This window comes from Coregonus clupeaformis, chromosome 12 (genome assembly GCF_020615455.1).
Source record: "Coregonus clupeaformis isolate EN_2021a chromosome 12, ASM2061545v1, whole genome shotgun sequence".
Classification (NCBI taxonomy): Eukaryota; Metazoa; Chordata; class Actinopteri; order Salmoniformes; family Salmonidae; genus Coregonus; species Coregonus clupeaformis.
In genome coordinates this window covers 9,320,208-9,389,580 of record NC_059203.1, presented here as the reverse complement: position 1 = coordinate 9,389,580, position 69,373 = coordinate 9,320,208, and the positions used below count along the sequence as shown (strand labels likewise).

Here is a 69,373-nt window from a genome sequence, read left to right as displayed (position 1 = left end):
AGGCACCTAAAGGACTCTCAGACCATGAGAAACAAGATTCTCTAGTCTGATGAAACCAAGATTGATCTCTTTGGCCTGAATGCCAAGCGCCACGTCTGAAGGAAACCTGGCACCATTCCAACGGTTAGGCATGGTGGTGGCATCTTCATGCTGTGGGGATATTTTTAAACGGCAGGGACTGGGAAACTAGTCAGGATCGAGGGAAAGATGAACGGAGCAAAACACAGAGAGATCCTTGATGAAAACCTGCTCCAGAACCTTAGACTGCGGCGAAGGTTCACCTTCCAACAGGACAACAACCCTAAGCACACAGCCAAGACAACGCAGGAGTGGCTTCGGGACAAGTCTCTGAATGTCCTCGAGTGACCCGGCCAGAGACCGGATTTGAACGCGATCTAACATCTCTGGAGAGACCTGAAAATAGCTGTGCAGCGGCGCTCCCCATCCAACCTGACAGAGCTTGAGAGGATCTGCAGAGAAGAGTGGGAGAAACTCCCCAAATACAGGTGTGCCAAGCTTGTAGCATCATACCCAAGAAGACTTGAGGCTGTAACCGCTGCCAAAGGTGCTTCAACAAAGTACTGAGTAAAGGGTCTGAATATATACAGTATGTAAATGTGATATTTCCGTTTTTTTGTTTTATAAATGGGAAAACATTTCTACAAATCAGTTTTTGCTTTGTCATAATGGGGTATCGTGTGTAGATTGATGAGGGGAAAAAAAAACTATTTAATCCATTTCAGAAGAAGGCTGTAACGTAACAAAATGTGGGAAAAAATCAAGGGGTCTGATTACTTTCCGAATGCACTGTATCATACTAAATGGAGTGTCTCCGATAAACATACAGAATAATACAAAATGCTCTGAGACAAGGTTGCAACAAACAATGGGGAATAATAGCCTGCCTGCTCATCCTTCTGCAGCTTGCCTGCTAATGCATGCTTGTCCCAACCCACGTTTTAACAATTTAATGGGAGCCAACCTGCCCGCCCATTTGATAAATGCCAAATACATTTGATTGACAACTAAGGGTGCATTCGTAAATTGACTCCAGTGTGTCACAGTGCGCTCTGGGTTGTTAATAAATTCAGAGCTTTGTCAGATTGTCTGTTTGTAAATTCAGAGCGCACACTAAACTATTGACACTGGACGTGCTGGCCGAGGAGTAGGGTTGATCCGAGCATTCTTCCCAAAGGCAATCAAGCACCCAAGCTAACTGGCTGAAGTTGTCTCGATTGCTAACTACTTCTAGACACAAATGAGAGAACACCTCTGACCATTTTACTCGCCCTAGCAGAGCTGGTTAGGCTGTTTTACTTGTTATCTAGTGTTAGTGACTAACTATGCTGCTGGCAACAATTTAATAAAACAATTTGCCGATGTTTACTGGCACCGGTCATATTCAGTGGATGTTGCGTGTTCATAATTCATTAGTTATTCTGCACTCTGGCACACTCAGAGAAGAGTGCTCTGAAATCGGAGTGAATTTATGAATGCAAGAGATATGCTAACTGGATAACAGTCGTTCAAGTTCAGCATAGCTAGCTAGCAAAGCAATTCACATTTCTTGCTAGCTAACCAAATGACACCTGCATCGCTAGCTGTAGCCTCCGAAAAACGATATGGCGAAAAAGTCGTTCACTCACCCACTCCTCCAATAACATCCTCCCAGCAGTTAGCTTCTTCTTCGGTGGAGTTTAACGGCGGTTAGCATCCAATGTGTTGCATTACCGCCCCCAACTGAAGATCAAGATGGTGCTGACAGACATTGCAGCTCTGCTTCTAGCTCCTAAGCAACTTTGCAGTATACTTTGCAGTATTAAAAAAAAAAAATGTATGTGTTATTTCTTACATTATTAGCCTAGAACGTTTTTTCTGTTATTATATACAGCCGGAAAGAACATTTGGATATCAGAGCAGCGGTAACTCACCAACATTACGCCAGGAATACGACTTTCCCGAATAGGATCCTTTGTTCGTACCCCCCAGGGCAATTTAATTGATCCCAGAGGCTGCTTCAAGACGCTGCCGGCGGAGAAGAGGTATTCAGAGTGGACTTCTAGTCTGACTCAGGAGGCGTGCACACCATCCACCGCTTCCGAGTATATTACTCGCTATGTTCAGTCTCTGGACGATAAAGTAGACAAGCTCAGGGTGAGGATCTCCTTCCAGACAGGCATCAGGGACTGTAACATACTCTGTTTCACGGAATCATGGCTCTCATGGGAAAGCAAAGGTAACTGAACTAAATGACTATCACCCCATAGCACTAATTTTTGTCATCATGAAGTGCTTTTAGAGGCTAGTTAAGGATCATATCACCTCTACCTTACCTTACCTGACACCTTAGACCCACTTCAATTTGCTTACCGCTCCAATAGATCCACAGACGATGCAATCACTGTTGCACTGCACACTGTCCTATTCCATCTGGACAAGAGGAATACCTACGTAAGAATGCTGTTCATTGACTATAGCTCAGCCTTCAACACCATAGTACCCTCCAAGCTCATCATTAAGCTCGTGGCCCTGGGTCTGAACCCCACCCTGTGCAACTGGGTCCTGGACTTCCTGACGCTCCCAGGTGGTGAAGGTAGGAAACAACACCTCCACATCGCTGATCCTCAACACAGGGGCGCCACAAGGGTGCGTGCTCAGCCCCCTCCTGTACTCCCTGTTCACCCATTACTGCGTGGCCAAGCACGCCTCCAACTCAATCATCAAGTTTGCAGAAGACACAACAGTAGTAGGCCTGATTACCAACAATGACGAGACAGCCTACAGGGAGGAGGTGAGGGCCTTGGCGGACTGGCGCCAGGAAAATAATCTCTCCCTCTCCCTCAACGTCAACAAAACGAAGGAGCTGATCGTGGACTTCAGGAAACAGCAGAGGGAGCACACCCCTATCCACATTGAAGGGACTGCAGTGGAGAAGGTGGAAAGCTTCAGGTTTCTCAGCGTACACATCAGTGACAATCTGAAAAGGTCCACCCACACAGAAAGTATGGTGTATGGTATGTATGGTATGTATGGTATGGTGATTTCTTCAGCCTCAGGAGGCTGAAGAAATGTGGCTTGGCCCCTATGACCCTCACAAACTTTTACAGATGCACAATTGAGAGCATCTTGTCAGGCTGTATCACCGCCTGGTACAGCAACTGCACTGCCCGCAACCGCAGGGCTCTCCAGAGGGTGGTGCGGTCTGCCCAACGCATCACCGGGGGCACACTGCCTGCCCTCCAGGACACATACAGCACCCGATGTCACAGGAATTCAAAAAGATCATCAAGGACATCAACCACCCGAGCCACGGCCTGTTCACCCCACTATCATCCAGAAGGCGAGATCAGTACAGGTGCATCAAATCTGGGACAGAGAGACTGAAAAACAACTTCTATCTAAAGGCATTCAGACTGTTAAATAGCCATCAATAGCCGGCTACCACCCAGTTACTCAACTCTGCACCTTAGAGGCTGCTGCCCTAAATAAATACATTGAGGGAAAAAAGTATTTGATCCCCTGCTGATTTTGTACGTTTGCCCACTGACAAAGACATGATCAGTCTATAATTTTAATGGTAGGTTTATTTGAACAGTGAGAGACAGAATAACAACAACAAAAAATCCAGAAAAACGCATGTCAAAAATGTTATAAATTGATTTGCATTTTAATGAGGGAAATAAGTATTTGACCCCTCTGCAAAACATGACTTAGTACTTGGTGGCAAAACCCTTGTTGGCAATCATAGAGGTCAGACGTTTCTTGTAGTTGGCCACCAGGTTTGCACACATCTCAGGAGGGATTTTGTCCCACTCCTTTTTGCAGATCTTCTCCAAGTCATTAAGGTTTCGAGGCTGAAGTTTGGCAACTCGAACCTTCAGCTCCCTCCACAGATGTTCTATGGGATTAAGGCCTGGAGACTGGATAGGCCACCCCAGGACCTTAATGTGCTTCTTCTTGAGCCACTCCTTTGTTGCCTTGGCCGTGTGTTTTAGGTCATTGTCATGCTGGAATACCCATCCACGACCCATTTTCAATGCCCTGGCTGAGGGAAGGAGGTTCTCACCCAAGATTTGACGGTACATGGCCCCGTCCATCGTCCCTTTGATGCAGTGAAGTTGTCCTGTCCCCTTAGCAGAAAAACACCCCCAAAGCATAATGTTTCCACCTCCATGTTTAACGGTGGGGATGGTGTTCTTGGGGTCATAGGCAGCATTCCTCCTCCTCCAAACACGGCGAGTTGAGTTGATGCCAAAGAGCTCGATTTTGGTCTCATCTGACCACAACACTTTCACCCAGTTCTCCTCTGAATCATTCAGATGTTCATTGGCAAACTTCAGACGGGCCTGTATATGTGCTTTCTTGAGCAGGGGGACCTTGCGGGCGCTGCAGGATTTCAGTCCTTCACGGTGTAGGGTGTTACCAATTGTTTTCTTGGTGACTATGGTCCCAGCTGCCTTGAGCTCATTGACAAGATCCTCCCGTGTAGTTCTGGGCTGATTCCTCACCGTTCTCATGATCATTGCAACTCCACGAGGTGAGATCTTGCATGGAGCCCCAGGCCGAGGGAGATTGACAGTTCTTTTGTGTTTCTTCCATTTGCGAAATATCGCACCAACTGTTGTCACCTTCTCACCAAGCTGCTTGGCGATGGTCTTGTAGCCCATTCCAGCCTTCTTTAGGTCTACAATCTTGTCCCTGACATCCTTGGAGAGCTCTTTGGTCTTGGCCATGGTGGAGAGTTTGGAATCTGATTGATTGATTGCTTCTGTGGACAGGTGTCTTTTATACAGGTAACAAGCTGAGGTTAGGAGCACTCCCTTTAAGAGTGTGCTCCTAATCTCAGCTCGTTACCTGTATAAAAGACACCTGGGAGCCAGAAATCTTTCTGATTGAGAGGGGGTCAAATACTTATTTCCCTCATTAAAATGCAAATCAATTTATAACATTTTTGACATGCGTTTTTCTGGATTTTTTTGTTGTTATTCTGTCTCGCACTGTTCAAATAAACCTACCATTAAAATTATAGACTGATAATTTTTTTGTCAGTGGGCAAACGTACAAAATCAGCAGGGGATCAAATACTTTTTTCCCTCACTGTAGACATGGAATCACTGGCCACTTTAATAATGTTTACATACTGCTTTACTCATCTCATATGTATATACTGTATCCTATTCTACTGTATTTTAGTCAATGCTACTCCGACATTGCTCGTCCTAATATTTATATATTTCTTAATTCCATTATTTTACTTTTAGATTTGTGTGTATTGTTGTGAATTGTTAGATACTACTGCACTGTTGGAACTAGGAACACAAGCATTTCGCTACACCCGCAATAACATCTGCTAAAAATGTGTATGTGATCAATAACATTTTATTTTATTTATAGTATAAATCCATTACACTTTGTGATACAAAATGGGAAAAGGGCAAACAGGAAAAACCTTAATCAAATAAAAAATATGTTTAATTACCCTACCAACTATCCCCACTACATTATTCCACTACTTTAACCCTATCTGATCCTACGCCAGGTCAACGAACTGAGAGGACGGGACACTACCATTCAACACACCCTGCAAATCTTCAGAAGTAAAATGTTGTATCCCCAAGTACTTCTCTGCAGCTGCCACCACAACAGATCGTCTCAGAATCCCTCACCCTTGATCCACCCTCCTCTACTTTATTAACTGCCTCAGCATATGACATCTTTTGCACTACTCTGACCCTGGCCAGCTCAACCTGCCTCTCTCGCACCGGACAACTCCGATCCCCAGCAACATCGGCACCCCTACAGTTGACACACACACAACTTGTTCCACCGAAACTACACATTCCTCTGTCCATTGTCCTCCTGCACACTTCCCACATCTTGGAATCTCCCTCCTACACACTGCTGCGACATGCCCATAAACGTGACACCCATAACACTGCAGTGTATTCGCACAAACGCTCTAACAGCATAACTCATATATCCTAACATTACTTTGTCAGGTAAAGACTCTGAATCAAAGCTCAAATGAACAGACTGTGTCATCTCTGTTTCACCACTCTCCCCACCGGATCTGCGTCGCACCAAAAGGAGAGCGTCACAAACACCAGGAATCTTCAACTTAAATTGCTCCAACCTCCACACTTAATGCTACCCCTGAAATCTCTCCCTTCAATGGTTCCCTGTACCTAAGCACAAAGCAAGATACAGGTCTTTCCCCAAGTTGCGTCGCACGGAGCGCCTACTCCCTCTGATCTGAAGAAACACAAACAAACATCACAAGTCCACTTCGGGTTGCCTTCACCGACTCAACAGCACCCACCATCTTTTCCACCCAACCTGAAACCACCCACGGATCAGCCAAAAGGCCTGGTTCCACCCTCACAAATATCCCTCCCACTGGACTAAATGTATCTTTATCATAACCATGTCCATCAATGCAAGGCTCCGGCTCCGAGCTCCTCACAACACCTTCTACCCCTTCCATTCAACCCCAGAACTTCAACTGGCGTCCGGGTCACTCTGTTTAAACTTGACACCAATCTTCCTCAACATATTTCTTGTTAGGCCTACTGCTGCTAGGTAGCTCTCTCTCTGCTCTCTCCCTCCCCTCTGTCTGTCCTTGATTGCAGGAGTGAAGTCTGGTGTGCGGGAGTCAGGGTTCCAGCTGCAGCTCATTCACCATAATCACCTCAGCCTTTAAGACCCGGTCAAACTTTCCACTCATCGTCAGATCATAGTCAAGACAACCATATATTTGGAACCTGACTCCTGCCTCCGCTTCACTCCTGCCACCACCATCCTGCTCTCCACTATCGGGCCTCTCCTTTGGACTCACCACGGACACTAGGACATTACGGTACCACACCTGCCCTGACCTGGATCTGTACCCTCCCTGTAACCTGGACTTGCTCTTCCCCATTTATTGGAAACCTGGACTATTGAACATTATAATAAACCTGTTAAAACTTCTCTGGCTTGGTGTACTTGTCTGCATTTGGGTTCTATCCAGTTAAATCATAACAGTATGATCTGACCAACATGAACCCAGCAGACAGTAGCTCGGATACCACCCCAGAGTGCACTCAAATTTGGACTGCCATAGCCAATCAGGGCATTCTACTTGGCCAACATGATACCCTGTTTAAGACGATTGCTGAGGACAGTCAGGTGCTGCTTAATCAGATTCAATTACTCACCAATCAAGTGTCTGCTCTTACTACCCCTTCAGCCCAGATCAGAGAGCCTTTTGTTCCTGCTCCAGAGCGCTATGACGGGAACATGGGAACCTGTGGCGATTTTTTGACTCAATGCTCGTTAGTGTTTGAACAACAGCCCCTCACCTACGCCTCAGAAAGAGCCCGTATTGCCTACCTTATCAACTCTACTAGCGGTTCCGCTGCGTGCCTGGGGATCCGCGGTCTGGGAGAGTCAGTCGGACATTTGCAACGCTTACGTGGCCTTCACCACGGAGATGAGGAAGGTTTTTGACCACCCCGTACGAGGCAAGGAGGCTGCGAAACGGTTGTTTTCTCTTCGGCAGGGGGCTCGTAGTGTGGCGGAGATGGCAGTGGAGTTTCGGACTTTAGCAGCAGTGAGTGGTTGGAATGACGAGGCATTACAAGGAGTGTTCATCAATGCTTTGTCTGAGACTTTAAAAGATGAATTGGTGTCATATGATGAATCGCCTACGCTGGATAATCTTATTTCACTCACTATCAGGTTGGATAATCGGATTCGGGAGCGCCGCCGGGAGAGGAGTGTTAGTTCCAAGCAACCTGTCTGTCATCAACAAACTCCTCCCTGCATTGTCCCTACGGAGAGAGCCGTGTCTTCCCGAGTCGATACGAGGAGCACTGAACCCGAAGCCATGGAGGTGGGTCGTGCACGGTTGTCCTCAGAGGAGCGTGCACGTCGTATTCAGGCTCGGGTCTGCCTGTATTGTGGAGAAGCTGGTCATTTCGTTCCTTCCTGCCCAGTTCGTCCGGGGAAAAGGGCCGGCTCATCATTTATGGGAGAAGTTTTGGTGAGCCGAGCAGGGATTCTTCCTCTTCTCCCCGCATTCTGCTCCAGGCATCCCTCCAGTGGCAGTCCCAGAATTTCTCTGTTAGTGCGCTGATTGACTCTGGTGCCGACGAAAGCTTTTTGGATAGAGAGTGGGCTCAACAAATGGATTTGGAGACTGTTCCTATGGACTGTCCGCTGCAGGCTAAGGGTCTAAATGGACAATTGTTGACCCGCATTACCCATCAGACTGTTCCTGTTTGTCTTAGAGTGTCGGGAAATCATCAGGAGAACATTCAATTCCATATTATCGACTGCCCACAGACTCCCCTGGTCCTTGGTATCCCCTGGCTCATAAAACACAATCCACACATTGATTGGGTGACAGGTAGCATTGTTTCATGGAGCACATTTTGTCATGTGAATTGTTTGTGTTCTGCTCAGACTCCTGCCAGTACTGTGCCTCAACCTCCACTGGAGTCCATGGATCTTTCTGCTGTTCCTGACGTGTATCATGACCTGGCATCCGTTTTCTGCAAACACAGAGCTACTTCTCTTCCTCCTCACCGGCCTTACGACTGCGCCATTGACCTCCAGCCAGGAGCCCCGCTCCCCAGCAGTCGCCTGTACAATCTCTCCCGGCCGGAGACGGAGGCTATGGAGAACTACATTCGGGACTCCTTGGCGGCAGGTATTATGCGTCCTTCCTCGTCACCTGTAGGAGCGGGATTCTTTTTTGTTGCTAAGAAGGATAAGACCCTCAGACCCTGTATTGATTACCGTGGACTTAACAACATCACCATTAAGAACAAGTATTCTCTGCCTTTGATTAATTCTGCTTTTCCCCTCCTTCATGGTGCTACCATCTTTACGAAACTGGATCTAAGAAATGCGTATCACCTGGTGCGCATTCGTAAGGGTGATGAATGGAAGACTGCCTTCAACACACCCTTGGGACATTTTGAGTATCGGGTTATGCCTTTTGGGTTGTCTAATGCCCCTGCTGTTTTTCAGGCACTAGTCAATGATGTCCTTCGGGACATGTTGAATCGGTTTGTTTTTGTCTATCTGGATGATATCTTGATTTTCTCAGAGTCCTCCCAGGAACATGAACTGCATGTGCGCCAGGTGTTGCAAAGGTTGTTGGAGAACAAACTGTTTGTGAAGATGGAGAAATGTGAATTTCATGTGTCTGAGACCTCTTTTTTTGGGTTACATCATAGCTCAGGGGGAGCTGCGGATGGACCCAGCTAAGATCTCTGCTGTCACGGACTGGCCAGCTCCCTCTACCCGCAAACAACTTCAACGATTCCTGGGGTTTGCGAACTTCTATAGGAGGTTCATCAAGGACTACAGCCGCATTGCGGCGCCACTCACCGCTCTCACCTCCATCTCACGACCGTTCGCTTGGAATGAAGGGGCCGAATCAGCGTTCGAGGAACTGGAAACATCGCTTCGCCTCGGCTCCCATTCTGATGCAGCCGGACCCCGACCGCCAGTTTGTCGTGGAGGTGGATGCATCCGACACTGGGGTAGGTGCAGTGTTGTCACAACGTTCTCCTGAAGATAACAAACTGCATCCCTGTGCTTTTCTCTCAAGGAAACTTTCTCAGGCAGAGAGGAATTATGATGTTGGAAATCGTGAACTGCTCGCCGTTAAGCTGGCTCTCGAGGAGTGGCGACATTGGTTGGAGGGGGCGGAACAACCCTTCATCGTTTGGACGGATCATAAGAATCTGGCTTACCTCCAGTCAGCGAAGCAGCTCAACCCCCGTCAAGCCAGGTGGGCACTATTTTTTGGGAGATTCAATTTTTCTCTGTCTTACCGTCCTGGGTCACGCACCGTCAAGCCTGACGCCCTGTCTCGTGTTCATTCGGCTGTTGATACTGGTAGTAACCCTGAACCCATTTTGCCTCCTACCTGCAGTATTGCAGTCATCACATGTGACATCGAGGGATTGTTAGACAGGCTCAACATCATCAAGCTGACCCTGGGAGGGGTCCTCCTAACCGGATGTTTGTCCCTGAGTCTGCTCGCTCCCAGGTACTTCAGTGGGCTCACTCGTCTCCCCTTACCTGTCACCCTGGAGTTTCGCGGACCCTTGACTTTGTGCGACGGAAGTTCTGGTGGGCCACGATGGAGGCGGACACTCGAGCCTTCATTGCTGCTTGTACGGTATGTGCACGAAGTAAAAACTCCACCCAGGCCAGCGCTGGTCATCTACGACCTCTACCTATACCCAGCCGGCCCTGGTCGCATATCGCAGGGGTCCCCAGTTTGTCTCCCAGGTGTGGAAAGCTTTCTGTAAAGCTTTGGGCATTACATCCAGCCTGTCCTCTGGATATCACCCCCAGACCAACGGGCAAGCCGAGAGAGCGAACCAGGAGATGGAGACCGCACTTCGCTGTGTCACTGGGTCTAACCCTGGGTCATGGAGCTCCATGCTCCCCTGGGTGGAATATGCTCATAACACCTTGACTAACGCTTCCTCTGGTTTGTCTCCTTTTCTGTGTGCTCTGGGTTATCAACCTCCCCTGTTCCCTTCCCAAGAGAGGGAACTTGCGGTACCCTCGGTGCAGTCCCACATGCGCCGCTGCTGCAAGGTCTGGAGGAAGGCCAGGGTAGCTCTGTCCCGAGCTTCGGCGTACATGCAGAGGCAAGCCAACCGTCACCGGTCCCAGGCTCCCGGTTACTCTCCTGGTCAAGAGGTATGGCTGAAGTCACGGGACCTTCCATTGAAGGTGGAGTCGAAGAAGATGGCGCCTCGTTTTATAGGACCGTTCAAGATACTGTCTATTGTTAACCCCTGCGCGGTTAAGCTACAGCTTCCTGCCTCCCTACAGGTTCATTCCACCTTTCATGTTTCCCAGATTAAGCCTGTGTCGGTTAGCCCTTTGTGCCCGCCCTCTCGTCCCCCTCCTCCGCCCAAGATCGTGGGTGGGGGTCCGGTCTACACTGTCCGGCGACTTCTGGATGTTCGCCGCCGGGGTCGTGGTTTCCAGTACCTGGTGGATTGGGAGGGTTATGGTCCTGAGGAACGTTCCTGGGTGCCCAGGAGCTTCATTGTGGATCCTGCTCTGGTTCGTGAGTTTCATAGGTTACATCCTGATAAGCCCTGTCGGCCGCCAGGTGGCGTCCGTAGAGGGGGGTACTGTTAGGCCTACTGCTGCTAGGTAGCTCTCTCTCTGCTCTCTCCCTCCCCTCTGTCTGTCCTTGATTGCAGGAGTGAAGTCTGGTGTGCGGGAGTCAGGGTTCCAGCTGCAGCTCATTCACCATAATCACCTCAGCCTTTAAGACCCGGTCAAACTTTCCACTCATCGTCAGATCATAGTCAAGACAACCATATATTTGGAACCTGACTCCTGCCTCCGCTTCACTCCTGCCACCACCATCCTGCTCTCCACTATCGGGCCTCTCCTTTGGACTCACCACGGACACTAGGACATTACGGTACCACACCTGCCCTGACCTGGATCTGTACCCTCCCTGTAACCTGGACTTGCTCTTCCCCATTTATTGGAAACCTGGACTATTGAACATTATAATAAACCTGTTAAAACTTCTCTGGCTTGGTGTACTTGTCTGCATTTGGGTTCTATCCAGTTAAATCATAACAATTTCTAGCTTCAACAGATTCAAACCTATCCTCTGCCTCCCTCAGTCTTTTCAACCTCCTCTCTCTTTCCTACAATCCCCCTAATTAAACAATTACCCGACTCCTGAAAATATTCAACTTTTCCAAGCCACAATCTCTTTTTAGAGAGACATGCTAAGCCGTGTGCTCCACTCCGGAAATAAGTCTCAGAACTTCCCAGCAGCTAGCTAACATAGGCTCTGTGTTTTTAGCTTGCTAAATAAAGAGCTACATAAATAGATACGTTAGCCTATTAGCCACATTATGACTGACTTGTAATCATTGCCCTTGCTAGTTTGATTGTATTGACATTCCCAGTCTTAGTTACATTAGTTTTTGTCCAAAATATTGAGTAATTGAAACTGAAACAGTGCATCCCAAATGGGTGGAGGTAGCAAACAATGTACCTGTAACGATCCCGGCAGTCTGAGTCGGGTCCTGTCTGTGGACTAGTTTTTCTGCTCGGGATCTCCAGTTTCCCGAGGGTTCTGGAACGCTCCGGGGAGCTCTCTTGATTTCCGCACCTGCATCCCATCAGCAATCTGCACACCTGGTCCTGATCATCACCCTTCTTAGGCTCTGGCCTAACATCCATTCCCTGCCGGATCGTTAGCCATGAACAGTAGGTTTACCAGAGTATCAGTCTTAGAGCCTAGCGTTAGTTTTGTTGTTTTTGCACCTTGTTGGTTTGTTGCTTACTTACCCCGTTTTGTTCCATCTGCAGTCACCCGTCCGGAACCTTCATCCAACCTCTGCCTGGTGGTCGGGCGGCTGCCGACCCAGGATGGGATCAACCACTGCACCCCCAACAACTAATCAACGCCGCCCGCTCTGTTCCCTGGATTATTCAGCATCACTCTTGAATTTGTAAATAAACACTCACCTTCGTTTCAACTTACCTTGTCCTGGTCTGCTTCTGGGTTCTGGCTTAGCAACTCGTGACAGTACCAGGCTTATGTGATTTACAACCTGATAGCAATATTTTTTGGACTACCAAGAAATGTATTGTTGAATTATATTAAGCATGCATTGAACTGCATCCATCTATTCTGCCAACAATGCCTTCCTGTACATCATGAATTTTGAGTCAAATGTAACTTATTTTTAAAACCTCGTATAAAGTTTGTTTTGTGGCATAAACTGGGAATTTCACATTTTAAACTGATATTATGATTGTTTGTTTGTTTCATATCTGCAAAGTACTTAAAACGCTGTCAGTTCCACTTTGTCACGACTCACAAAAAGAGTGTGCTGGTCCTGGGGAGATCCTCACGCCACAAGGCTCATTCTGTTCAGAGGTCAAAAACGGAGAACACCAATGATAGAGAGAAGAAACCAGTCGTGTTCGGCCTATTCTTATAGGAGTGAACAATTCCTCTGCACCTTCTCACACTGGAGAATGCCAGCATTACAATATTTTCTTAAGGATGTAATTTAGTGGTAAAAACAGAGCACCGCCAGGATAGCCTCTGCTCCTTATTTCTCTCAGGGGCAGGGGCATTGATAATTTTACTAACACCTGACCAGGGCTGGATTAAGAAATCATAGGTGCCAGGGCTCTGGGTTTTCATAGGATTCCGCCCTTCCCAGCACACCTTCATTTTCTGTAAACAAATCGATGCACAAAGATGCAATTTAGTGCGTGTTAAATTTACTGTTGAAGAAAAAGGCCCTTTATAATAAAGCCACAATAACATTTGCGATGTGGCATCAGTGGCGTGTATCATTGATGCCAAGGGAAGCCAGGCTTCCCCAAATATTTTACCAATACGAAAATAAAAAGTATATAATCATTATCTTTCATTTCTCTGTGTTATCATAATTTTCTGTCAATTCTCAAGTGGCTGAATCTCACCAGAGAAATAATCAGAGCGAGGGAAACAGCGCCCCTCTGTCTCAGTATGACTCTGACCCTGGCCAGCTCAACCTGCCTCTCTCGCACCGGACAACTCCGATCCCCAGCAACATCGGCACCCCTACAGTTGACACACACACAACTTGTTCCACCGAAACTACACATTCCTCTGTCCATTGTCCTCCTGCACACTTCCCACATCTTGGAATCTCCCTCCTACACACTGCTGCGACATGCCCATAAACGTGACACCCATAACACTGCAGTGTATTCGGCACAAACGCTCTAACAGCATAACTCATATATCCTAACATTACTTTGTCAGGTAAAGACTCTGAATCAAAGCTCAAATGAACAGACTGTGTCATCTCTGTTTCACCACTCTCCCCACCGGATCTGCGTCGCACCAAAAGGAGAGCGTCACAAACACCAGGAATCTTCAACTTAAATTGCTCCAACCTCCACACTTAATGCTACCCCTGAAATCTCTCCCTTCAATGGTTCCCTGTACCTAAGCACAAAGCAAGATACAGGTCTTTCCCCAAGTTGCGTCGCACGGAGCGCCTACTCCCTCTGATCTGAAGAAACACAAACAAACATCACAAGTCCACTTCGGGTTGCCTTCACCGACTCAACAGCACCCACCATCTTTTCCACCCAACCTGAAACCACCCACGGATCAGCCAAAAGGCCTGGTTCCACCCTCACAAATATCCCTCCCACTGGACTAAATGTATCTTTATCATAACCATGTCCATCAATGCAAGGCTCCGGCTCCGAGCTCCTCACAACACCTTCTACCCCTTCCATTCAACCCCAGAACTTCAACTGGCGTCCGGGTCACTCTGTTTAAACTTGACACCAATCTTCCTCAACATATTTCTAGCTTCAACAGATTCAAACCTATCCTCTGCCTCCCTCAGTCTTTTCAACCTCCTCTCTCTTTCCTACAATCCCCCTAATTAAACAATTACCCGACTCCTGAAAATATTCAACTTTTCCAAGCCACAATCTCTTTTTAGAGAGACATGCTAAGCCGTGTGCTCCACTCCGGAAATAAGTCTCAGAACTTCCCAGCAGCTAGCTAACATAGGCTCTGTGTTTTTAGCTTGCTAAATAAATAGCTACATAAATAGATACGTTAGCCTATTAGCCACATTATGACTGACTTGTAATCATTGCCCTTGCTAGTTTGATTGTATTGACATTCCCAGTCTTAGTTACATTAGTTTTTGTCCAAAATATTGAGTAATTGAAACTGAAACAGTGCATCCCAAATGGGTGGAGGTAGCAAACAATGTACCAGGCTTATGTGATTTACAACCTGATAGCAATATTTTTTGGACTACCAAGAAATGTATTGTTGAATTATATTAAGCATGCATTGAACTGCATCCATCTATTCTGCCAACAATGCCTTCCTGTACATCATGAATTTTGAGTCAAATGTAACTTATTTTTAAAACCTCGTATAAAGTTTGTTTTGTGGCATAAACTGGGAATTTCACATTTTAAACTGATATTATGATTGTTTGTTTGTTTCATATCTGCAAAGTACTTAAAACGCTGTCAGTTCCACTTTGTCACGACTCACAAAAAGAGTGTGCTGGTCCTGGGGAGATCCTCACGCCACAAGGCTCATTCTGTTCAGAGGTCAAAAACGGAGAACACCAATGATAGAGAGAAGAAACCAGTCGTGTTCGGCCTATTCTTATAGGAGTGAACAATTCCTCTGCACCTTCTCACACTGGAGAATGCCAGCATTACAATATTTTCTTAAGGATGTAATTTAGTGGTAAAAACAGAGCACCGCCAGGATAGCCTCTGCTCCTTATTTCTCTCAGGGGCAGGGGCATTGATAATTTTACTAACACCTGACCAGGGCTGGATTAAGAAATCATAGGTGCCAGGGCTCTGGGTTTTCATAGGATTCCGCCCTTCCCAGCACACCTTCATTTTCTGTAAACAAATCGATGCACAAAGATGCAATTTAGTGCGTGTTAAATTTACTGTTGAAGAAAAAGGCCCTTTATAATAAAGCCACAATAACATTTGCGATGTGGCATCAGTGGCGTGTATCATTGATGCCAAGGGAAGCCAGGCTTCCCCAAATATTTTACCAATACGAAAATAAAAAGTATATAATCATTATCTTTCATTTCTCTGTGTTATCATAATTTTCTGTCAATTCTCAAGTGGCTGAATCTCACCAGAGAAATAATCAGAGCGAGGGAAACAGCGCCCCTCTGTCTCAGTATGTGTTGCCCATGTCTCTGTTGCTGTCTGGAACAAAACAGTATGGCATGTTGCCGCCCTAGCATTTGATTGATTGATGCCAGCAAGCATTTGGCCTCCCTTGATAAAAAATAAAAAATATATATGGGTTGCAGCAGCAAAACACCTCCCAAGGGAGGCCAGTTTGGATTTGGCTTCACACCAATCAAATATAATCCTGGGCAAAATGTAATCATCAGAGAAACGTCTCTTTCTGGTCTGCTTGTGTTGAGGTCCTGCAGTAGCTAGCTTGCTAAATCGACCCTTTCCTAAGCCATGGATGGAGATGGGGATTTAGACTTGTGGTTTTCACTTAATTCTCTGTACAGGCCAATGCTTATGACAGTGATTCTGATCTAACCATGAATTAATTTACTGAACAAAAATAGAAACGCAACATGTAAAGTGTTGGTCACATGTTTCATGAGCTGAAATAAAAAAATCCCTGACATTTTCCATACGCACAAAAAGCTTATTTCTCTCAAATGTTGTGCACAAATTAGTTTACATCCCTGTTAGTGAGCATTTCTCCTTTGCCAAGATAATCCATCCACCTGACAGGTGTGGCAGATCAAGAAGCTGATTAAACAGCATGATCTTTACACAGGTGCACCTTGTGCTGGGGACAATAGGTGGCCACCCTAAAATTTGCACTTTTGTCACACAACACAATGCCACAGATGAAGTTTTGAGGGAGCATGCAATTGACATGCTAACTGCACGAATGTCCACCAGATCTGTTGCCAGATAATTTAATGTTCATTTCTCTACCATATGCCGCCTCCAACAACATTTTAGAGAATTTGGTAGTACGTCCAACCGGCCTCACAACCGCAGACCACATGTATCCACGCCAACCCAGGACCTCCACATTCGGCTTCTTCACCTGCGGGATCGTCTGAGACCAACCACCCGGACAGCTGATGAAACTGTGGGTTTGCATAACCGTAGAATTTCTGCACAATCTGTCATAAACCATCTCAGGGAAGCTCATCTGCGTGCACGTCGTCCTCACAAGGGTCTTGACCTGACTGCAGTTTGGCATTGAAACCAACTTCATTGGGCAAATGCTCACCTTCAATGGCCAATGGCATGCTGGAGAAGTGTGCTCTTCACGAATTAATCCCGGTTTCAACTGTACCGGGCAGATGGCAGACAGCGTATATGGCGTCGTGTGGGCGAGCGTTTTGCTGATGTCAACGTTGTGGAACAATAGCCCAGGCCAATGGAGCGACACACAGATCATACAATATCAGGAGGAAAAAATATATAAAATGTTATATAACACGTTATGTTTTCAGTTTGTGATATAGGCGAGTACAGAAAAGTTAATTTTGACATTTATGAAGAAAAACCTTTATAACATTAGCAGCTATGTTGACACTGCCATGTTGATCGCAGATGCAACTCCCCCGACTTCACTCGCTGACTTTCGTTTACAGTCGGCTTCGTTAGGCTTACCGCTCGAACACACCCACAGTTAGGGCTAGGGCTTGATTCAATCAGATCCGCTTTAGCCAACATCCGCATAGCAGTTGTTTTGGCGGTGTCAGAGGTGGAACTGCATTAGAGCTGTCAAATCCACAAGTGGCTACCGGCATTATACCTAAAGCAGACATTGCCATTTGCTGCACGGAGTCACATTAACAGAAATCCCATGCAGCCTTGTTTACAAGTTTGAACACTGGAATGAGAGATGTAATGTACACCTCGATTAAGATGATAGAAATCCTCATTATTTAGTTCTACTGATTTTTTAATTTGAGCATATTTATTTCTATATAGCCTACACTTTCTCGTTCTGAACTTCTAATGCGAGTGGGGCAGGTGTGGCTTTGTGACAACGATCACAAGAGCAGCTGCTCACCGATTTGACTGCTCCAATGCAGTTCCACCACCAACACCGCTTAATCTGATTGAATCTAGGCCCTAGACTTTTGCTCAGCAGTCTAACAAAGGGCGCGTTCAAGTGGATCACTTTTGTCAAGTCGGTCACTGCCTTCCAAAGTGTGTTGCATTATGGGGATAAAAATGGTCAACTTCTGTCTACATGATGACTGCATAAACTTTACAAAAACCATGTGATCTAAGGTCATGAAGTTTTGACTGCAGTTGACTGCAAGTTTCTGCAGTTGCTATTCATTAACTGTGGGAGGCTCTATACAGGTTGTTTTTGTTTGACCCACGCGAGCGTGACCAGACATGACTGAAACGGTAACCAACTTTGCCGCAATTCATGTGTTGACTTCAATGTACAACTTTATGTGATATTTGAGGCTCGCTCACCAATTGAATTCATAGTACAATGTACACACATATATTAACAGTTTGTGAGTGTGTAATATGGGGGTTTTGACATTACAAAGAAAAACATTTATAAACAACGGCAACACTGCCATGTTGCATTTTTCCTGTTGCAGATGCACCTCCCCCAACTTTACTCTTCGACTTTCGTCTGCAGTCGGTTGCTTCAGCCTTACCACTCAAACGAGCCCAATGTTTGTTGTGCATAGGAGACCTTGGTTTGAACCCAGTCAGTCACATTCATCCATTGGTTCTTCTGGAGCCATAGCAAAATAAAGTTTACTTTTGCTTTATGACATTGAGCATGAAAAGATCTTGCAGAACAATAAGAGTACTTAGAAAACGATTGTACAACGTCCTTTTTAGTGCTCCGGTCCATATTACTGTATTTTAAATGTTTATCTCATGGGACTAATACCCTAACTCACTAAAGCAGAGGGCTAACAATAGTTCCAGCAGTTTACATTATAGAAAATCAAAGTACCTTTTGTGTGTCCTGTTTGTTTTTCTGGTGTTCCTTACAACCCCTCTCCCATTCCTTTCCCCAGCCCAGCTCTGGACTTGATCAATTTTCCGACTCGCTGGAGCGTTTCTTCTCCCACAGTACAGCTGACAGGCCTCCATACTTCCCTGCTTGGCTTCTCCTAACAACATCTCACCAGGGACAGGTAGGAACAGTGTCAGAACACAGTGTCAGGTGTCCATACCGTAGTTCTCCCTGATAGCCTTGTATGGCCCAGCCCAGCCACCCCTTGTCAACATGCTCTCACTGAGATGCCAGAGCTGGGGATGACAATGGACAGGTGCAGATATAATTAGATTCACATGCAGTTTCTCTCTCCTGGTAGGAAAAGGAATTTCCACTGTGAATGAGTGATCTCTTACATGAAGATTACATGCATATGTTGTTTTGGATAGTAATTCTATCTAATCAGTAATCTGTGAGGTTCTTTTCTGGGTCATGGTTCTAAGCATGGTTTCATCTTTTGCCTTAGGAGGGAAGCGGAGTCTTGATATACACAGATTGTTCAGATTTACACATTTGTCAAAACAACATTTTGTCTTCCCAGGTGTACTGATGGTTCATTCTATATTGCAGATATCTGTTTATGTATCCTCTTTACAGGCTTTCATAGCTGTTTCCATTGATCTCTTCATGTGAAATAATATTGCCTCACACTTAATAGCACACAATTTAATTCCCCCAATCTACTTTGGTAATGGCTTGGACACCACGTATACAAATGATATCTAACAACAATTGATTAAAATATGCATTTATTTAGATATTTACACAGACATTTAAAAAGTAGGCCTGCCTATATATTTCTAAATCAGTAAGTTGGATATTTAAATACAGGTAATACAGGTCAGGGATAATTCCCTATACTATTTGACTTGGGAGTAGGCACATTACAAATAAATATTGTAAAATGAGTTGTTTGCAAATCTTCAAAAAGTACATTGTCAAAATATTATACAAATATTTTCCATTGCACCACATAATATCATTTAGTATATCAACTTAAATTACCTCTCATAGTTCAAGTTTTACCACTGTTAACTGTCAAAGTGGGAAATATTTCCTTTGGACAATTCATGGCTTATAAAGTACTGTACCTATGCAGTTTAAGATCTATGATGCTACGAAGATAATTAGCTAAATGAAATACTGAGCACCATTCTTACAAAGCACCAATAAGAATGTAGGCAATTATATTATCCTTTAACTAATAGAATAAGTGTTATACGTTTTTTTGTTAAAAATCAAGAAATACTGTGAAACAAATCTTAGGAAGACTCACAAATCATAAATCAAATGGTTTGACAAAGCAGAGAGAATAACAATATTATAATAAAATCCTTCTTTCACAAAGACCTTGGAATTCTATATTTCCAGTATTTAAAGTTTTTATAATTCCCCCCACCCCATGAGATAATGATTAATAATATCTGGCCTTGCATTTTGTCATTCATTATAGATAAGACCCAGGCTTCTCCTGTCTGTCTGCTCCAGCTCTCCTGGCGTTGGCCTGATGATGCTACAGTACATCCCAGGGCTACATCCCTGAGCCTTCCTCCACCGTAGCCTCACTACCAGGGCTCTGAAAACAAGACACAGAAAAGAAAATATTATGGACTGTGCACCTTGTTTTCCATAAACACTTGGAAAACTTGGAACTTACCGAGTTCACCCCTGCCCCAGTGCCGACATTCAACAGCATCTTTGAACTGTCCTTCTGCGAATTCAGAAAGTAATGTAATCCTCACCAATTGTGTTACACGTAGATGGCTTTACTGTTTTACAAAATATAAAGTACTGCATATTATTTCTGTCTGTTGGTGAGTTAGCCACAGTTGTTCAAGTTCAGGACTAGCAACAGTTCTCATACTAGAAATGTGATATTTCAGGTTGGTGCAAATGAAACAGATAACAACGTCAGGGTCAATGTCCTGACCTGTCTTTGTTCCCTTGTATGCCAGAGTGCGGTAGTGGTAGATGCACCACTGCCCTGGAGGATCAACTTACAGAGCAGTGTTTCACAGTCTATGGCCCATATATAGTGATACTTTTTTTTAGGAGAGACCAAGTTCGCTGAAACAGATTGAATCAGTTCTAGCTTTGACTTAGCCATCCTAAAAGGAGGAACACTGTAACATGAATTTGAGTAATACTATAAGTATGACTGACCCATATGTTCTGTCTATACTCCAGTGTGTGTCTGCCAGTTTGAACTCACGTAGTGTGAGTTGGCCTCCAGTAGCTCCTCAGCCTCACTGTCCTCCATGCTGCAGCCTGCAGGGAAACACTCTGCAGCACGCTTCTCTCTCACTGGTCTCAGGAAGTTAGCTGCTGTGGATTTCCTCAGCAGAGCTACAAAAACAACAAAAAACCCACAGAGGAATATTTGCACTAACACACAGTACTTTAACGCACATAGGAATAATGTCCTAAGTAACTAAAATAGCAATGTCAAATGTAATACCTGATGACAATAGTGATAATAGTGATAGAACCAAGTCAAAAAATATTAAATCAAATATGAGTCAATTTTTACTCCACAGCATTTCTTTGTTTTTTTTAAATCCTTGCAACACCATCACTTTGATATGGATCACCAGCTTTGAGTCTTACAGAGAGACAGATGTTAAAATAACATACTTGTATAGCCATTATAAAGTGCTTTGTGGCAATCCAATTACAAATTCCATTATTTTTTTTCTATTCAGTACTACCTGAGTGCTCTTGAAACACCTGCAACTGAGCTGCCTCCAGTTTAGGGGTTTAAAGATACTTATAATACACATAATATATGGACTCTTACCTGCTTCACAGATGTAGGTCATGAATACCATAGCCAGCAGTGGCACAGCAATATCCATTCGCAGCCCCATTGCCTCTCAACAAGCAAAGTGCAATGCCCCTAAAAGCCCTAGCTATTTGTATGTTACCTGAGAAAACACCACGCCCCCAAGCACCTCAACAACACCGTTCATTGTGTGTGTGTGTGTGTGTGTGTGTGTGTGTGTGTGTGTGTGTGTGTGTGTCTGTGTAGACTCTAGACAGGTGGAACAGGGCCAAAGAGGGTGCTCTATTTCTAAGCATTTACCTGTGGATGTGCCACGAGCAGCTTAGTTTCAGGTCAAATTAGCTTGTTTAATAAGGAAAAATATATTTAAACAATCACACAATACTGCACTAAACAAACTGAAGAGCAGACACAAATGTAACATGGTGTGTATCCATGCAAATCTCCATCGCCATACCAGTTATGACACAGGCTAGTTGTAAGTAACTTATTTCTGTCGTTGCATTTAAAAAGTAGAACTTGCTTTTCTGGTTGAGCTTATCGTTAGTTATCGGCTAGTTGTAAGTAGCATATTTCTGTCTTTGCATTTAAAAAGTAGAACTTGCTTATCTGGCTGAGCTTATCGGTAGTTATCGGTTTCTACAGTATAATATAAAATAGGATACTTCCACTGCTGTATTTAGCCGCTTTGTAAAGAATAGCAAGTTGATTTCTATTACTCAGCTATTACTCAGGACTGGAGTCAGGACTGAATGTGGGCACTTTCATTATAGGTCTTCCGTTCGCTGTACCCTTCAGTTCAGCTTCACCAAGGCAACATTGAAACAATTTGGCTCCTGTGTAGCGGAGCACTACAAATTGGATCCTGAAGATTCTTTAGGATTAAGCACACGGGAGGTTGATAGTGGTTTGAGGACAAAGAGTCTTCTTGTGCTGCAGTGTAGCATTACTCTACCCCCATAATTAAGGGGCCAAAGAATTTAGTGAGGGCACAGGGGACTATGTCTAATGGTGTCTCGCAATGCTTAACAAACCCCCTAGTCGATATAATTAGCATAATAAAAAAATCCCCAGAAAAATCTGTCAGTTTACGCTAGAGATATGTTTTTTTGCATTGGATGCATCTTAATCAACCGCATCCGCCGATATCGCACTTCCGCATCTGCGGTGAAAGGTGACAGAGCTAGAGCAGTGTTTGTCAGACCATGAGACATCTCGAAAATCGGTCTTCTCACAAAATTGTCTGTAGCATCCAAACTATTATGACCCCTCTATGGAAAGGTGAGAATCTCACGAACACGTACATATCAGTTGGACGCCCACGTACATGTCACTAGGATGCCCACAGGCCTCACAAGATTCATCTGAAGGTCCCCTGGTATAAGTTGAAAATATTAATGGAAGTATACATGGAGACTGTTTAGTGCCAAAAATAAGGGGTTAAATACATGTAAAGAAAAAAAATACGAAAAAAAAAACATAACAAATGTTTCCTAATCTTTCTTGTATCTCTCAGATATAGGACAGATACTTCCTTTTGATTTTTTTGGGGGACTATCTGTTGTTCCATGTAGTAAATCTGTTATTCAATGTGTTTGAATGGGCTAATAGCAGTAAGGCCAAATAAAAATGTTAATCAAATAATTTTGTATATATGTTTTTTATACTTCAAGAGGTCTTAAAATTCCAAATCAAATCAAATCAAATTGTATTTGTCACATACACGTGTTTTAGCAGATGTTATTGCGGGTGTAGCAAAATGCTTGTGCTTCTAGCTCCGACAGTGCAGTAATATCTAACAAGTAATATCTAAAAATTTCACAACATATACCCAATACACACAAATCTAAGTAAGGAATGGAATTTAAGAATATATACAAATATGGACAAGCAATGACAGAGCTGCATGGACTAAGATACAGTAAAATATTATAGAATACAGTATATACATATGAGATGAGTAGTGCAAGATATGTAAACATTATTAAAGTGACTAGTGTTCTATTTCTTAAAGTGGCCAGTGATTTCAATAAGCAACAGCAGCCTCTAATGTGCTAGTGATGGCTATTTAACAGTCTGATTGCCTTGAGATAGAATAGCTAGTTGATCCTTGATGTGACTTTCTTAAAACAATTCCCCCCGGCTTAGACAGGCCTTAGACTCTGTGTTAACAAAACCATTACTCATAGCCATCGAGTATTCTTAGGTCAGGGACTGAGTCTGAATCATTCTCTCGTGCATTTCACTATTCTCTCAGGGCAAAAATCCTACTCTCATGAAACCATTCTATTTGATACCTTGGAGAATTTGCATGGTTGGTCAAAGTTGGTCAAGATGGCGCTGGAGGAGATGGCTGCCATTTTACGGCCCTCTAACCAATTGTGCTATTATGTGTGTTTTTTCGCGTTATTTGTAATTTATTCTGTACATAATGTTTCTGCCACCGTCTCTTATGACCAAAAAGAGCTTCTGGATATCAGGACAGAGATTACTCACCTCGTATTGGACAAAGATGTTTTCTTCAACGAGTCGGACGCAAAGGATATTCTACAGACACCCGACAAGGCCCAAATCCCCGTCATTCGCATGAGAAAGAGACAGAGATATCATGGACATAGGTCGGGGTGCCTTGTAACGATCCGACGGCGAGCAAGTAATCTGCCTCTTCCATCAATCCTATTAGCCAACGTACAATCATTTGAAAACAAAAATGGATGACCTAAAATCAAGGATATCCTACCAACGGGACATAAAAATCGGTAATATCTTATGTTTCACCGAGTCGTGGGTGAACGTTACATCGGCAGGATAGAACGGCTGACACCGGTAAGACAAGGGGTGGCGGTCTGTGTATATTTGTAAACAACAGCTGGTGAATAAAATCTAATTCTAAGGAAGTCTCAAGGTTTTGCTCGCCTGAGGTAGAGTATCTCATGATAAGATGTAGACCACACTATTTACCAAGAGAGTTTACTTCTATATTTTTCATAGATGTTTATTTACCACCACAAACCAATGCTGGCACTAAGATTGCACTCAATGAGCTGTTTAAGGCCATAAGCAAACAGGAAAACGCTCATCCAGAAGCAGCGCTTACTAGTAGCTGGGGACTTAAATGCAGGGAAACTTAAATCCGTTCTACCTAATTTCTACCAGCATGTTAAATGTGCAACCAGAGGAAAATAAACTCTACTCCACACACAAAGCTCTCCCTCGCCTTCCATTTGGCAAATCTGACCATAATTCTATCCTCCTGATTCCTGCTTATAAGCAAACACTAAAGAAGGAAGCACCAGTGACTCGGTTAATAAGGAAGTGGTCAGATGACACAGATGCTAAGTTACAGGACTGTATTGCTACCACAAACTGGAATATGTTCTGGGATTCTTCCGATGGCATTGAGGAGTACACCACATCAGTCACTGGCTTCATCAATAAGTGCATCGATGACGTCATCCCCACAGTGACTGTACGTATATACCCCAACCAGAAGCCATGGATTACAGGCAACATCCGCACTGAGCTAAAGGGTAGAGCTGCCGCTTTCAAGGAGCGGGACTCTAACCCGGACGCTTATAAGAAATCCCGCTATGCCCTCCGACGAACCATCAAACAGACAAAGAGTCAATACAGGACTAAGATTGAATCGTACTACACCGGCTCCGAAGCTCGTCGGATGTGGCAGGGCTTGCAAACTATTACAGACTACAAAGGGAAGCACAGCCGCGAGATGCCCAGGACAGGAGCTTACCAGACGAGCTAAATCACTTCTATGCTCGCTTCGAGGCAAGTAACACTGAAGCATGCATGAGAGCATCCGCTGTTCCGGATGACTATGTGATCATACTCTCCGTAGCCGATGTGAGTAAGACTTTTAAGCAAGTCAACATTCACAAGGCTGCAGGCCAGATGGATTACCAGGACGTGTACTCCGAGCATGCGCTGACCAACTGGCAAGTGTCTTCACTGACATTTTCAACATGTCCCTGACTGAGTCTGTAATACCAACATGTTTCAAGCAGACCACCATATTCCCTGTGCCCAAGAACACTAAGATAATCAAAGCTCATCACTAAGCTAAGGACCCTGGGACTAAACACCTCCCTCTGCAACTGGATCCTGGACTTCCTGACGGGCCGCTCCCAGGTGGTAAGGGTAGGTAACAGCACATCTGCCACGCTGATCCTCAACACGGGGGCCCCTCAGGGGTGCGTCCTCTGTCCCCTCCTGTACTCCCTGTTCATCTATGACTGCATGGCCAGGCACGACTCCAACACCATCATTAAGTTTGCCGACGACAGAACAGTGGTAGGCCTGATCACAGACAACAATGAGACAGCCTATAGGGAAGAGGTCAGAGACCTGGCTGTGTGGTGCCAGGGTAACAACCTCTCCCTCAACGTAATCAAGACAAAGGAGATGATTGTGGACTACAGGAAAAGGACTGAGGACTGAGCACGCCCCCATTCTCATTGACGGGGCTGTGGTGGAACACGTTGAGAGCTTCAAGTTCCTTGGTGTCCACATCACCAACAAACTATCATGGTCCAAACACACCAAGACAGTCGTGAAGAGAGCACAACAAAGCCTATTCCCTCTCAGGAGACTGAAAAGATTTGGCATGGGTCCTCAGATCCTCAGAAAGCTCTACAACTGCACCATCGAGAGCATCCTGACTGGTTGCCTCACCGCCTGGTATGGCAACTGCTTGGCCTTCGACCGCAAGGCACTAAAGAGGGTAGTGCGTACGGCCCAGTACATCACTGGGGCCAAGCTTCCTGCCATCCAGGACCTCTATACCAGGCGGTGTCAGAGGAAGGCCCTAAAAATTGTCAAGGACTCCAGCCACCCTAGTCATAGACTGTTCTCTCTGCTACCGCATGGCAAGCGGTACCGGAGCGCCAAGTCTAGGTCCAAAAGGCTTCTTAACAGCTTCTACCCCCAAGCCATAAGACTTTTGAACAGCTAATCATGGCTACCCAGACTATTTGCGTTGCCCCCCTCTTTTACGCTGCTGATACTCTTTTTATTATCTATGCATAGTCACTTTAACTCTACCCACATGTACATATTACCTCGACTAACCGGTGCCCCCGCACATTGACTCTGTACCGGTACCCCCTGTATATAGCCTCCCTACTGTTATTTTATTTTACTGCTGCTCTTTAATTATTTTTATTTTTTATTTTTTACTTATAAATTTTTTACTTAACACTTTTTTTCTTGAAACTGCATTGTTGGTTAAGGGCTTGTAAGTAAGCATTTCACATTAAGGTCTACACCTGTTGTATTCGGCGCATGTGGCAAGTACAAATTGATTTGATTTGATTTGATTACATTGACAGCTCCAAACCCAAACTGAAATGTCACAGACTTACACATCTTTAGAATTTCAGTGACAATGTACTTGGTACAGCCACCATCTTCCTATCTTAATGAAGGCTTAGCTACTCACTCCCAGGCTTTGGTTTGTTTACCTGTTCAGGTGTCACCGATCCAGAATTCCAGCCTTGACCATGTTGCTCAGCATCTCACTTTCTGGTTTGTAACATTCCATGGGAAGTGGCACTGTAGTGAGTGCACTTTGTTCTGGTTGTTTGGCACAATAGACAGCTTCCTGGCTCTCCCTAAATGGACCCAATAGGGACACTAAACTCGATACGCTGTTGCAAACTTACTGATGCATACTAATGGAACTTTGTTTTCTAGAACTTTCAGCCATGATGTTAGAAGGCTGGATCAGTGGTGTGTTTGTTTATGTAACTTACAGTGGCTTGCGAAAGTATTCACCCCCCTTGGCATTTTTCCTATTTTGTTGCCTTGTTCCTATTTTTTGGGGGTTTGTATCATTTGATTTACACAACATGCCTACCACTTTGAAGATGCAAAATATTTTTTCTTGTGAAACAAACAACAAATAAGACATAAAAACAGAAAACATGAGCGTGCATAACTATTCACCCCCCCCCAAAGTCAATACTTTGTAGAGCCACCTTTTGCAGCAATTACAGCTGCACGTTTCTTGGGGGTATGTCTCTATAAGCTTGGCATATCTAGCCACTGGGATTTTTACCCATTCTTCAAGGCAAAATTTCTGCAGCTCTTTCAAGTTGGATGGGTTCAGCTGTTTAATCTTTAAGTCATAACACAGATTCTCAATTGGATTGAGGTCTGAGCTTTGACTAGGCCATTCCAAGACATTTAAATGTTTCCCCTTAAACCACTCGAGTGTTGCTTTAGCAGTATGCTTAGTGTCATTGTCCTGTTGGAAGGTGAACCTCCGTCCCAGTCTCAAATCTCTGGAAGACTGAAACAGGTTTCCCTCAAGAATTTCCCTGTATTTAACGCCATTCATCATTCCTTCAATTCTGACGAGTTTCCCAGTCCCTGTCGATGAAAAACATCCCCACAGCATGATGCTGCCACCACCATGCTTCACTGGTTTGTTCTCGGGGTGATGAGAGGTGTTGGGTTTGCGCATTTTCCTTGATGGCCAAAAAGCTCAATTTTAGTCTTATCTGACCAGAGTACCTTCTTCCATATGTTTGGGGAGTCTCCCACATACCTTTTGGCGAACACCAAACGTGTTTGCGTATTTTTTTTTTTCAAGAAATTGCTTTTTTCTGGCGGCCACTCTTCTTTAAAGCCCAGCTCTGTGGAGTATACGGCTTAAAGTGGTCCTATGGACAGATACTCCAATCTCCGCTGTGGAGCTCCTTCAGGGTTATCTTTGGTCTCTTTGTTGCCTCTCTGATTAATGCCCTCCTTGCCTGGTCCGTGAGTTTTGGTGGGTGGCCCTCTCTTGGCAGGTTTGTTGTGGAGAGCTCCTTGGTCTTTATGGTGCCGCTTGCTTGGAGGTGCCCCTTGCTTAGTGGTGTTGCAGACTCTGGGGCCTTTCAGAACTGGTGTATATATACTGAGATCATGTGACAGATCATGTGACACTTAGATTGCAGACAGGTGGACTTTATTTAACTAATTATGTGACTTCTGAAGATAATTGGTTGCACCAGATCTTATTAGGGGCTTCATTGCAAAGGGGGTGAATGCATATGCACACACCACTTTTCCGTTATTTATTTTTTATATTTTTTTGAAACAAGTTATTCTTTTCATTTCACTTCACCAATTTGGACTGTTTTGTGTATGTCCATTACATGAAATCCAAATAAAAATCAATTTAAATTACAGGTTGTAATGCAACAAAATAGGAAAAACGCCAAGTGGGATGAATACTTTTGCAAGGCACTGTAGCTCACCAAATATGAGTGTTCTTCAACAGCATTCAATAAACTACCAATGAGTCTAGACATTCTCAGACCAAATGAATGGTCACAGTGCTACTATTAATGCAGTGTTAGTCCTTTATTTATTTTCTTAGAAAGAAAAGCAATCTTACTTCAGGTGTTTGTACCTCCCTTGTCAGATAATAACAATCAAAAGTCCTATTTTAAAAGCTATTGAAATAATCGTACATTAATATGGTCATGCTTTTATGCAATGAAAAGATTGAAAAATAAATGAGAAGTAATGTCTTCATGTTTATAACATATACAGTTTTATACCATTAAACATCATGAGTGGCTTCAGGAGTCAGTAAAGGCAGAGAACAATATGTGGTGCAAAAAAACACCAAAATACAAATGGTCATCTATACGCAATCTGGATAAAAACATATTAAAACTTAATCATTGGATTTAAAAAAGACAGTATTTAAAAAATGACTAATTCATAATTGATCACTATAAATCATATTCAGATACATATTTTCAATTTCTAAAGTGCCTTATTTAAATAAAATTATTCAACTGATTGCATTTAATTGTGTATCGCTACATAATACTATTTAAAAAGAGCTGTGAAACAATTACAAATGTGAGAATATCTACCTGGTCTCACACCTTCAGCACAAAACGTAAATTTCACTTTCCAAAACATGTAAATGTTATGAAAAAAAAAGGTTAGATAGGGTTGGAGATAATATAAATATCTGTGCCTCTTGTGTCTCTGCAACATGTACTCACACTTACTGTACAAATACTCTATATGATGCCTCAGATTACATTAAATTATTCATAGTATACAGTTTCATAATGATGCGTTCCTTGGTTTGAACTTTTTGATTAGGATGACATGCAGCTAGAACTAGGAAGGCACTGTTAGAGATAGGAACTTTCTCAGTGAGAGATTTCACATTGAGATACGTGACCTTAAATTGCATGAGTAGATTATGAATGTGCCATTAGGCAAATTGGATTGTTTCCTGTTAACAATCTGGATTGATTGTATGTACCGGTACATTGTGCTTCTTATACTGTATCCTAGAGAATGACTCTTGGAAATACACAGCTTAAGATGAAAAGTAACCACTGCTGTGACACATTGGCGAAGAACACCCACCTTGGCTTCATTTCTAGAGTCCTTGCAGTACGGAACAGTACGTCCACTAGTGAATAGCTGCACCCCTCTTTGACCCTCACACTATCATGTCAGTTACTCTGGATTGAGATGTCACAGCTGTAGTTTGGCCTATGTTACTGACTGTAACAGTAGCCCAATGCAGAGTCAACCTTCCTTCTCTGTCTCTCTCTCTCTCTGTGTTTCTGCTCTGAGTAGGATAGTGAAGGCATTGTGTCATGGCTTGTCGACTAGTCCTTGTAACAGGTAGAAGTTCCTTGCTATGGTCTTGAGTTGTGCAGTCAGAGCAACACATCACAGCAGTTCTGTGTCCACTCACGTGCATAATACACAAACTCCAGCAGCAGATTCCAACTCAATGGTATACCTGGACCGGTTTGTCGCTACACCTCTTTCTCTCCATTACTGTGAAAGGACGTCCGTCTCAAGTTCTCCTTGACCTTGACAAACTCTGGGGCTTTCACTGTCTCCTCCTCTTGTTTTTCCTGCTCCTTCTCCAACTGAATCAGAAACAAAAGGGAGTTTATTCAATCAATTTATGACTGAAGCATTTATAAAATGCTCTATAGCAATATAATTGTATTGCCCTCAAAATTGTCAAAGACTCCAGCCACCCTAGTCATAGACTGTTCTCTCTGCTACCGCACGGCAAGCGGTACCGGAGTGCCAAGTCTAGGTCCAAAAGACTTCTCAACAGCTTCTACCCCCAAGCCATAAGACTCCTGAACAGCTAATCATGGCTACCCGGACTATTTGCACTGCCCCCCCACCCCATCCTTTTTACGCTGCTGCTACTCTGTTAATTATTTATGCATAGTCACTTTAACTCTACCCACATGTACATATTACCTCAACTACCTCAACTAGCCGGTGCCCCCGCCAGTGGCGGCTCCTGAAAAAATTCTCAGGGGGGGCAATTTTTCTGATGATTTAGGTGACCTACACACATTTAAAAAAAGATATGTCCAGCAACAACATGAAGACAGGGGCAGCATATAAGTCAATACCAGAAGCATTTATTGACTGATCTCAAAAGTGTTGGCTTACAAAAGCAAAATAAGTTATCACAGTAAAAATAATCAAGGGTGTTTTTTCACATTCCTCAACACTGCATAAACAATATGCATTTCCATAAAACACCTCATCTAATTGTGCCACAAAGTTGACAAGTCCAAGAAAAATACCAGGGTTGGTGGAGCCCTCAGTTTCATCTTTGCCTCGAAAAGCTAACTCAAACACTCCGCAAAACTTCACACACTGGATTAGCCGGCTGAGGATGTGGCGGTTCTTGCTAACCTCATCGTTGTGGCGGCGGACAGCTAGCCTGTATCCCTCATCCAGTTGAGTGGCAATGTTCACTCTCCCCAAAGCAGACAATCTCAAACAGCTATCCATGTGGGTCTTTGACAGCTCATGTTTCTTAATCTTTTCTGAAAGATGGTGCATGTCCGTTACACCAGTCGCTGTCCAAGCGGTGCTGTCTGCCGTGCCGCCTTCAGGGTGAAAGAGTAAGCAGGGGTAGCAGAAGACTGCATTAGCTAGCCAGGTTTTTCGTTCGTACCAATTTTTGGAAAATCCTCGGGTGTAGGACTTTCCCCCTTTAGTAGAAACCTGTTGAATTATTAAATTTGGTCTGGGAGGTCCTAATTGTTTCGTTGCCAATTTATCTTGATTTGTTCGCCGACAAAAAGGAACTTCTTTCAAAGAGACAATCGAGTTGCACTGAACGCTAGCCATCTTGACAGTAGTACATGAATTGATTGACGCTGCTACCCGCTCTTTTCTTAGTTACGTTCATGGTTATGTTACGTATGACGAAAGCGCGTAAGTGCAAGCCCTCCCGGAACCCATAGAGATTGTATTGAAAGCTCTGATATTTGAAAAAAAAAGAGACTTCTGGGGCGATTTTCAACCTGACTGAAATCGCCCCAAAAGGGGCGGGGCCATTTGAAGCACGACTTTAGCCTGATTGGACATTTAGTGGCAGATCAGACGTCTAGATTAGAACACTGATAACTACTGTTGCCGTGATATAATTGATTAGAAAAAAAATCCCTTCCTTTTCCCGTTTGGCAGTGCGTCGCCCATATCGCCCTAATGAACACACCGCCCCTGGCCCCCGCACATTGACTCTGCAACGGTACCCCCCTGTATATATAGCCTCCCTACTGTTATTTTATTTTACTTCTGCTCTTTTTTTTCTCAACACTTTTTTTGTTGTTGTTTTATTTTTTTGTTTAAAATAAATGCACTGTTGGTTAAGGGCTGTAAGTAAGCATTTCACTGTAATGTCTGCACCTGTTGTATTCGGCGCATGTGACCAATAAAATTTGATTTGATTTGATTTGATGATTCCTCCTACCTCTTCTAGCTTCTCCTTCCTCTTGAGGAGCTCTTGTTCCAGAGGAGAGATCTTCTTTCTGGCCTCATCTTCTTCCTTCCTCTGCTTGATCATTTTTTCCCTCTTCCTGGCCTCCAACACGCGCTGCAGCTCCGGCTTAGACTCCACACCAACAACACAACCCCTTTGAGCCCGAGGGAGAGAAGATATTTACTAAGGTCGTCTGCATTTGAATTTAACTTCAATGTTTTCCTCTTTTTTTCCAGTAGATGTCACTCTTATCATGCTAAATGCTAAATTCAGATTTTGCTCTGTCATGCGATATCCTATCCTCAACCATTTATTTTTTTCACGATTCTATTATAATAATATGACAAAAATAACGAAAAGATTATGTTGCAGTTTAGCAGACATAGAAGTAGCCTAAAGCTAATTTCCCTGCTGATACATGCTCCTGTAGTCCTAACATGAGTGGGCTATGGACTGGTGATCCACGAGCTGTGTTTCTGTGTGTGTCTCTGAATCTCTATGGTGATGCCAATCCATTCAGATTAATTGGCAGCCTCTTTTCTAATTAGATAGAAAAAGTCAGCAGGAATCACACTGCTGACTGAGGCTTGGTGGTGGGACTTTTGTTCTATCAGGATGGAAGAATACCATCCTTCTCAATTGTTAATCTACTTTGAATTCATTCAATCACTGCACGTGGCCTCTAAAACTGATAAAGAATTCATTCAATATCTACCCTCGATATCCCACATCAGCTATCTTCAGAGTGACAAGCTATTACACTCAGGATAAGATAGGTGTTGAACTCTCCACTGGGCAAAAAGTGGTTGAATCAATGTTGTTTCCACGTCATTTCACCTCAAATAATTCAATGTGATTACGTTGAATCAACGTGGAAAACTTATTGGATTTGCAAAAAGTCATCAACATAAGGGAATTGTGTCTTTTTTTCACCTAAATCCAACTTCTAGGTGGATTTAACATTTAAACTAAATCCAATGACACAGTGACATTTTTGGATGATTTCACGTTGACAACTCAACCAAATATAAATCAAAACAGTGGGTCTCTTCGTAATCCTCCTCTCACCTCTTCTCTGTGAGACTGTTAATTAAATCAATGTAGTGCCTTCTTGTTCCTTAGGGAGGTGCAGTCACAGGTTTTTATTATGTGACAGAGAGGGAGGGCTGCTATGGGAGGTGTGATTAGTGTTTTCATTAATTTTGTCTGTGCTCATCGAATAAGTCAGGGAGGTGTACACAAACAAACATGGAGGTGATTAAAATAGAGTGATTCTGTGTTCATCAGCATTCACCCTCTTCTCTGCACAAATGCACATGTACACACACACTCGCTCATGCACATGCACACTCACACACACAGACACACACATGCACACGCACACTCTCACACGCACACACACACACACACTACTAGACTGCTGTAAATAGCAGCAGCCTGTTTATGAAAGAAACACACTACCAGTATTGACTACAATCTATTTTCCAGAAGAAATCTATAGAAGGTATAGTTTGCTGGCCAACCACAGGGCAAGAATAGCACATTAAAAGGGCTGATATCTGAGCCCACTATATTACTTTCTGGTTTCTGTCGTCCATACTCATGACCCTGGGACCACTGACTCCTCTATACCTCCTCACTGCTTAGAAATCCATAGATAGGTTCCTGTTTCCTTTCTAACTACACAGCATTGTGAACTGGAGTGACATTTGAACCCAAACATGTTTTCTCTCTCTGTGTGTTGTTGTCCATGCTTTTTGGTCCCTCTTTTCTCTTCCATCCACCCCCTCAGATCTCCCAGCCATCAATGCCACTCAATTATACAAAAAGCCTTATCTACAGTAAGAGAGCGAACGAGAGAAGGAGAGAAAAAGCAATTAGAGAAAAGAGAGTGGAGACCAATCAGTTAGAGAGAGAGACTGTTCAGTTTGATGACCTAATTCCTGCACCCCCCACCTCAGTGGTGTGGCTTATCTCCCAGCGTTGTTAGGGCTCTCTCTGTCATGGTGCCCAACACAGATTGCCTCTTCTGGTCTTTGACTCTCACAGCCATACCCCTCTTAGCACCAGTAGCAGTGCCAACCCAAGCCCTGCAGATAAATGCTTAATTGAAAGCATGGTGCCATGCCAGCTAACCTCTGAGTATCTGCCTGCCTGCCTGCCTGTAGAAAAGCAGAAGCTAATGCATATGTGTGCATCTCAAGAGAAATATAATAATCTGCTGATCACGGACAAATGGGCCCTCGATGTGGTGGTCTGTTTGTTCTAGATGAACATTGACAGAAGCACCAAAGGCAGGTTCAGTGAAAGATAACCTTACATAGCCCAGAGGAAAGATGTTTTTATATTCTTCCCATTTCTCACACTAGGAACACTCCAGGTTTATTGTACTGGTTCTTCCACTCTCTGTCATATCAACACTGGAAGGTGGACATATTTAATAAGGGTCATATTACTAGAAGAGAGGCTGCAGGTGAGACATGCATGTCCTTTTTTTAACAGATTTGCTTTACAGTGAATTATGTACTGCTAGACTAGTGGGCTATGACCGATTGGTCTGGCTCTCCTGTATGATGATGTTGTTATTATAACCTATTTAGCACCTAATTGATTAACTGACTAACACTACAGTGTAAGCATGTTCAGATACAGGTCAGACACACCATACAAATGAACATACTGTAGAGTGTTTACAGAAAGGGAAGAGCAGATAAGGGAGGTATTTCACCGTCATGCACCCCATTCTATCTTCCTGGGAATGGGGTTCCCATTCTATGACATTCTATGGCATTATATAATGACATTCTTCTTGCATGTTGGAGAAGATTTGGATTCATGTTTATGATCACTGAAAACCATGACTATAAATAAAAATCCAACTGCATAATGAAACAAACAAGAGGAACACTAGAAAACAGCAGGGCTGGAGGGGCATAAAAGGCCCTCTGTTGCCCACTCTCCTAAAGGTTTGAGTTCCCACTGTCCCCTCAAGGAGGGTTTGAGTGCTTGAGCCATGGGGATTTTCCCAGTTCCCAACAACTCAGCGATACGGACAGTATCTTGGTGGGTTGTCACCTAGCAACAGCTGGCTTCTAATGGGCCTGCTAATTAAAGAGATCTGAATGTTGAGAGAGAGAAAGAGAGAGAGACAGACAGACGACAGGTTTCAATGGAGAGGAAACACTGCCCTGTTTGGGTAGTTGCTATTTTATATGCCTTAAGGCATCCACAAGCTTCCCATCTGAAACAGTTTGGAAAATGTTGTGATGATTTTGTTCGTTTTGGTCTTCAGCAAGGGTTTTTACAGCTGTTCGTGCCCACAAATATTGTCCTTGCTCCTTTGTCGGTCATTGGTCAACATTAGGGATTCTTCAATGAAGTGTGTGTTGTCATTCAACGATAGACGACTTGTTTTTATGCAAAAGGGTCTACCTGGAACAAAAAGGGTTCTTCAAAAGGTGCTACCTAGAACCTTAAAGGGTTATTCGACTGTCCCCATAGGAGAACCCTTTGATTAACCCTTTTGGGTTCCATGTTGAACCCTTTCTACAGAGGGTTTACATGGAACCAAAAAGGGTTCTACCTTGAATCAAAAAGGGTTATCCTATTGGGACAGCCGAAGAACCCTTTTGGAAACCTTTTTTATAAGAGTGTACCCAACCTGGCATGTTGAAAATATCCTGCTTCATAGGAACTAAATATTTTGGGAACTTTTAAGTGTAGTTACTAGCCTATGTTGTGAGTGGATCACCAAGACCCCTTTCAGAAAGCATTTTGGAGGGGCAGTGTATGAGGTTCTGGTCAGGAGAGGGAGAGAGGAGAAATGGGAATGTTGCCTATGCTGTTACACTTTGTTTAAATCATTATGACCCTTTTTAAACCCAATCCTTTCTGTTTGTTATGTTGTTACAATAAAGTACCTTTGGTTTATATAATTGAGAAGTGGGATTACACCATTGTAGCAATATGATCAGTTGTCATCTGACCTTTCGTGACTAATGATATCTATGTTTTAGAATGTACTTCTCCTTTTATGTAAATCCATACATGTTTAGGTACTTTGTGATTATGAGTAATCCTGGATCTGTTTATTTTTGTAATGCCATGATATGGTATGTGCCTTTAATGTCATATCATATGGATCTGTAATGGGGCATTACTGTAGGAATATCCATCCTCTCATACAATATGAGTATTAGTGATGCAAAACACTACAGAGGGCTTGGCTTAGAATGCTGAATGCCTTGTCAGGTTGACCTGTGTGCACACACAGATGCATACACATGGAAACAAGCACAGCATGTAATAACTGGAAAACACTGATAGCTAGATTGCTGGATAATAACCTCAATCAGCTGTTAGTTTAACAATATTTTGTATGGGACTCTGTTGGGTGGGAGTTCTACCTTTTCTGGCTCATGAGCAACTCTCGTTGGAGGTCCTGGTGGCTTTTGGAGGCTTTCACTGGATTAAGGAGCTTTTTGGGCTTGATGAGATCATCATCTCCCTCCATGTAATCGGGCTGGGGGATGTAGCCAGCCAATGGGGGCTGGTCCCTGTGAGGGTAGTCCTGAGGTGGGTGGCTCCCATCCTGCCTGGGCTGCTGCTCCCACTGCAGGTCCGCATAGGCCGATGCTGTAGGGCAGAGAGGAGAAGAGAGGGTGGGAAAGGATGAATGAACAGAGAAAGATACCAGTGTTAGTGATTGTGAAGGAAAATAGGGTAAACATATACTAGCAATTGAGGCTTGAGCGAGGGAAACAGGAAGGTGGCCATAGGTTCCACATAAAGGGGCAAGAGCCACTGGATCCACAGAACAGGAGATGGGGAAACATTCCTGCTCATTTGCACACATTAGCCGGGCAACAGCTGAGCAATGGCAGGTGATCCGCAAGGCACTTGGCTCTGTTTGGGCTCATTGGAGCTTGAGGTAATTCCATATCCCCCTTTTCCCCCTCTCTGCTGTGGTTGAGATGCTGACACGCTAGGTTACACCCTCTTTGCTCACTGTAAACCATACACACAAGCAAACCCCATTGGGAATGCCAGGTTCACCGAACTTTGACTTTCTTTTTATTTCAAATTAATTAATAAATGTGGGGCGACTATAACTCAATCTCTGAGTGACATCTGTGAAGCACATGGGATTTAGTCACTCCCCAGTGCTCTCAATGGAAGTAATAGATTCATTCATAAAATGTTGGTTCCATTGTTAGGATGTAAATGGTCCAGTCAGAACATACACAGATACACTAAATTACCAAAAGTATGTGGAAACCTGGTCGTCAAACATCTCATTCCAAAATCATGGGCATTAATATGGTGTTAGTCCCCCCTTTGCTGCTATAACAGCCTCCACTCCTCTGGGAAGGCTTTCCACTAGATGTTTGAACGTTGATGCGGGGACTTGCTTCCATTCAGCCACAAGAGCATTAGTGAGGTTGCGCATGGTGATCTTTGCTCGGCAATGGAAACCCATTTCATGAAGCTTCCGACAAACAGTTCTTGTTCTGACAATGCTTCCAGAGGCAGTTTGGAACTCGGTAGTGAGTGTTGAAACCGAGGATAGACGATTTTTACGCGGGGACTTGCTTCCATTCAGCCACAAGAGCATTAGTGAGGTCGGCACTGATGTTGGGCAATTAGGCCTTGCTCTCAGTCGGCGTTCCAATTCATTGCAAAGGTGTTCGATGGGGTTGAGGTCAGGGCTCTGTGCAGGTCAGTCAAGTTCTTCCACACCGATCTCGTCAAACCATTTCTGTATGGATCTCACTTTGTGCACGGGGACATTGTGATGCTGAAACAGGAAAGGACCTTCCCCAAACTGTTGACACAAAGTTGGAAGCACATAATCGTCTAGAATGTAATTGTATGCTGCAGGGTTAAGATTTCCCTTCACTGGAACTAAGGGGCCTATCCCGAACCATGAAAAACAGCCCCAGACCATTATTCCTCCTCCACCAAACTTTAAAGTTGCCACTATGCATTGGGGCAGGTAGCGTTCACCTGGCATCCGCCAAACACAGATTTGTCCATCAGACTGCCAGATGGTGAAGTGTGATTCATCACTCCAGAGAACGCGTTTCCACTTTTCCAGAGTCCAATGGTGGTGAGCGTTACACCACTCCAGCAGACGCTTGGCATTGCTCATGGTGATCTTAGGCTTGTGTACAGCTGCTCGGCCATGGAAACCCATTTCATGAAGCTCCCGACGAACAGCTCTTGTGCTGACAATGCTTCCAGAGGCAGTTTGGATCTCGGTAGTGAGTGTTGCAACTGAGGACAGACACATTTTATGTGCTATGCGCTTCAGCACTTGGCGGTCCCGTTCTGTGAGCTTGTGTAGCCTACCACTTCGTGGCTAAGCCAGTTTTGCTTCTAGACGTTTCCACTTCACAATAACAGCACTTACAGTTGACCGGGGCAGCTCTAGCAGGGCAGAAATTTGAAGAACTGACTTGTTGGAAAGGTGGCATCCTATGACGGTGCCACGTTGAAAGTCACTGAGCTCTTCAGTAAGGCCATTCTACTGCCAATGTTTGTCTATGGAGATTGCATGGCTGTGTGCTCGATTTTATACACCTGTCAGCAATGGGTGTGGCTGAAATATCCGAATCCACTAATTTGAAGGGGTGTCCACATACTTTTGTACATATACAGTGTACATAAAGCAAAGACATGGTTTTATACTGTCTGTATCTAATGTCCCAGCCCTTTGTATTTTCCACATATTTTTTGTTCCATCAGAACAGACAGATTAAGAGGCACCTGATCCGTGCCAGAGTCTTTCTGGAGAGAGATCAGGTGTCATACGCATGCAGGCTAGCTCAGAACAATGACTCTCTTTCTCAAGTGCAACCAGACACCATCTCTGCTACTTAATATTTCAGAAAATTGAAATGAGCTGTGGTTGTCTTGTCTCAGTACTTCCCAATCAGGGCTAGTGACAGGATGTTGATGGGCTGGGACCAACAGGAGATGATGTTGGGCATTGAAAACAGTAAGACATGCATCAACTCATTTTAGATGGAGAAATAAATCTGTCTCTTGGGTTGCCTTAGCAAATACAGGTGATTGAATTCAGGCCATTGCTTGAAATGCTATTTTGTTCATCTGCCTAATTCTCATTTGAACAGAATGCCACTAACAGCAGATTGACAAATACAGTGCCAGTCTTGCATTTTAGCTGTGTACAGTGCAGTAACCTGCAGTAACTTGAAAGGAACAACAGCAGAACTATATGACCCAGGAGGTCTTGTTTGTCTGAGGATTATAAGGGCATTATTAATCGCTGATCAGAGTGGGCCTGTCAGTCTACAGAGAGATGAGAGGGAGAGCACAGGGAAAATGCAATTCATAGAGAGGGAAAGATAGAAAGTAATAGAAAGACAGAAAGCAATACAGAGAAGATGAAATAGACAGTAATCGAAAGAAAGAGAGCAATACAGAAAGAGCTGGAGATAACATAAGTATTCAAATGAGAGAGAGGGAAGTAGGGAGAGAGACGTGGGATAAACAAATTAATAGAAAGAAAGTGAGCAACACAGGAAAGGAGGGAGGGATACATGGCAAGTAATAGAAAGAGAGACATACTGAGAGAGAAGCCCAGAGTCATTGTTTTTTATGAGTGCTGGTCCAGCAATCACAGATGCCTTCTAAAGTGAGCCTTGGAGGTAAATGGAGGGAGCGGTTTCCAGAGTTGTGGTCTCAAGTCAAATGACTTGGACTATAGTCTGACTCAAGTCAGAAATGTGATGACTTGACAGAAAATAAGACTCAGGACTCGACTTTGACTTGAGACTGATGACTTGAACTTGTCTGGCCAGGTTTTGTAATGGTTTGTCACTCATTTTGTTGCACAGAGTCTACATGGATTACTCTACATGCAGCCAGAGACAATAGCCAAAGCGTCTCCCTTGCAAAAAAACCTGCAACAGATTGGCTAGTGAAACGCACACTCTGATTGGACCAGCAAACTGTCTATCAACAGAGGTCGGGTGGTGAGCTAGCTAGCAGATTGCTGATTTGCTGTCCAGCTAGCTATAGGATCGGGTGCAGCGCAAACGTCAAATTATAGGAAGAGAGGATTGCCATAGTAAATACATTCGCAGCTCCAACATTTTTTGGTATTCAAGAATATTAACTGTTTACTTTGCAAGCTCATCAGCAATGGGGCAACAATTACTAGCATAGGCCTACTGGTATTTTGTTATGTAATAATTGCTTGAAATGTATAATTTACTTATGAAGCTTGCATTTGGAATTTGTTACAAATGAATTATTACTCAGAGTGGTTTATTCTCTTGTTGAAATGTTTGTTCTTGCTTTCACGCGTTTAAATGCATAGGCCCTATGTGATAAATCTATATATTCCATCTAATATTACAGTAATTGCTAGCATTTCATAATTCCATCCCTTACTGTGTGTTGCAACAGGTAGACATTTCTGTTTCATGTTTGATAGGCCTACAATACATTTTCATTTAGCCAACCATTTCTTACCCGCTGAGTGGGCGCAATGTTTATTGTGCACATGAACGTTCACAAGACTCATGAGGTAGAAGTTCTGGTTATTTAATTCAATGTATGGTTTCCTTTGTTCATATTTTCGGAGTTCGGTGTAATATTCATATGTGTAAACATACTGAATTGTAATTGGTTGCATTCTACCGTCGTATCATACTGCGCTATGATTGGTTAAGACCACCTAGATCGTGAGGTCATTTTCAGTTGATCATGGCTGCAGACACGTGAACATGCCAGTTACAAATAGCTAATAAAGAGCTACTTTTAGAAAGATCCTGTCGTACTGCATTTTATTATTTTGTACAAAGCGTGCAAAACAAGACATTCCGTGTGTCTGTGTCCTATGTCTCTGTCATCCATGGTTGTGCGTAATAAGAGCATGCATGCCTCAGTGCGCATAGAAATAGGCTACATGGCCTGCGCACCACGCTTTGGAGTCAGAACGTTGAATAAGAGAAAATGATTGTTCCATGTATGCATGGTGTTGACATATCATTAATAATCATTATGTCTGATTAAGATGAATGTAACAATGGATGTGGAAATTGCCTTTTACATTGTATACCAGTTTATTGGTTGAAATTGTATGGCCCTTGGGCCAAGTGCTTATATTATGTAGGCCTACCTGTTTCGATTTGGTTTCTCAAGGGGAGGCTGTACAGTCTTGCCCTCTACCTGTGTCTGTTCAGATAGGACAGGTTAAGCCTGATACAGAGGCTATTTCTTTTTGGCTATTGCCAGTGTATATTTGGTAAATCTACTTGTATATTTTGTATGATATGGCACTTTCACCATTGGATCACCAAGACATAAATCTACACTCTGAACATGTCAACCTGCCTTGCCTTCTGCTGATTTCATGCCCTTACGACTGCTACAAGATCCATATCCCTAATTAGGCTAATGAAAATGTGTTATAGACAAAATAATGAACAGGGTTATCTGGTAGCGTCAATAAATAGACAAAGATTGGTAGTTGACCAAGTCATTGCATGTATAGACTTTTTAAAACTTGACCTAAGACTTGACTTGAAAACTTGTGACTCGACTTGCTCTTAGAATGCATGACTTGGACTTGACTCGAGTCTTGATCTGTTCTACTTGGGACTCGATTTGAGACTCGGACCTTGTGACTTGAGACTTGCTTGTGACTCGAAAAATAGTGACTTGGTCCGACCTCTGGCAGTTTCTAAAGCAGCAGTGATGTCTAAAGCAGCTTACTGTACTCCAGTTCTCTGCTGGATCTCTACACAACCACTCATACAGTGACAGGAATGTGGTCTTTATGGGTATACTGTGTATGTACTGTGAGTGTGCATGTTTGGGTGTACATTCACATCTGTATGTGCAACATTTTGTGCTGGCTTTGTGTTCCTGTGTGTATCATTTGTTATGCAATATACGTCCACAATCCTCAGTATGGAATGTTTACTTATCTTTCATAAAAATAGACAAGACTCTCTCAAAAGATCAAGAGATGCAGAGTGTCACGTAGGAGACGGACACATAGGTGAATTCAGTAGCTCTTCAGTCATATAATCCTGACTGTGGTTGAATTGATTTGACATTTAGACCAAGCTAGATGTCATCTCAATGCACCCTGGGTAAGTTAATAGTACCTCTGTGCACTGAGTCCATCATCCAGTTGCATTGGGACAATGCATTTAGAGGGTTCTCTGATAACCCTCGAGGAGCATGGGAAATCATATGTTCCTCTGGGTGTCTGTGGCAGGAGAGCAGGCTCAGGCTACAGTGGCTAGAGAAACATGAGCCCTTTCAGTCCCCATCCTCCCACAATCTGCAGCAAACCATTTTATGGCAATGTAGTTTGAGTCGCTGTTTGTTATTTTAAATGCTTTATTTTGCCACTATTAGGTTATGTCTGCATATCCTGAGTACATTTACATTTACGTCATTTAGCAGACGCTCTTATCCAGAGCGACTTACAGGAGCAATTAGGGTTAAGTGCCTTGCTCAAGGGCACATCGACAGGTTTTTCACCTAGTCGGCTAGGGGATTAGAACCAGCGACCTTTCGGTTACTGGCACAACGCTCTTAACCACTAAGCTACCTGCCGCCCAGTAAGTGGTTATTGGAGTCAAAGCAGGCTACACATTGTTTGATTATAAATTACTTTGGGAAATTAAGGTGAAATGGCTTGGCCTGTCACCAACTATTTCCTTATGACTTTCAACCAAGGCACATTCTAATGTTTTTCAGTGAGTTTTACTTCCCTGGTATTCCAGGAAGTGCACGCAGATGGCTTGGGTAGGGAAATTATTACTTCTGACGCTATGCACCTTGGGAGGAAAAATCAGAGTGAAAGAGTTCTCAGATTGTATACAAACAGAACACTGGTTGTCGTCGTGGCAACGCAGGCTCCCACAGGACAGGGCGGGAGAGTTGTTTTCCCAGAATACACTGTGAATACAGATTGATGACACACCATGAAATGCAGACTGAGGCTCCATGAAGTCATTCTCATTAAAAAAGGCAGGGCTCTAACCTCGTATCAGCAGCAGCCAAGGAAGACAGATGTTAGGCCTAACCAGACAGGCCATCAGAATCATACAGTACGATTCTTAGAATTGTGACTGTAGAGTTGAATTAAGCTAATTATTCACTCAGGGTCACTGTAGATTAATTAGTGATACAGACAGAATGGTACAGACATGCTGCTTGAATAAGGGACCCAAGTACATGGTGTGTATGTTTAAGTAGAGTATGTTACTGTTGCCATACTCATGCAGGGCAGTCAGTCACACACCCTCTGATAACATGCCCGGCAGGCAGCACAGTTTATTTGACTTGATCACAACTCAGCCATTATACCACAGAGGTGAACCCAGTGTTCTTCTACTTAAATAAACAAGACATCCAGATACTGCAAGTGAAAACACAGAAAAATAGGTTGCGAAAGGTGGAAGTCTCAAACAGTTTGAGCAATATATGACAACAGAGCAGCCATCGATCAGTTTAAAGTGCACATAGGAGGTCCTGCACTGTCCAATTGATGGACAGTGGACGTAAGGCTTTTCTGCCCAGAGCACATGTTAATGTCCCAAGACTCTCAAGGGTACACAACATGAAAATTCTGCTTGGAAATTATCTGAATGAATCTCTCTGAAATAAACACTCTATTCAAATAATCAAATTAGGTATTTACAATTGCTATGCTGTCATCATCTTGCCATGTGAAGTCAGAGAGCCTAGTGACACCTTGGTGTGTCCAGCACATCGTTCCCAAACTGTTACTATGACAATCTGTGCTGCTGTGCCAATTCATCAGTCATAGACATAGCTAGCTGTCCACAGCTGATTTGCTGTGAAACTGATCTGATGCTCTTTGTGTCTCACATCGAGTATATTTCACTCCATGTTTGTCTGTTCCAGGCACTGCCAATGAACCCTCCTAGATTTGTCTGAAACACGTTCTCCCCCATAAATAGAAACTGACAACAACATCTATATAGTATCTACAAAGTTCCCTCCAGCTAACCTCAGTAATACATCCCAGTGTCCTTGCAAAACCATGTTGTTTTATCAACATACTGTACAGATCTCACTACCTTCTCTGTACTTGCACAATTTCCCTTTCCCATAAATAAACAAAGTCTATAACATATAACAAAATCTGGCTTCTGCTGAAGACTCTGTGTCAGACCTGTTGTTCTGCCATAGTGACAGAGTGGAGTCTGGCTCTGCATGGGTCTTACCTGACTTGACCAGCACGTCCCTGGGCCTCCCAGACTGGCCAGGAGGGAACAGGCTGTGGCTGTGGGTGACTCTCTGTGCCATGCCTCTCTCTGTGTCTCTCTCTCTCTCTATCTGTGTCCAGGTGTATCTGTGTGTCCTGTCTCTCAAACCTACATGTCTCTGTGTAGAAGCCCGTCAGAGGCAGGGCTGCTGCAGCACTCCTTTAAACTTCTGTGCCCAGGCTAGCGTAAACAGTCACATGACCCTGGGCATTCCACTGCCCTGCCCCTCCCTCCATCCCTCCCTCCCTCCCACTCTGTGATCTCTCTCCCTCTAATATTATTACTCTCTCTATTGCCTCTCCCTTCCCTCTCTAACCTGCTGTTAGATGCTCTCTCTCCCCCTCTCACGCTCTCTGTCTCATGCTCTCTCTTACAATTTTTTTCTCTTCGGTCTCTCTCTCTCTTTTCCTCTATCCTCTCTCTTGTTTCCTTTCCCTCTCCCCTACTCTCTCTCTCTTCTCAATTCTTTCATTCTCACTATTTTCTGTCTTTCTCTTATACTATCCCCCCCTCGCTCTCTCTCTCTCTATTTCTCTCTCTCTCTATTTCTCCCCCCCCCCCTCCATCTCTCCTCCTCTCTCTGATCCTCAGTGGTCTATAGCTGGTAGGATTAGCAGAGAGTTTAAGCTCTTTGGCCCAATGCTCACATTAACCATAAGTCATCCGGGTGCTTTCATACTCAGCAGATTGTAGTACAGTAGCCAGGCTGGCTGTAATGCGAAAGAGCACGCTGGGCTGTTCATCTCCACATGGCTTTCCCATTGCCTCTACTTTAAGGGGATGTAAAATGTATACAGTATTAGCCAGGCTACATAGAGATTATGAGCTAGCCTACCATCACCCATAGGGTTATCAGTGTCATTGTGATATTTTTCTCCTGACAAAGAGAGGGTTACTTACCACTATAGAAAAGTTGTTCACTGACTTATTTGTTACAGTTATAAATATTGCTTTTCATTAAACATATCCTTAGTTTGTCAACAAAATGAGACATGGGATTAGGAAACATTTAAAATCTCTTTAGTACTGAAGAAAACTCTCGAAGACATGTTGACTTAATGTTGGACTCTGAAGTCTCTGTCGAGTACCACAAAATCCATCGTATTTCACGAAGTCGACATAATCAGGGTTTATCATCTTAGCACAGGTACTGAATTGTAAGACCCTTGTAAGACTCTTAAGGTTCTTGCTGGATGATTTGGACCCTTAAAACACGTTTTCATGCATAACACAAACACTGTAACCAGACCAGTAAACAGTCAAACGTGCCAAGTGTGCAGAAGACAGGTGAGTGGAGGGCCAGGTCCATTACTCCTCTATGTACATGGAAAGGCTGTGATAACACAGAATGGTAACTCAGAGGTGCTTGGCTTTACTTCCCAGGCCTGTTATTGTTTCATAACACTTAGAGGGCCAGACGTACCTGTGCCATTCCGGTGCTTTCCATTTTTCACACACTGCTGCTGTTGGTTGATGTTGTACGCGTTCTGCAGAGAGAGGGAGAGAGGGGGGGGGGAACGACAGAGATCAGTTCAGACGATACATCAGACCCTGATCATTTGCTCACATCTGCCCACCATGCTTGTGACGTCATTAGTGTCTCCTCATAGATTTTAAATGGACATTACCGGTCTGGGGTCTATAAACAGTCGAAGGCCACTGGCACAGTGACAGCAGACATTAAACACTCTCCCATTGGTGTCCTGTCTGTCTCTCCCCTCCATTCCTCCTCCATCCCTCTCACTTCTACTTCTCTTACTCCTTTTAGTCCTATCCAGTCCTCTCCTCATCTTCCTCCTTCATCCTCCTCACCTTTATCCCTCCTCTTCCCCATACCTCTACTCCATCCTGTAACTGCTTCATTGCTTCTCCTCCACTTAATCCTTCTCCTCCCCACATCCCCTCCTATTACTCCTCTCCTCCCTCCCTTCCCTCCTCCTTATCCCTCTCTCTCTCTCTGGCAGGGCTCCAGAGGCCTGGTTGTCCATAATGAAGCATTGCAGCACAGCCTCTTCACAGGGGTGAGCTGAGCTCCATTCAAAGGGCCTTTTGGACGCCCTGTCGGCTGTGTGAAAGGTTATTGTGTTGCCGTCTATGGTTGCTAGGAGAGGCCTTCTCAGGCTTGGTGTGGTGACAAGGCCCTTACTGTCTTGAGTCCCCCCCACCTACCCACTACCTCCCTGGCATTACTGGGGTGGGGGCATTTCTGTTAATCCACTGGTAGGGTATGGGGTGAATTCTGTGTCTTGCATGGAAATGGAGAGTTAGGGGGATGGAGGTTTTGGGAGGGCCGTGCTTTAATAAATGATCTCTTTCTCCTAAATCTGCTTCTGTCACTGTATTGGGACAGGGTGTTCCTCATGTACTCCCAACTCTAAAATGTTCTGTGAATATGAAACATTTTAACAAATAATACGTGACCTCACATGGAAAATACATAATGTCTGTTGATTGTATCATGTACTATGATACACATTTTTTTTCATGACGTGATCAAAATAGAGGCATCAGTCATGATAATGTTTAAAGACGTTTCTTTTTTTAAATGGTAAATGGAATACATTTTTGTAAAATTGAATAGTTATAATAGAAAATAATCACTTTTCTACAACACACTGCTCCCTCTCGTTGCTTTGAAGTACAACAGAGTTGCTCTAAGCAGTATTACAATTACTAGGGGGCTCCCTAAGATGGTATAAGAAGAAAAGCCTGTGCTAATAACAATAGAGTCAAGTTTTAAATGAGCTTAGCGTGGAATAAAAATCCCTCTATATTTACAGCCACACACTGCATAAGCCCCTCTCTCATTGATGAGTCAACTCATACTGTCTGAATAACGAACAGTAAGCTCTGTATTGATCTCCAGTGCTTATGAGTGTCCATCACTTTATCCTCTTAATATTCCTGCCCCAGGAGTGTATCGAGGTTCATGCCTTGCTTCTATAAGTGGACAATCAAATCCAAACAGGCTCAACCTGTCTTATAACAGGTCTCAGGTCTCAGGTCTCAGTACAAGGGTTGCAAACTTCTGGTAACTTTCCCAAAATTCCCAAAAATCCCAGTTGGAGGATTCCTGGGCCAAATCCCTTCTGGAAGCACTGGACCTAGCCCATAATGTATGCCTACAGGCTGGCTGACCTGGGTTTAGAATGTTCTGTTGTGTTTTGCCCTGGCCCAGTGTCTCATTACCACCAGTGGTCATTTGACCTTTCCATTCAGAGTCCTGTTTGATTTTCCTCAGATTTTATTAAGCATCCTGAGAAAGTGAATATATGCCTCTAACCCCATAATAAGGGGTGAGTCAAAGAGGTTGGACTTTATTGGTCAAATCGATTTGGACCATGGTCCGGTGATCTGGTGCTCTGGTTTCACACCTCAGGGTGCTCAGGTTACCCAGACGACACAAGCTGTTAGCAGAGGCTCTGTACGGGAGAGCAGGGTTGCTAGGAAGTACACAACCATGGCACCTTCCTACCACTAACTCTAACTTTAACCCTAACCTTACCCCTAACTTTGATATTGCCTGGTTGATATCGCCAGGAGCAGGACTGGTTACCCGCTCAGGCCCAGTAGAGATCAGTGTTATGCACTCAGTTACACACACACATGCACACACACACAGTCCTGTATAATTAACCTTGTGGGGACACACAATTCAGTCCCATTCAATATCCTATTTTCCCTAACCCCTAACCCTAACTCTAACCCTAACCCTAACTTTAACCCGAAAACCTAACCTTAACCCTAAACCTAACCTGAGCTCCTAACCCTAAACCTAATTCTAACCCTAACACTAAATCTAACCTTAACCCTAAACCCCCTAGAAATAGTATTTGACCTTGTGGGGACTAACAAAATGTCACCAGTTGGTCAAATTTTTGTTTGTTGTGTTTTTATTAAACACGTCAACACCCACAATGTGAGTATATCATGATAATTACACAACGTTGTAATTATGTTTGCATTATACCCTTTGAATAGTCTTACTAAATATTTCAATATTGAAAGGATGCAGTGTCAACATTGGCCATTTCAACCATGGATATAAATATAAATATATATTTCTCTACTTACACAATCAATCTTGTGGCTGACACTTTGCCTCAGTACAATATCCTACATGATCCCCCTGAGTCATATGGAGTCCCTTAACACACTGCTCTCCTGATAAGATGAAAGAGCAGTAAAAACACAGAGAGATTGTCAGAGGTATTCAGGACAAGTTCATTAGGAGAGACAGTGGGAACTACCCAAGAGAGTATGCTGATTTAGAACCTGTAATGCTGATTTAGAACCTGACACCTGTAGTAGGACAGACACATGCTGGTGACAGGCCCTTCAGCATTGCCCCTTGATAATGGGTAGAGACACGGTCAGTGTTGCTGTTGACTCCCTTGAGGAGTTGGAAAAGTTGAGCTAGTTCCTTGGTAAGTTAGGATCCTGACTAGACAGTTGTTTTTGTTTACTGAAAGTTAACAAAGATGAGAACCACTCCATGAAGCTGATCCTAGATCAGTGCTTAGGGGCAGTGTACACCTCAGCCCAGTACGTTAGTGTTACTCTCACCTCCCCCTCTCTGTGATCCCATTAAGGTAGATTCTGCACCACAAGTCATCACAGCTCAACATGAGCCCTTTTTCACTAAGCCAGCTCCCCTTCAGAAGGAAAACTAATGTACTCAGGCAGGACAACATTTTTACAGACAATTTTAAGACTTAACATTCAGACCTGGGATGCCTTGTAAACTACAACGTGTTCACTTTCCAGCGACAGGCTGTAACATGCACCCACATGCACGCACACATGTACGTGCGCACACACATAGCAACAACAACAACAACACTACACAACATGCAATGGTCATACTGATTCAGATTTATGCATGATCAGATTGAACTGTGTTGAGACAGCTGATTCTGCCACCTAGTGGAGAAACACATCTACTGTACACTGAGTGTACAAAACATTAAGAACACCTGCTCTTTCCATGACATAGACTGACCAGGTGAAAGTTATGATCCCTTATAGATTTCACTTTTTTTAAGCCTTGAGACAATTGAGACATGGATTGTGTATGTGTGCCTTTCAGAGTGTGAATGGGCAAGACAAAAGATTAAGTACCTTTGAACAGGGTTTGGTTGTAGGTTCCAAGGCGCACCGGTTTGTGTCAAGAACTGCAACGCTGCTGGGGTTTTCACTCTTAACAGTTTCCTGTGTGTATCAAGAATGGTCCACCACCCAGAGGTCATCCAGCCAACTTGACACAACTGTGGGACGCATTGGAGTCAACATGGGCCAACATCGCTGTGGAATGCTTTCAACACCTTATAGAGTCCATGCCCCTACAAATGTAGTCTGTTCTGAGGGCTAACTCAATAGTAGGAAGGTGTTCTTAATGTTTTGTATATTCAGTGTATATGTGCCACAACTGATTGTGGTAGCAGCACTTTCAGAGCTAGTCCAAATGAGGCCCTCTACTCTAATTACAGCTACAGTATCATTTCAGGTCATGCTCTTGTCTAGCACTAATCATGTTGCAGCTTTGGTGAATAAAGCAATATCTGAGGGATTTGAACTGTTGGATGGTATAGCATTTTCAGTATAATGTCCTATATGGTGGAGCCAGAAGAGCTTGTAATGAGGACAGGACCATACAGGTAAACACAAACACCATCTGGTCATATGGATCTGCAGCTGGGCGACTGTAGGTCACATGCCAGCAACAGGGACAGATGTCTGACAGCATGTCACAGGGCAGGTTGTAGTTCCATCATAGGCTGCACTGACACCAGCGTCAGCCTGGCATGGCCTGGGATCGAAATGTGGGAAACCAGGCCTGGCTGGTACAATGTTGTGTCTGGGTTTGCTGCTCTGCCAGCTTGTTATCGATTGCCTGTCCAGCAGGGTTGGGCTCAAGTGGATTCAGAATTGGAATTTGTGATTTGTTTTGATATCTTATCATTATTGCCATGATACAGACATTATTGTGTCAACTTCTCTTTCTGCTGCTGTTGGTGCATATTTCAAATAATAGAATGACTGAAATGTTCTCAAGGACAAACCGCCATTGTAATGTTTATATGTGAAATATGTTTTAATCAGCTGGACTGTCATAATTACAGTACTATTTCCATAACATATTGTAGAGTTTCATTTAGTTCATTACAAAACATGGATGATGTCAGTTTTCTTGATAACAATAATAGTCATAATAGTTTATTGAAGAAGTATGTAGTTAGAGGAGCTTTGGTTATATTACCCTCTGCAGTTTTAAAATATGTAATAGAAAGACATAGCTACAGCACAATCCGTCCAGCCCAGTTCTTCTCAGATAGGGGAATAAAGCTACATTAAGGTCCTCTCTGTTTTCTCTCCCTGTGATAAGTATTATTCATGTTATCTCTCCTGCTTGGAGTGTATCTTTTTTTGTCTTAATACAGCATCACACTCGCTTCATGGTTGAGGGACTGACTGCTGATCGGATGATTGGATGCCCTGGGTTGGTTACAGCTCAAAATATATCAAAGGCATCTGGCCAAATGTCAGGGCCCAGAGAGCAAAGGTCAATCCCTCCTTTTAAACATTCAGTGAAGTTTTAACAATAACAACAGATACAGACATCCACAGCGCTCCTCATTCACTTTTGGCAAGTGTATACTAATGTATAATTTTCTTTTCCACATTGCTTTATAAAGAAATTCACAGGGACACAAATTGCTGTTTTGGTTGCATATTTAAACCCATTATCCACAGACATATCTGTAGCTCACTGAGACTGATCCTGAATTCCTCCTGTTTAATGAAGTCTTACGGATACTGCCAGGGCAAGCTATGTCTGCAACATGGTCTCACAATTCATATTATTCTTTATGTAAATATGTGACACTCCATTTAGTATGATATGTTAAATTACGTTAGGTTAGGTTACATTATGAATGGAATCCCGGTTGTACAATATCATACGAATCAGAGGACGTATAGTATCATACGTCTTACAATAGCATACGAATTGGATGATGTAACTTATCATTCATCTTGGCGAACGTATATTATTGCACATCTTTATCTGAGACCAGGTTGTTTGTTGCGTCATAACAACAAAGGAGAATTAAGGGGAGAATTTACGTTGGCGGTTAGGGGAACTAAAATGACAAAGGTTAGGGCAATTTACATAGCAGGTTAGGTGAATTGGGTTAAGTTTAGAATAAGAGTTAGGAGAAGGGTTAGCTAAAATGATACATTTGTCCCCGACGCGACTCGAACATTCAACCTTTGGATTGCTAGACCATTGCGGATTACGCCCACCCATCTTCCCTGACCAACCTCCCTACTTTCGTTTATGGCTAAAGTAACTAGACCATTAGTAGGTGTCATACGTCTTGGAGGTGCTCAGAAATATCTAAAGTATATTTCGTATGGCTCTGAGGCCAGGCTGGTGTCTGAGGTGCTCTCAACCCTTTCCTTCCTCACCACAACACGTCCAACAGCACACACTCAACACCATGTGCAAACCATCAAGGTGGCTGAGTACTGTAGATTCCCTAAAGAGGTTTTAACACACACATGCATTCTCATGTGTCTTGCCCCCCTGTTGTATCACAAAGGGTCATGGATACTCCCCGAGCACCTGTTGATATGTAAGGAACCTTTAAACACAGACAAGAGCGGAATTAACTTTTTTTTGTTGTTGCTGAAAGATGATGCCCACTGCTTTGATTGTTTCATCTAGAAACCACAAGTGTGTATCCTATAATGGAAAGGCACCCGTGAAAGAAGATTCCACTAGTTCAAACCGTTCAGTAGTTAGACTATGCATATTACAGGAGCTTCATCTGATACTTTCTATTTCTATGGCATATTTGCAGCCACAATATATGGAATAGATGCTGGTTTCCCCTATCCATCTGTGGCAAAGTTTTCCCTAAATACATATGACAAATCCTGCTCCAGAACCAGCTATCCCACATAAAAAATAGTACAGTTTACTATAGAATAATACAGTACTTACTATAGAATTCTATAGTAAACTGTAGTATACTTTATACAACGGGTGGTTCTAATCATGAATGCTGATTGGTTAAACCCGCATTCCAGCCGGTGTCTATTCCACAAGTTACCACCAGCTAAATCTATGACGTTAAAATGCCTATTTACTCTGTTCCATCTGACTGTGCAATCCACTGTCTCATCAGCACAGCAGGTAATTCATAAACTTGGTCTCCACTATAAAAAGCATCTAGACATTATCTCACATTTCTTTTAGACTAACATTTTGTTTTCAACAGCGGCAATTTGTATAAACCTTGCTGTCTGTCTCTCCGACATCTGCAACATTGTTTCAATATTCAAATTCGATCTCCAGCTGTCCCATAGTAATGAACATGTCGGGACGAGACAGACAGGCAGGCAGCGTTTCTCAGCCAGTCGAAATCATGAATCAGCTGTCATAATTTTTTCAATGTCAATTGAAAAAAGGTAAAACAAAACAAAGTTCAGCTAGTTTGCAGTCTTTCCAGCTTCAGTTTGAAGTGACTGTGTTAGCTGTGTTGATGGCTAGCTCCTCTGAACAACAGTGTCCTGACGAGAGAGCACATTTTCTATGCCAGGGGAAATCGCGCCTCATTAGCTCATTGTTTTGGATGTATCCAAATAAATGTCACTAGAAAACAGCTTAAACAAATGCAAATGCAGCTACTGTTTGACGTGACTGTAAGTTAGCTGTAGTTGGCTTGCTATTAAGCAAGGGATAAGAACGTTGCCAGCCAGTATGGCAATGGAACATTTAGAACGAACGACTGGGTCGCGTCCATAGATACAGAACAAAAAGACTGAACGACTGGGTCGCGTCTCTGGCAACTGAAACGATAGAACGAACGATTTGTGTCGGGACTATATCTTGTGGAAGGATGAAATAGTATTAATAAATTCATCAAAATAACGTTTTTAATGAAAATGTGTCAATCATTATTTGAATGTGTTGGTAACTCGTCGACTTCGTCTCCGGCCTAACAACACCTGTGCCAATATATCCTCCAAACACTGGCTTCTCGGGCATTATCACCTAAGTAAAATACTATACTACACACTGTAGTAGGCTATCCCTCGATCATGTGTAGTACTTAGTATATAATTTTGTAATACACTGTAGAATACTATAGTAAATACTAAAGTATTATCCACACAAAAAAACACTAAATAATTCAGCAATGTCTGCAAAAACACTATAGTCCTCAAAAACACATTTATGTTAACTATAGTAAATACTACATTATACAATGTGCATATATCCTACCCATTCCCGTCCTCCATATCCCAATTTGTGCCACCCGTAAGTGAGAAACCGACATGCCAAGGATAGACCATATATACAGTGAGGGAAAAAAGTATTTGATCCACTGCTGATTGTGTACATTTGCCCACTGACAAAAACATGATCAGTCTATAATTTTAATGATAGGTTTATTTGAACAGTGAGAGACAGAATAACAACAAAAAAATTCAGAAAAATCCATGTCAAAAATGTTATAAATTGATTTGCATTTTAATGAGGGAAATAAGTATTTGACCACTCTGCAAAACATGACTTAGTACTTGGTGGCAAAACCCTTGTTGGCAATCACAGAGGTCAGACGTTTCTTGTAGTTGGCCACCAGGTTTGCACACATCTCAGGAGGGATTTTGTCCCACTCCTCGTTGCAGATCTTCTCCAAGTCATTAAGGTTTCGAGGCTGACGTTTGGCAACTCAAACCTTCAGCTCCCTCCACAGATTTTCTATGGGATTAAGGTCTGGAGACTGGCTAGGCCACAGTTATTTTGTTTTAATTCCATTTGCGAATAATCGCACCAACTGTTGTCACCTTCTCACCAAGCTGCTTGGCGATGGTCTTGTAGCCCATTCCAGCCTTGTGTAGGTCTACAATCTTGTCCCTGACATCCTTGGAGAGCTCTTTGGTCCTGGCCATGGTGGAGAGTTTGGAATCTGATTGATTGATTGCTTCTGTGGACAGGTGTCTTTTATACAGGTAGCAAGCTGAGATTAGGAGCACTCCCTTGAAGACTGTGCTCCTAATCTCAGCTCGTTACCTGTATAAAAGACACCTGGGAGCCAGAAATCTTTCTGATTGAGAGAAGGGGTCAAATACTTATTTCCCTCATTAAAATGCAAATCAATTTATAACATTTTTGACATGCGTTTTTCTGGATTTTGTTGTTGTTATTCTGTCTCTCACTGTTCAAATAAACCTACCATTAAAATGATAGACTGATCATTTCTTTGTCAGTGGGCAAACGTACAAAATCAGCAGGGGATCAAATACTTTTTTCCCTCACTGTAGTGTTCCCTATGGTTATAGAAGAGAGCTGAAGCACTGAACGTCAGACCCCAGTCCTTCCTGCCTTCCTTCCTACAGGTAATGGAACATTTGTTATTTTAATATTTCTCCAGTAGGTTTCTTCAAGGAGAAAGCACCCCACTTATGTCAAAGATAATAAAAAAACACTACAGTAAATACTACAGCAAACTACAGTCTGCAAAAACACTATAGTAAATACTACAGTATACCGCACTTCAGTCCGCAAAACACTACAGTGAACTATAGTATTCCTAACATAGTATACACTATAGTATTTTTTCATGTGGGATAGCCTAGCCAGCTGGCTAATCTTTTGAATACGGCGTAGTAAAAAAACGCAGCAACAACAGATATCATTAGCTAGCTAGATATGCTCAGCATGCTAGCTATCTACACTGACAGCATGTCAATACCCTACTTGTTGTTATTTCTCCACTCCACGTGGAAATCACCACAACGTTCCAACCCTCAATTCTTGAATATATATTAACAGCCTGTGTCATTGTTCAGAGGTGGAACCTAAACGAGAATATCCGCTCTAGGACAGGATTTACAGTTGCCCTCTGGTGGGGGCATTTAAGTAAGCATTTGCAGAGGGTCAGGAAAATATTGGTGTGTGGCTTACTCTTTAACTTTAATCTTGAGAGGCCTTTTTGGCTTTTGTTCAGTTTAAATAGCAAGTGCTTGTCTTCTGTCTCACAGTTATAAACATATACAGTACCAGTCAAAAGTTTGGACACACCTACTCATTCAATAGTTTTTCTTTATTTTTACAATTTTCTACATTGTAGGATAATAGTGAAGACGTCAACACTATGAAATAACACGTATGGAATCATGTAGTAACCAAAAAAGTGTTAAACAAATCAAAATATATTTTATATTTGAGATTCTTCAAATAGCCACCCTTTGCCTTGATGACAGCTTTGCACACTCTTGGCATTCTCTCAACCAGCTTCACCTGGAATGCTTTTCCAACAGTCTTGAAGGAGTTCCCACATATGCTGAGCACATGTTGGCTGCTTTTCCCTCACTCTGCGGTCCAACTCATCCCAAATAATCTCAATTGGGTTGAGGTCAGGGGATTGTGGAGGCCAAGTAATCTGATGCAGCATTCCATCACTCTCCTTCTTGGTAAAATAGCTCTTACACAGCCTGGAGGTGTGTTGGGTCATTGACCTGTTGAAAAACAAGTGATAGTCCCACTAAACCCAAACCAGATGGGATGGCGTATCGCTGCAGACTGCTGTGGTAGCCATGCTGGTTAAGTGTGCCTTGAATTCTAAATAAATGACTGACAGTGTCACCAGCAAAGCACCCCCACACCATAACACCACCTCCTCCATCCTTTACGGTGGGAACTACACATTCAGAGAACATCCGTTCACCCACACTGCATCTCATAAAGACACGGCGGTTGGAACCAAAAATCTCAAATTTGGACTCCAGACCAAAGGACAAATTTCCACCAGTCTAAGGTCCATTGCTCGTGTTTCTTGGCCCGAAGCAGGTCTCTTCTTATTATTGGTGTCCTTTAGTAGTGGTTTCTTTGCAGCAATTCGACCATGAAGGCCTGATTCACACAATCCCCTCTGAATGTTGAGATGTGTCTGTGACTTGAACTCTGTGAAGCATTTATTTGTGCTGCAATTTCTGAGGCTGGCAACTCGAAGGAACTTATCCTCTGCAGCAGAGGTAACTCTTGGTCTTCCATTCCTGTGGCGGTCCTCATGAGAGCCAGTTTCATCATAGCGCTTGATGGTTTTTGTGACTGCACTTGAAGAAACTTTCAAAGTTCTTGACATTTTCCGTATTGACTGACCTTCATGTCTTAAAGTAATGATGGACTGTCGTTTCTCTTTGCTTATTTGAGCTGTTCTTGCCATCATATGGACTTGTTATTTTACTAAATAGGGCTATCTTATGTATACCCCCCCCCTACCTTGTCACAACACAACTGATTGGCTCAAACGCATTAAGAAGGAAAGAAGTTCCACAAATTAACTTTTAACAAGGCACACCTGTTAATTGAAATGTATTCCAGGTGACTACCTCATGAAGCTGGTTGAGAGAATGCCAAGAGTGTGCAAAGCTCTCATCAAGGCAAAGGGTGATTATTTGAAGAATCTCAAATATAAAATGTATTTTAATTTGTTTAACACTTTTTTGGTTACTACATGATTCCATATGTGTTAGTTCATATTTTTGATGTTTTCACTATTATTCTACAATGTAAAAATAAAGAAAACCCTTGAATGAGTAGGTGTGTCCAAACTTTTGACTGGTAGTGTAGCTCATGAGACTTGGTTTTCAAGCATGGAGTCTGTCCTGCCCAGAGCTTGTTCTTTGGAGCATCTTGAACATTAGGGTGTTACAGTAAACCATTACATTACAGATTCTGAGTTTATTGTCGGTCTTAAGGGGTTTAGTCAGAAGTACTATCATTACCACCTCTGTGTGATTAATAAGTAAGCAGTACATCTGGTTTAGCATCGGGCCCACAAATCATCAACAAACTTAGCTAATGGATGTTTCCTTTTTCAATGTAGCCATCTACCTAATATACCCTACACTCAACCTCTCACTACAGCCATATCAATACAGATGTTAGACCTACCGTGCCTCACCTCAACCATGTCCTTATTTACTCCCAAAAACACTAAAGGAGAAGGGTATGACTGTTTACTCAAAGCTCCACAACTGGTCTAATGGTAGTTATGGAAAATAACAAAAAGAGTATTGAGTACATTTCAAAATAGGTTGTTCGTGTTTTCTTTTGTACCCCAGTGCACTCCAGTTCCATTGTGCATTCCCATTGGGCACACATGGGTTGAATCAACGTGGTTTCCACGTAATTTCAATTAAATTACGTTGAACCAACATAGAATAGATGTTGAATTGATGTCTGTGCCCAGTGGGTTGACTGTAAACTGTTTGGGGATTCAGAATGCTTTCCCTTTTTGAACACTCTTAGCACCTAATTGAACCAGCACTTTGAGGACAACCCCACCACCTTGTAGTCCCACCTTCGTCCACCATCTCTCTCTTCTTTCCCTGATTTAGACACTATTGGTGGCCACAGACAATAGTGACTAAAGAGCCCCTTCGAAGAGTCAGACAGTTGAACAGAAAAGCATTCCAAATAGCTGCATGGGTCTGTTCTTATGTCTGAAAGTTTAATTAAACAATGATGTAACAAATACCTACACAGATACTCTGGGTTTGTAGGTAACAGATGAATGGTTGCTAAGCAGAATTCTTACAGTGCTGTTCTATCAAATACACTGAACCAAAATATTACTTTTACTGAGTTACAGTTCATATAAGGAAATCAGTCAATTGAAATAAATTCATTAAGCCCTAATCTTTGGATTTCACATGACTGGGAATACAGATATGCATCTGTTGGTCACAGATACCTTTTTAAAAAAAGGTAGGGGCGTGGATCAGAAAACCAGTCAGTCCCTGGTGTGACCACCATTTACCTCATGCAACGCGACACATTTCCTTTGCATAGAGTTGATCAGGCTGTTGATTGTGGCCTGTGGAATGTTGTCCCACTCCTCTTCAATGGCTGTGCGAAGTTGCTAGATGTTGACGGGAACTGGAACACGCTGTCGTACTCGTTGATCCATAGCATCCCAAACATGCTCAATGGGTGACATGTCTGGTGAGTATGCAGGCCATGGAAGAACTAGGACATTTTCAGCTTCCAGGAATTGTGTGCAGATCCTTGCGACATGGGGCCCTGCATTATCATGCTGAAACATGAGGTGATGGTGGCGGATTAATCTCGTCACGGTATCTCTGTGCATTCAAATTGCCATCGATAAAATGTGTTCATTGTCCGTAGCTTATGCCTGCCCATACCATAACTCCACCGTCACCATGGGGCACTCTGCTCACAACTTTGACATCAGCAAACCACTAGCCCACAGGACGACATACACGTGGTCTGCGGTTGTGAGGCCGCTTGGACATAATGCCAAATTCTCTAAAATGACGTTGGAAGAGGCTTATGGTAGAGAAATAAACATTGAATTCTCTGGCAACAGCTCTGATGGACATTCCTGCAGTCAGTATGCGAATTGCATGCTCCATCAAAACTTGAGACATCTGTGGCATTGTGTTGTGTGACAAAACTGCACATTTTAGAGTGGCCTTTTATTGTAACCCAGCACAAGGTGGCAAAGGAGAAATACTCACTAACAAGGATGTAAACAAATTAGTGCACAACATTTGAGAGAAATAAGCTTTTTGTGCGTATGGGAAAAATTCAGGGATTTTTTATTTCAGCTCATGAAACATGGGACCAACACCATACATTGCTTAGCAATACAGTCTGAAAAAATATGTCAAGCTTTAGGGTAACTTTAGACCTGTGAGAAAACAAAACACTAATACTTTCTCTACGTGCCTGAGTCCATAACACCAGGTACTTCAACAGTTAAACTCTTTCTAAAGAGGTAGCCAGTATTTTTAGCCTGTCCGTTGGGTAATGTGGACAGGGATTTTCTCTGATTGCCTTAATCTGCCTCAATGGGTTTTTGGCACAAGACAGATTTAACTCTACTTGATGTCCCAGATAGTACTGCATGTTCCCTACTGCTATCAGTGCAGAAACTGAGAGCCATATCCAGGCTGCTCTCTCATTGTGGGTGCAGCCAAATAAAAGTACCTGGTGTTACATGCATCTCTTCCCCTCTATGACTAATAGGAGTTTAGTATGGTCAACCTGCCGGGCGGCAGGTAGCTTAGGGGGTAAGAGCGTTGTGCCAGTAACCGGAAGGTCGCTGGTTCTAATCCCCGAGCCGACTAGGTGAAAAATCTGTCGATGTGCCCTTAAGCAAGGCACTTAACCCTAATTGCTCCTGTAAGTCGCTCTGGATAAGAGCGTCTGCTAAATGGCGTAAATGTAATGTAAATGTAACCTGAGACAGTTTGATCAATCTACAGTGCCTTCAGAAAGTATTTTTCCACATTTTGTTGTGTTACAGCCAGAATTTAAAATGGATTAAATTTAGATTTTGTTGTCGCTGGCCTACACACAATACCCCATAATGTCAAAGTGGAATTATGTTTTCAAAAGTTTTACAAATGAATTAAAAACGAGAAGCTGAAATGTCTTGAGTCAACAAGTATTCAACCCCTTTGTTATGGCAAGCCAAAATAAGTTGCATGGACTCACTTTGTGCAATAATAGTGTTTAACATTCATTTTTAATGACTACCTCATCTCTGTACCCCACACATACAAGGTCCCTCAGTCGAGCAGTGAATTTCAAACACAGATTCAACCACAAGGACCAGGGATTTTTTCCAATGCCTCGCAAAGAAGGGCACCTATTGGTAGATGGGTACAAATTTAAAAAGAAGACATTGAATATCCCTTTGAGCATGGTGAAGGTATTAATTACACTTTGGATGGTGTATCAATACACCCAGTCACTACAAAGATACAGATGTCCTTCCTAACTCAGTTGCCGGAGAGGAAGGAAACCATTCAGGGATTTCACAATGAGGCCAATGGTGACTTTAAAACAGTTACAGAGTTTATTAATGGCTTTGATAGGAAAAGACTGAGGATGGATCAAAACATTGTAGTGACTCCACAACATTAACCTAATTGACAGAGTGAAAAGCTTGTACATGCATCCTGTTTGCAACAAGGCACTAAAGTAATACTGCAAAACATGTGGCAAAGCAAATAACGTTTTGTCCTGAATACAAAATGTTATGTTTGGGGCAAAGCCAATACAACACATTACTAAGTACCACTCTCCATATTTTCAAGCATAGTGGTGGCTGCATCATGTTATGGGTATGATTGTAACCGTTAAGGACTGGGGAATTTTTCAGGATAAAAAAAAAAAATGGAATGGAGCTAAGCACGGGCAAAATCCTGGAGGAAAACCTGTTCAGTCTGCTTTCCACCAGACACTGGGAGATGAATTCACCTTTCAGCAAGACAATAATCTAAAACACAAGGCCAAATCTACGCTGGAATGTTCCTGAGTGGGCGAGTTACAGTTTTGACTTAAATCTACTTCTAAAACTATGGCAAGAGCTGAAAATGGTTGTCTAGTATTGATCAACAACCTAATTTGACAGAGGTAGAAGAATTTTGAAAATAATAATGGGGAAATGTTGCACAATCCAGGTGTGGAAAGCTCTTAGAGACTTACCCATAAAGAGTCTGTAATCACTGCCAAAGGTGCTTCTACAAAGTATTGACTCAGGGCTGTGAATACTTACAGTACCAGTCAAAAGTTTGAACACACCTACTCATTCAAGGGTTTTTCTTTATTTTTACTATTTTCTACATTGTAGAATAATGGTGAAGACATCAAAACTATGAAATAACACATATGGAATCATGAGGGCGTAAATTCCCACGGGGGGCCAGTATGAAAAAATATAAAATATAATGTATGCACTCACTAACTGCTAAATGACTAAAATGTAAAATGTAATGTAGTAACCAAAAAAGTGTTAAACAAATCAAAATATATTTTTGATTTTAGATTCTTCAAAAGGCACTCGCATATCTGAGCTATCGTTTTTGCAGGTGCATGGTAACAGTTGAATAAGATGAGAAAAAAAGAAGAAACCCGCACACTGCTCTTGCTAGTATCACTGCTCTTTAATAAGCTTCACGTATCGGCCTCAAGGCCTTCATCAGAGCTTTTGTGAGTTTTTTAAATTAGCACCCTTATGTAGACATAGCCCCACCCACATCCATTCCACACATCGAATGGGGTTGGAGTCTAGGGAAAACAAGTAAGTGCTACCAAATATAACAATGTGCATTTAAAGAAATATTCTAATACAGTGTGTACATGAAACATATTAAACACGTCTACTAAACCACAATGAGGACATCGACCCACTAAGCAAGTTTTCATAAATCATTGGGTACAGCGCAAGAAAAACGTCAGAGTAATCTGAAATGGGGGCATTAATTCATATTCACAGTTACAACATAACACACATAGTCATTTCATCATTAAGACATTAAGGAAATAATGTCTGGAGGGTGATAATCCAAAAACATTCTCTTTTGCTCAGAGCATTATTTATATCACCTCCCCTGTCTGATATCTTAACTTTCTCTATGCCACAAAATCTAAAAGGTAGAAATGTCATGTTTTAGGTCATTAAAATGTACTGCGACTGGATAATCCCTGTCGTTTCTCCTGATTGACCTTTTATGTTCAGTAATTCTCTGTTTGAGAGAATGAGAGGTTTTACCTACATAACACAGCCCACATGGACATTTAATCATGTAGATAACATAGGTGGTGGAGCACATAATAATGTCATTTATTTGGAACCGTTTTCCTGTATGTAGGTGGCAGAAATATTCACACTTCATCATATTGTTGCACTGTGCGCAACCTCTGCATTTATAACTACCATTCGGAAGAGGGCGTAAAAGAGCCTGGCAGTTGGCATGGACCAATTTATCGCGTAAATTGCGACCTCTCCTATATACAATTCTTAAATTCAGCTGGCAAAGCTGGGTTCGATGATCTGTATACCACCCCTACCTTGTCAGAACACAACTGATTCGCTCAAACACATTAAGAAGGAAAGAAATTCCACAAATTAACTTTTAACAAGGCACATCTGTTAATTTAAATGCATTCCAGGTGACTACCTCATGAAGCTGGTTGAGAGAATGCCAAGAGGGTGCAAAGCTGTCATCAAGGCAAAGGGTGACTACTTTGAAGAATCTCAAATATAAAATATATTTTGATTTGTTGAACACTTTTTTGGTTACTACATGATTCCATATGTGTTGTTTCATAGTTTTGATGTTTTCACTATTATTCTACAATGTAGAAAATAGTAAAAATAAAGAAAAACCCATGAATGAGTAGGTGTGTCCAAACTTTTGACTGGTACTTTACGTAAATTAAATATTTCTGTATTTCATTTTCAATAAATTAGCAAAAATGTCTAAAAACATGTTTTCACTTTGTCATTATGGGGTTTTGTGTGTAGATGGGTGAGAAAAAACTATTTAATCAATTTTGAAATAAGGCTGTAACACAACAACATTTGGAATAAGTCAATGGATACTAATGCTTTCTGAAGGCACTATTTACCCTTTAAGAGAGCCTTCGATCTCCACTGAGTTGGGTAGATCTGCTTTTTGGTTTTTTCCACCTTACGTGTGGAATGATCTACAATACACATTACAATTAGAGGAATTGCTGCATTTTAGACAGTTAGGGGACTTTTTTTTACTGAAGAATGTGTACATTTGTTATGATGTTTTGCTTTTTGTGTACTGCTGTGTATAATGTGTATTTTGATGTGTATATGAATGTGTACTTTAATGTGTTTATTGTATTTTTATGTGTATTGTGGTGCTATACAGGGCTCATCTGGAAAAGAAAACTTGGTCTCAGCATTGACTCCCTGTCAAAATAATGTACACAAATAAAGAATTCCTAGCCATCCAATGAGAAATAATTGGGAGAGAGCAAAACAAAAGGATTAGACTGAATTAATCATGTTACAGCTGGTTGTCTACTGAACTGTATTCTGTTACATAACCCGTTAAATAATAAGGAACATTGTTTAAAAAATTAATTAGAGCATAATTTCCTAATTATAACACCCCCTTAGCTTCTGTAAAGAGGCACGCAATACTGAGTGAGTATGTTTCTTAATGCCTCACTTATAACGTTGTTTACAAAAATGCTTGCTACATTTGGGCCATAACACCCGAACATCCATGGGGGTAATTCTGATTGGGATTTTGTAGTTAAAATGGTGGTGATGTTGGGCAAGGTTGAGTTACAGTCACACTGTGTTGAGATCTGTGAATGTTATGGAGTAAATATTCTAGTCTTATGAAGGTTGTATTTCATCACAGTATAAGACTATTTGTATGTGGTTTGTGTACCTTTTTCCCTTACTTGGTGACAATGGTATGGTAAACATAGCTATGCAAAAAAATCTGCAGCAAACTGCAGTGAATCTAGATTAATGAATGAATGGCACCTGCAGGTGTCTGGTGTAGGTGATATTGTCATGTGTTTCTCTTTTGACAAACTTCCTAACCTTTTCACTATTAATTTCCCTGCTCTTTCACATGAACACATGTTGACTCCAGGTTGGCTTCACCATAGCACATAAATAGATACTCTATGAATTAGAGTCAGACATATGCCCATTAATCTGACTCGGCCATAAATTCCCCTCAGATATGACACAGGCCCCTCGGGTGATGAGAGGACACATGCATCCCATAATGCTCTAGTAACACTCTGGGAACCCCAGCTGTCAGCGGTCATTCGCTGGCTTCATGGTAACACAACCTGATCCACACCCTCAAACAGGCGCGTCCCACCCCATAGCTCAAATGTTTGTGAATGCACCCTGTGCATACTCTATTGGACATGGTCTGCTTGCTCAATGGCAAACAATGAAGTTCCCTAGTTAATCAGAAATCTCTAGAGTATTTGCGGAATTTATATTCTCTATGCATGCCTTCATGCCCAGCATTATGCACAGTTACATTCATGCATGGCTGTGTGACGGTAAACAATGGAAAGGTCAAGGTTGCTAATCCTGTCATTCAAACAGCTAATATCACACATTTCAAGGCTGACTAGTAAAAGTTGCTTATGTTCTGTGTTATGTTCAGCCAAGTGATTCAATTAATTTGTTAGTCTGTAAAGTCCACAGTTACTATACTGAATAAAGTATTATTGTAAACAAACACAGGTATTTCTGTCTATTCTAAGTCATTAAAGAGATTGTCTGTAAAAGGTGTTTTGGTTCTTAATAATGAGTCTTCAAATAAATAATGTGTTCAGCAAATTATATACCATAGCTTTAGTTACAAGTAGTAGTCTAGCACAAAGGCCCACTCATTTGACTCCCCCTCATACCTTCCCTACACCCTCAACAGGTAAATCAATAAATAAGCAACCAAACATACAGTGGGGAGAACAAGTATTTGATACACTGCCGATTTTGCAGGTTTTCCTACTTACAAAGCATGTAGAGGTCTGTAATATTTATCATAGGTACACTTCAACTGTGAGAGATGGAATCTAAAACAAAAATCCAGAAAATCACATTGTATGATTTTTAAGTAATTAATTTGCATTTTATTGCATGACATAAGTATTTGATACATCAGAAAAGCAGAACTTAATATTTGGTACAGAAACCTTTGTTTGTAATTACAGAGATCATACGTTTCCTGTAGGTCTTGACCAGGTTTGCACACACTGCAGCAGGGATTTGGGCCCACTCCTCCATACAGACATTCTCCAGATCTTTCAGGTTTCGGGGCTGTCGCTGGGCAATACGGACTATCAGCTCCCTCCAAAGATTTTCTATTGGGTTCAGGTCTGGAGACTGGCTAGGCCACTCCAGGACCTTGAGATGCTTCTTACGGAGCCACTCCTTAGTTGCCCTGGCTGTGTGTTTCAGGTCGTTGTCATGCTGGAAGACCCAGCCACAACCCATCTTCAATGCTCTTACTGAGGGAAGGAGGTTGTTGGCCAAGATCTCGTGATACATGGCCCCATCCATCCTCCCCTCAATACAGTGCAGTCGTCCTGTCCCCTTTGAAGAAAAGCATCCCCCAAAAATGATGTTTCCACCTCCATGCTTCATGGTTGGGATGGTGTTCTTGGGGTTGTACTCATCCTTCTTCTTCCTCCAAACATGGCGAGTGGAGTTTAGACCAAAAAGCTCTATTTTTGTCTCATCAGACCACATGACCTTCTCCCATTCCTCCTCTGGATCATCCAGATGGTCATTGGCAAACTTCAGACAGGCCTGGACATGCGCTGGCTTGAGCAGGGGGACCTTGCATGCGCTGCAGGATTTTAATCCATGACGGCGTAGTGTGTTACTAATGGTTTTCTTTGAGACTGTGGTCCCAGCTCTCTTCAGGTCATTGACCAGGTCCTGCCATGTAGTTCTGGGCTGATCCCTCACCTTCCTCATGATCATTGATGCCCCACGAGGTGAAATCTTGCATGGAGCCCCAGACCGAGGGTGATTGACCATCATCTTGAACTTCTTCTATTTTCTAATAATTGCGCCAACAGTTGTTGCCTTCTCACCAAGCTGCTTGCCTATTGTCCTGTAGCCCATCCAAGCCTTGTGCAGGTCTACAATTTTATCCCTGATGTCCTTACACAGCTCTCTGGTCTTGGCCATTTTTGAGAGGTTGGAGTCTGTTTGATTGAGTGTGTGGACAGGTGTCTTTCATACAGGTAACAAGTTCAAACAGGTGCGGATAATACAGGTAATGAGTGGAGAACAGGAGGGCTTCTTAAAGAAAAACGAACAGGTCTGTGAGAGCCGGAATTCTTACTGGTTGGTAGGTGATCAAATACTTATGTCATGCAATAAAATGCAAATTAATTACTTAAAAATCATACAATGTGATTTTCTGGATTTTTTTTTTTTTTTTTTTGATTCCGTCTCTCACAGTTGAAGTGTACCTATGATAAATATTACAGACCTCTACATGCTTTGTAAGTAGGAAAACCTGCAAAATCGGCAGTGTATCAAATACTTGTTTTCCCCACTGTATCTAGGGTTAGTTAACAAGATGTATTGAGGCAGTATACATATTAACAGTGTAGAAGAGCAACTTCAGCCCATCTTAGAAGAGGAAGCCCACTTACTTTCTTTGAATAAGATGCCCCCATGCTCCTGCATGTAGAGGTCTGCTTACTCTGTATGCCCGGTCAGGTGTGGCTCCTTTGGGTCTCCCTCACCACAGCTCTCCCTACGTCCCTCTACTCCTCCAGGCAGGGCCAGGCTCCAGGCTCTCCCTCAGCTCAGATCTGCTCTGTCCACCCTGACTGCCTGCTCCAGGGAGGGGGCAGATGGATGGGAGAGAAGAGAAGCAACAGACAAGGCTAGTTCACAAGGTGCTCCTCAAGACTGGCTGGTTTGGCTGGTTGAGGAGGGATCCATAACTCCACAAATCAAACCTCAACTATTGCAAGGTCATGCTATGAGTCAGATTACGTTTAAAGAGAGGGAGAGTAAGAAAGAGAAGACTGGGTAGTGTGAGAGAGAGAGAGAGAGAGAGAGAGAGAGAGAGAGAGAGAGAGAGAGAGAGAGAGAGAGAGAAGTGTGTGTACTGTATGTGTGTGAGTGAGCACCTGTCTGAGCATGGCCATTGTACAAGAGCGGACCCTTCTCAGCCACCTGTTGCTGGCTGACTCCCCACTCTTAGCGGACTTAAGGACAGTAGGGGGGATTATGCTAATTGGGCCTGACAGCGCAGGAACCCAGGGAAAAAGCACACTGTGGGACAGAAGCTCCAGCCAGGGTTGTCACTGTCACTGTGTCACCAGTCATCCCACTGGCTACTACCAGGAGTTGGAAACCACTGGGCTGGACAGACCATGCCTAGGTGTGAGTGTGTGTGTGAGTGAGAGTTTATAACTGTTTGTCTTTTCTGCTTCTCACCTCTTTAGGTTGACCTTCTCAGGCTCTGCTAGAGCTGCATTTCATTCATGAAAGTTGTTCCCTCGCTTATGCCCTTATTTACTCCCTCGTCTGTCGTTTACTGACTGAAATACAGCCCCAGGTTCTGAGTGTTGTCCCATTCCCTGTCTGGGAATTTGGCCACCAGGAGCAGCTGCCACAAATCGGGCAAGTGTCACAGTGAAAGCTTATGACATCACAGAGGGGTAGCTCTGGAGGCACAGCTAAGGCAGCCCACAGAGAGCTCGACAGTCTGCCTTTGGTTTGGTTCACTCCTACTGTACACACAATGTCTTTGTTCTTGTTCTCATCCATCTCTCCATCTTACTTGTTTTCCTAAGTTTACTTGTAGCTTTGCAACTTTAACTCCCAACTTTGCATCTCACACTTGCTTAACAGCCCCACATCTAGGAAAGTCAGGGGGAGAAATACTACAAAAGCATTCTAAAAATCATACATCAATTATTGTTAATTGGATTAGTTTGGACATTTCTTGATTTCTCTCTATTATTTTATTTTTTGATTTGTGTACTTGTTTGACATTAATGCAGTGTTAGGAGCTACTAACATAAGCATTTCCCTGCACCCGCTATAACATCTGCTAAACTGTTTACGAGACAGAATTCTGAAAGGATATAGTTGAAGTAAACTGAAAAATGAACTGAACATCAACATGTATGTTTTACAAATTGAATAATGAAGACAGCACTGTAAAGGAACTCTTCCATGCAGCGATCATATTCCCCTCTCTCTGCTCTTTCTCAGGAAGCAGCCTCCCACCTCCACCACCCCTGGTCAGCCATCATACACATTTGTCTCAACATTGTTCTTCACCACATATATGGAGGACGTTCAAAAACAAACAAACACAAATAAGAAAATGTATGATTCCTTGATGCAAAGTACACACAATATTTTATATTTTAACTCTATAACCGTTATTGAAAAGTACATGCTTATTGTACCTTCTCAAAGGGGCTTTGTCCGTTCATTTGACCTGCTCCTGTGACGCGTACTGGGTATACGAAGAGGACGCAGATGCAGGAAGTAACAAGGTCAAGGTTTAACAAGGTCAAAGAGTAAATGACACAAAGCTTAACAATCACACACAACATCATCCAGAACAGTCCAGGGCTAAATAGGGGTGGTGATCAGATGAGGTGCAGCTGTGCTGGAGGTGATTAGGGTGCGTTGGGTTTCCATTCCTGTGTTGCCGAGGTGGTGCGCTCAGACCGGTGGCTCAGTAGACCGGCGAATCAGAGTGCCGGAGGGGAGCAACGGGAGGAGACGTGACAGCTCCATCAAAGACCCGGCCATCTCCAGTGACTTCGCCCCAGTGCTCCCCAGACTGACAAACGTCTCCCTGATCGTATTGGTCATCCTGAGAGATGGCATCAAACAGTTTTTCGATTTTGGCTAGTCAGGTTTTTAATGTCATGCTAGTCAGAAAAGTCTCCTTAGTCTCTATCCCGACTCGGAGTTGGAGCTACCATGCAGGGCTGGGATAAATTCCATATCAATTACATCAATTCAGCTTCTTTTTATTGACCAATTACTTTGTAGCTGGATCATCTAAGGAGGCCACCAGAACAATTTATTTGTGTTTGATCTCCCTCAGGAAATACACCAAAGGGTCCACACCTGAGTGCAGGAAGCATGTTTTTATACTGTGTTTTACAGTCCACTATTTACCAGGTACTTAAGAATTGCAATGTGAAATGTTAATTACCTAAATATTATTCAGTTGTCTCTTTGGGATGCATGGAAATAGTACCAGGAAGTTAAATTGAAGTTATCTATCATGTTGCATTCCTGTTTTGTATGCAGATACCACCCTTACAAAAAGATCACATGAAAAAATCAGGTGGTGTTTGGTCACATACATTTTGTTTTTCTCACATGGATCATTCACATGAAAAATCACATGTGGAGTTTTCTAATGTGAAACTACAAATGTTATTTTTACATGTGATTGTTTTTCACATAAACTTTTATTTTTATTTTATTTTTTTGTTGGGGGGAATGGATCAGCTTAATATTGCAGATAGATTGTATCTTCTATCAGTGTAATTGTCTGCATCACTT

The 69,373-nt window shown here is 42.9% G+C and overlaps 1 protein-coding gene across 3 annotated transcripts; it reads right to left on the bottom strand.

Annotated features, from left to right (window-relative positions):
* Nucleotides 1-28,730: 28,730 nt before the first annotated feature.
* Nucleotides 28,731-66,836, bottom strand: si:ch211-236d3.4 (protein FAM107B). 3 transcript variants are annotated; one of them, XM_041891630.2, is made up of 5 exons: nt 66,475-66,836; nt 45,877-45,940; nt 36,576-36,804; nt 32,161-32,323; nt 28,731-30,298 (listed from the first exon to the last, which is right to left on the bottom strand). In XM_041891630.2, the coding sequence occupies exons 1-5, from the start codon at nt 66,496-66,498 to the stop codon at nt 30,182-30,184; spliced, it is 597 nt and encodes a 198-aa protein (XP_041747564.1). In that variant the 5' UTR covers nt 66,499-66,836; the 3' UTR covers nt 28,731-30,181. The 3 variants fall into 3 exon arrangements, with proteins under 3 accessions (XP_041747564.1, XP_041747563.1, XP_041747565.1); XM_041891629.1 differs by lacking the exon at nt 66,475-66,836 and adding an exon at nt 46,082-46,202; XM_041891631.2 differs by lacking the exons at nt 45,877-45,940; nt 66,475-66,836 and adding an exon at nt 44,412-44,661.
* Between the last annotated feature and the right edge of the window lie 2,537 nt (nt 66,837-69,373).

Coding starts and splice junctions, on each gene's coding strand:
- si:ch211-236d3.4 (XM_041891629.1), bottom strand. CDS start 46,177: ATGGAGGGGAGAGACAGACAGGACACCAATGGGAGAGTGTTTAATGTC. Junction 36,805..45,876: donor AAAGCACCGGAATGGCACAG/GTACGTCTGGCC, acceptor TCTGCCCTACAG/CATCGGCCTATGCGGACCTG. Junction 32,324..36,575: donor TTGCTCATGAGCCAGAAAAG/GTAGAACTCCCA, acceptor TCGGGCTCAAAG/GGGTTGTGTTGTTGGTGTGG.